The sequence below is a fragment of the Anoplopoma fimbria genome, chromosome 3 (assembly GCF_027596085.1).
Source record: "Anoplopoma fimbria isolate UVic2021 breed Golden Eagle Sablefish chromosome 3, Afim_UVic_2022, whole genome shotgun sequence".
Taxonomy (NCBI): Eukaryota; Metazoa; Chordata; class Actinopteri; order Perciformes; family Anoplopomatidae; genus Anoplopoma; species Anoplopoma fimbria.
In genome coordinates, this window is record NC_072451.1 from 24,419,018 (window position 1) to 24,480,591 (window position 61,574).

Consider the following 61,574-nt stretch of genomic DNA (forward strand, 5'->3'; position numbering starts at 1 on the left):
ACAATAACTGAAATATTATATTTACAGACAGAAAAAAACTATTTTAACTATTTTAACTTCTTTAACTATTTTAACTTCTTTAACTATATTAGTTAAAGAATATCTAGGAAAAGTTATTATCGACTTTTTTCCACTTTAAAGTTGACTAACAAACTTCCTATAGAGACACAATAATAGTTTTACTATTGGTTTACTAAACCAAAAGTATACAGCAGCAATGCACAGTAAAGTAATGTTTTATGGGCTTTAAGGGATGTCCGCCTCAGTTTAAGTCAAAGTGTTTAGAGTGTTTTTTAAGATAAGATAAAAATTAAAAATTAAAATTAAAATTAAATTAAAAAAAACAAGTATTATAAATAAGCAATAAAAAAAACAGTAGAGAATCAACAATAACTGAAATATTATATTTACAGACAGAAAAAAACTATTTTAACTATTTTAACTTCTTTAACTATTTTAACTTCTTTAACTATATTAACTATTTTAACTATTTTAACTTCTTTAACTATATTAACTATTTTAACTTCTTTAACTATATTGCACATAGTGTAATGTGTAATGTGTTGCACAGGTTTTTATTGTCATGACTATGACCACTAGTTTTTAACCACTAGAACGGGGCCTCCCACTTATGAAGATGTGGACCGGAAGCTGTGGTTGCCTAGCAAGTTCTACATCCACGACGTCTGGAGACGTGTTGCTCGGCTGCTGCTTGTGCTGTAAACTAACAAACTAATAGCAACTATTTTAAAACACATTTTCAGGTGTCCAGGTGGCAACACTGACGGTGCAAGATGTCCGTAGCGGGGTTTAAGAAGCAGTTCTACAAAGCCAGTCAGGTAAAAGCGACTTATAAATACACGTTAGCCGAGAGCTAAGCTAATGCTAACGAACTATCTGGACTTTTATGATTAGTTTATGCTAGCTTCAAGCTAACCGTAGCTGGTGAGCTAAAAGTAGAGGAAGGGGTAACGTTATGGGCTTAACAATGGAAATGAATCACTTCGACTTGTTGAGAAGTAACTATGTGAATAGCTTTATTGTTAAACTAACTGACACTAACGTCAAACTGTTGTTGTTTTTTTGTGCCATTGTGTTCCAAAGTAGGTTTCCATCGTTACGCTGAAGCTGCATTAGGGCTGAATTAAGTTCAGTCCACTTTGAGTTTGCTCAAAAGTTTTTGTCGAACTAAGTTACGTAGATTGTATTCTTCAATTATCACTCAAATAAAGTGTTCAGTGCGAGTTCAGCTGTAATCTGTCGAGGTTTGTGAGTGACAGAAGCAGGGCATGGAGAGGCTTTCGTCGTGTTTTGATGAGGAGCTGGTACATTACATTACATTACATTACATTACAGTCATTTAGCAGACGCTTTTATCCAAAGAGACTTACAGGAAGTGTATTCAACATAGGTATTCAAGAGAACTACTAGTCACCAGAAGTCATAAGTGCATCTCCTTTCTTAAACAAGCATCTTAAAGCATAAACCAGAGCAAAAGTATAGTGCAGAGGCAAATTACTACGAAAACAATAATTGCAACAGACTAATACGAATATAATAAGTGCTACAAACTACTACGAATAGGATAAGTGCAGTAAACGAATACGAATTCAATAAGTGCAGCGAACTGATACAAATACAGTAAGTGCAACAACTAATACGAGTATGGTATCTGCATCACTCAGGTGTTATAATGCACTAAAGTCATGTTCATGTTTGTTTGTTTTCTAACGTGCTGGATTACACAATGTTTCCAAAACACTTGTCTCAAGACACGTTGGCCAATGTGGTGTGGTGGTATTGTAGTTCAGGTCACACAACTCATGTTTGCTGTCATCTCTCAGCTGGATGTGTCTCCTATGTTTCCAACAATAGAACTGAGACAACTTTGAATTCAGGATTTTTTTTAAAGTAAATTGAGTATTACAACACCTCTATATTCTAACGTTATTAAATAACAGTCCTGTTGATCTGAGGTCAATGATTTATCTCTATCATATAACAAATTTACAATGTCATACAGGTACTGAGATTATTAACTATCATCTAAACTATTCATTCCAGGCTTGTGGATTTAACTTTGGCAATACTGTTTCCATTGTTGAACATCATCTAATTTTTGAAAAGTGTGTCAGACGTAGCATCAATATGAAACTAAAAGCGCAAGTTACCACTGACGCCAGATGGATAAGGAAGCTTAGAGAATTAAGTCAAATGTTTACTCAAATGTCTGAGGGCCAACTTGTGACAATCACATTACATTACATTACAGTCATTTTAATCAATCACAATCACAGTAGTCTGATCGTATAGAAAATTGTATTTAATTTATTGAGTCAGATTTGTCTAGTTCTTCTAAATTTCAAATGTCAGTCATTCCTCTCCTAAAGAATTGTAAATGTTGACTCTTGAGACAACTAAAAGTTAAACTCGCCACCACAGACATGAAGCTCAAAAAGCCATGGGCTGCATAACTGGTGGCATGTGTTTTGATGACAACTGCCTTGCAACAGGTCCTTGCTTTGGCCTAACATTATGTGACATGCAAGTGACGCCTGTCTTTTCAGTGGGGGTGTATTGGAATCCTAGTTATGTGACTACTCTGCCCAAACAGGCTTCCAGTCCTATTCCATAAAAGCCATTGCAAAACTTAAGCAGTGCTTTTGGATTGATAACACCACAATACAGTGGTAAGTCCTCGACTATTTGGACATAGAGTATAGCTGGTAACCTAAAGGACCTATAGTGATCACCCTGCCCTCTGGTAGAACAGACCTGGCCAACAAGCAATTGAGGCTATATTAAGAAATAAAGTGGAGGAGTGGAGGAGTATAATCAATCCTCTAAGTTAGTTGCCTAATATGCTCTGAGTCATAACGCCATAAAAATATGGTTTATTCAATCAATGATTTAGCCGAAATGTCAGCTTAGTTGCTGAGCAAACATATATTGCTGACATTGTGCACACCGTGTTATTTATTGGACACCTGCTCTTTAATTTTATTCCACATCATATTATGTATCTTGCTTTTGTCATTAACCAACAAGGCTAAACCCACATGCTCGCTACAAATGTGCCTATGACTCTGTCTTCTTAAAACGCATAGTTATTTTTCTAATTCAGGTTTGGCTTTTAGCAAATCTAAGTTAGAAATTTACTAAAGATCATTTTAAGCTTAATGTCATGTAACTAGCACAAAAACTCAAGTTTTCAAGATAGATTACATACTCTGGTCAGACCAGGATGGGCAGGTTTATAAGTCATTGAGGCCAAAAAAATGTGTGCTATAAGCCAGATGGGGAACTCAAAGTGTTTTTTTGGTCGGATTTCACACATCTGCATGCCAAAACAACTACACATCTCGTACCAAGAGATTTCTTAATTGCAGTTAAAATGTTTATTGTACTAAATAATTGGGGAACTTTTAGTGCTGAATTATATCCCATGACTCATTTGGCAATCAATGCTTAAGATATTATCACGGCCACTGACTGTTTCTTCCAAAATTACTTTACCAAACCTGTATATTTGAGAGATTGATTGATCAATCTGGTCATAGAGTTTAATTTGCAGTGTGGTGCCGACAGTAGCACCGCGTTGAACCAAATCAGAAAAGCAACACACACAATGAGTCTCTATTTGGCCTCACAGCCAACTGCACTGGATTTTTAAGTTTGTAGCTCTGGATGAGACATGGAGAACATATGTGCCATGTGCGAGTCAGGTTGCGAGCAGCATGAAGTCAGTGTGTTTAGTAAAAGTATCCATGTAGGAAACTGAAATGTGTGTGCTGACCTGATGGGGAAAAAAAAAAAGTAAACCCTTAGCCAAATTCCTTATGGAAACGGAGTCTCTCAGTAGAGAGGAAAGTCTAGTTTTCAGCATTCATTCCCTCATGCAGACTTGAAGTTCCTCCACTGACGGAAAACATGTGTATGTCTTGGAATCTGAGAATTGTGTCAACTAGGCCCGGAAATAAAATGGATGGTGGAAAATGTAAAATATCCATTTCAGTTTGGAAATAGACAGCACTGGGGTTGTGAAGGTCCGGTTAAAGCTCCTTTGACAACAGGTTCTTACCCAGTTGAAGTTTCCTTGCTGTGGCGTATTCATCCATCTGTCGGCTTTATTACTGTGATTGCTCTGTGTTCACAGCTGGTTAGTGAGAAGGTTGGAGGTGCAGAGGGAACCAAACTGGATGAAGACTTCAAGGACCTCGAGAGGGTAACAAACATACATTTTGTGAAAATATATATACTAAACATGAAGAAATACTGTATGCTCTTTTGTTTTACTTAAAGTTAAATGATGCCCCAAACGTTTCCCTCACACACTTAAACCCGCTTAAAGGCATAACACTCAGTTTATGCACACTCCGATAAATGATTCTCTCTCTCTAACCTGTTCCCCAGAGGGCAGATATTACCAGCAAAGCAGTGGTGGAGGTCCTCAGTAAAACATCAGAGTACCTCCAGCCCAACCCTGCAACAAGAGCTAAGCTTACCATGCTCAACACGGTCTCCAAAATGCGTGGGCAGGTCAAGAGTCCTGGCTACCCCCAGCCTGAGGGCCTCCTGGGGGAGTGCATGACGAAGTATGGACGGGACATGGGCGAGGAAACCAACTTTGGTAAGAACAGAGGAAGCATTTTGAGGATGAGATATATTGTAAAAGAGAAATGTATGTTATGGTTATGGTAAATATGTTTGTTCATGTGGGACCATTGATCTACTTAGTATAGAATCAATGATTATTATTACCATGCCTCGCAATGGACAACACTCTGTAATGCTGTTTTTCTTTTTGCATATGTGTGTTTGTACTGCAGGTGGGGCTCTAACAGACATTGGAGAGTCAATGAAAAGAATGGCCGAGGTCAAGGACTCTCTGGATATTGATGTGAAGCAGAACTTTATTGACCCACTGCAGGCAGTCGCCGAGAAGGATATCAGAGACATTCAGGTAGAATCAAAGAAGTAGTATGCTTCTGCACGTACAGGCCAGGCATTGAATAATGAGCTCTGCAGTCAGTGAGTCAGCTGCATTAACATGAAAAAATATTACTGTCCTGGTGGATAATCTTGAAATTCAATGAAAATGGTTAAATCACACAATTTTCTCAAAACTATCACAAACAATTGAAAGTACTGTTCTGTGAAACCCCAACCTCACAATCCCAACTCCTTCACCCCCTCAGCACCACCTGAAGAAGCTGGAGGGCCGTCGTCTCGACTATGATTATAAAAAGAAACGTCAAGGTAAAATCCAAGATGAAGAGATCAGGCAAGCCCTGGAGAAGTTCCATGAGTCCAAAGAGATGGCTGAAAGCTCAATGAACAACCTGCTGGAAACGGATGTGAGTAACCTGTAGACTAATCTTGCACACTTTGCATTGCAAATAACTAATTGAAACCTACTGCAACAACTCTTATTTTCCCTAGGGGTTTATCTAGTGTCATTTCTTTTTTTTTCTTTTTTTTTTTCAATTAATCCTGTTGCCAGTGAAGTAGGCAAAGTGATGTCAACATCTCCAAAGTCAGCAAACATTGTTCTTGCTTGAAGTGATAAAAGAGCCAACTGATTCAATCAGTGCCAGTGGAAATGGTTTGATAGATAAGTAGAGTTAACAAAAGTTTTATAGTGCTTTCTTGTTTTTAAGATTTAGTGAATGTTTGTTTTTACTAGAGTGACACAAGAAATACATTTAATGACATCTAATACAATTATTGTTATATGAATAAAATAATTTATGACTGAAGCAGATTGAGTTGAATTGGCATATTCTATAATAGTGCATTAATGTAGTGAATTAATTTCATGCCTATAAGAAATAGTTAGGCAAACTCAAAATAGTGGGGAGAAATAAGAAAGAAATGACAGTAGCTAATCACCATTAGAACTGATGAAGATGAAACATGGCAGCCAAACCAACTGAAATGTATAATTGTGTTAATGTTCCTATAGAGTACCTGATAATATTTATTCTGGTTGTATATCTGTTGCTTGCTGCCCACAGCTTCTGAAGTAGCAAGCCACTTGTTACTTCTTAAGATTAGTATGTGTCATGTTTTCACACAATGACTTGCAGAAGTGTGAGCTTGTCAGACCCGTTTTGCTTTGTATTTACCGCTCTCCTACCTGCCACTATGAGATATTTCAGAGCTAAGTTATTGTAACAAACAAGCCTGACGTAATGATAGGAAGAAACAAAATGGAATGATGAGAGACGGGAATGCAAATGATTAACCAGTAAAGAATGCTGACGGACCACTGCCGTTTACGTGTTTGGTCATCCCCTAAAATAGTTTTTGTGTACGTGTAGGTGGAGCAGGTGAGTCAGCTGTCTTCTTTTGTGGAGTCTCTGCTGCAGTACCACAAACAGGCTACGGAGATCCTGGAGGAGCTTTCTGAGAAACTGAGATCAAGGTCAGTGTCGTGAGTATTTGTGGAAGATGTCATACTTTTTGTATGCTAAGGCTGTGTCCTTTGGCTCGTGACACGGGATGATTCAGCCCTACCATATTTTCCCATCTGATCACAAGTCATTCATGTCATGTGGCAACTAATGCTGATCACAAATCACTCCTTTTTTTATTTTTTTACTTAACAATACAGATTTGGATAACTGTCTTTGGCTTTGTAGGCACCGACCCCCTTACAGAAATACTTTAGAATTAATTAAATTGAATAGGTTTGTTTTGCTTTTCACAATTTACTTTGTAAATTGGCTTATAGCCCCTAAGCTAATTATTTAACACCTCTTTGTGTAACAGCCCTGTATCTGTATTGGTGCATCCCCTACTTGGGGGCTCATAAAGGTGATTTATTTTATTCTGATTGTGTGCAGGGTGAATGACGCTCAGTCTCGTCCAAGACGTGAATACACACCCAGACCCAAACCAGAGTATGACTATGGAGAAGCAGAAAGCTCTAATGGAGGATACTCACCAGCGGCAACAACCCCTCCAGCTTATTCTTCCGGTAAACTTACTCTTCCTATATTTTGTTCCGGCTGCAAACTCTGTTTCTGAAGAATGAAGCAAATGCGGAAGTGTCTTAAATTTGTATTCCCTCTACTGATCAGCAGGGGGCAACTCCTCTGGTTGCAAAATAAGTCTGATTGTATAGAAGTCCATGAGAAAATTACCCTACTTCTGACTAGATTTACTCCCTCAGTAAACATTGTAAACATGAGTTTATAGTAACAATCTTTAGTTTCAAGTATTCTTTAACACAGCATGATGTTCATTTAATAATTTATGCTCCATTTAGAGTAAAATAGAAGGAGTACGCTTCAGGGCGGTGGTACATTGTTGTTGACAGGTCGCTTCCCTACCAGAGTGGTACATGGCGTCACTACGTCACTCCTACGCTGTCCGAATATGATCACTTCCGTTCATTGGTTGCAAAAAAGCCAAGCGATGGCTGTAATCCAAGATGGCTACTGCCAAATCGCTGGCGTCGTCACAATGACTATGTCCACTTCTTATATACAGTCTATGAAGTGTGCTTGAGCGTCTATGAGTGCATGTGTGTAAGTCAATCTCATTCACACTAATGTATCTTTCATGTTGCGATATCAACCAGCCCCTGCACAATATCCAGGTCCATCCTTCCAAAGAACCTCCATCAGGAGCAGACAGTGTGAGTGAGACAGATGGAGATAACGTGTCCCTTACACAGAACTAGGATGTTTCACTACTTTCTCTTACTCTGGTGACATCTGTGTGGCAGAGAGCTGTATGCGTGTCTGTGGGACGGTAAAGAAGGTGACTAACATGGTTGAATGGTGTTTGTGGGGCAGGTTCCAAGAACAAGACCGGGCTTGTTGGATATATATAAATGTCAGCAAACCACCTGTGAGTTTTTTGATCAGTGGCTGTGGTGTTTTCAATTAGGTTGTGAACCAAATCTCTCAAAAATAAATTCCCGCCGCAGTCATGTTTTGCTGATTTGTATCTGTATTTATGCCTGTTCACTAACTGATGATCCTCCTGAACCCCAAAATAAATCACTATATGCCACATGTTTAATTTTACAGATATAGTAAAAATTCATACAACTCCTCAGTCAAACAGGATGTCTTGGCCTAAAACTTGAACATGGTCATTATGGTTCATATGAAATAGTTTAGCCATGTAAAGTATGATCTTGAGCTTCAGGAGGATTCTTCCTTACCACACGATGACTAACTTATAAACATCTCTGGTTTTAATGACTTTGGTTTTATGGTCCTAATGTCTGGTCCTCGTCCTACTGGAAAACAAACTGGTGACACAGGACATACTTATTTTATTAAAAGTAAGAAAAGAAAAACATTTTCACAACATGGCACTAATGTTCTTTTTCCCTCCTTGCATCTCTCTACTTTATGTGTCTCCTTCTGCAGCTGAGCCAAGCTGTAAAGCTCTGTATGACTTTGAGCCAGAGAACGAGGGAGAGCTGGGCTTCCGAGAGGGTGACATCATCACCTTGGTCAATCAAATCGATGAGAACTGGTTTGAGGGAGCCATTCGTGGGAAAACAGGATTATTCCCCCACAACTATGTTGAAGTGATTGTACCTCTGCAACATTGAAACAGCAAGGCAAGAGGGTAACAGCAAGATGGAGAGGATGGGGGATGGTAATGGATCATCAACTCTCAATAACCAAAATATATCACATCTTTATTGTAATTAAAGGGTAAACTAAGAAAGGGACCTAATTTGTACCTAGGAGTTATTTGAGTAAAGAGGTTTTTTTTATTCTGTCTAATTATGTCAAGATATAAACTTCAAAAAACGTACGGACAGAGGGATGTTCAGTCAACAAATGGCCCCGTAATGTGAGCATTTACCATATCCTGAGTATTTACATTCATTCTCTATGCACCAGTGCACTTTCTACACTCCACCTCCATCACCAGGACTGATGAAGCAAGATCAAGAGAGAATGAAATCTGTAATGGCATGTTCAGCTGTATTCACAAACACTAACAAGTGCAAGTACTTTATTCCTATATTACAAACCTATTTCATATTCACAAGATGACACTCCTTGTGTTATGTTTTGTTGATATTGGTACTACACACATGCATGTATACTCATGTATTCTTACAAACACCGTCTTCGACACTCCCAGTTTTCACTTCTGTCCCTTCAGGCTTTAGTACTGTTGTCTTCATGGACTAGTTTGAGTCAACATGGAGGACTGGCTTCTTTCTGTCGATGTCTGAGACTATCCTCCACTGCCACCTGGTGGTTCTAAAGCTCACTCTAAGCTATCGGTTTTAGTGCCACTGTCATGCGACCTCTATCGCTTACCAAATTCACGTTTGGTGGTTTGTCTTGTCTTTTAGTGTGGATTTTCTTTCTTCCAAATAGCTGGAGCCAGTCAACAGATAACATCGACTGACTGACTGCTGTATTAAATGTTTTTTCATTACTACACCACTGCCAGTCAGATAAACTCTGGCAGTTTGTTCGAGACCAAAAGGTTGTTTTATAATCTATTCCAAAGAGCTGGAGAGCATCCATAAATATGCTTAATTTTGTAATCTTTGATCACATCAATTGTTTTGCTACTTTGTTAATGATTTATCTACTCTTAATTTACAGACAGCCCTTCCAATGTTTCCCACTGCACTCCACTCTCCACTTAAATCTTATTCCCACCTTGGACAAGACTTATGTTTATCATTAAAAGGATGCATATTTAAATACAGCCTCATGCGTGCAATTCTGCAAATTTAAGTTAATGTTTGAGATTATTATATGCAAACTGGATTACTTTTTACATACTTCACATTTTAAAGAAGAAGCTGAATTTGGTTTCCATTAAAGTGTAACCTACCACAATGTAACATGATTCACTCCCACCTCAAATATTTTGCAACATTACACCAAAGCCATAAGCGTCTTTCAGTTCCTTTATTTTCTCAGGCTGTATTGATACTGCTGGCAGTGTCGCTTACAATATCTTTGTGGGCTTTTTTATTCAACTGTTTGACAAAGAATTTCTGTCTGTGTTTTTGTTTTCCCCCCATTGTGCTGGGGTTAAGCTTGGCTTTAGTACTCTAACCTATAATTTGGAGCATGTAAATTAATCTGATGTGTTTTGTACCTGCCTCAGTTTTCGGGCTGAAACTGTGCCCCAAACCTGACAGATAATACTGCATAACTATCACCAAACAATTGTGTACATAATTCACTTATAATGAGGAAGGCCTCTGCACAAAAGCCACTTTCAGTTTCAATTAAGTCTTTTACAAGCTGACTATGAACTGTGAGGGTTTGTGCTGCTCACTAAAATACCAACTTTCTCCTCTTGTCATGATCCCCTTGTTAGACGAACCCCCCACACACACACACACACACACACACACACACACACACACACACACACACACACACACACACACACACACACACACACCTCTCTTCCATCTCTGTTTAAACTGGGAGTGGAACAGACAGGTCTTTTCAGAAGGGAGGCTCACAGCAGTGGATTATGCCCTCCCTCCCCCACTGGTCTTTATTCACCACCTGCCCCTGTACCACTACCCCCGTTCTCATTATCTGCCCCATCCCAGTCCCATGGTGCCTCTGGAGTCTCCTGGTCCTATAATCTCTTTTATTTGTATCATAGTCTGTGCCTCTTACATGTTATGTTTGCATGTCTCCACTGTTAATAATGTCATGTGTATTGCCATTGCCTTTGGCTGGGCTGAGTAGTAGCTGTGGGGTTCAGGTGTGGGGTTTACATGCCTCATTACACTAAATCAAAAGCCCAGAGTTTGAGAGGGGGAGAAGATGGTCAGGGGTTCGGGGTGAGCTATTATGCAGCTTGTATAATATTGATGATGAATAATGTCGGATGAAAGGGCTAAGATCAATTTTTGTGTGCCGCTGCTGTCACATCTGAAATAGTTATCTTAAAGCCGTGGCTGACATTTATTGCAACACTACATAATGTGATTGCTGTGTATTGCATCCATAACCGCGAGTCTCTCAACTATGCAATATAGCTGAATGAAGTATTATCAAACTGTTAAGCTTAATTTTATTATGCACAATCTTAATGGATTTTTTTTTTTTGTGTGTGTTCAAATGTAACTGCTTTGCATGAGTCTTCATTACAGCCTCTGTGTCTTGCCTAATGCCTTATTTTTGTAACTGTGACACTGTGGGGAGGTTAAAAGTGGGATCATCCTGGATTATTTTAAGGATATATGGATTACCTCTGTGTTTATGTGTAATCATCTGTGTATTGTATATTTTTGTTACTATTCAAAGGGGAATGGATGCTGCATTCACTTCTTTAAATAAATATTAAGTAATTTGGCTCCCAGTGTGTTTTTACAGCCCAGTAACTGAATTGACCTTTTTCATTTGATATATTTGAATGAAAGTATGTACACTAATGCAGAACATATCATAGAGGCGTAGGATAATCTCTTTTCAAATGCACCTGATTCTTATTAAAAATCCATCAATTAACATTTACATCACTGCTCATGTTTGCTTATTTTCTCTGTATATTTTGAACACTTTGAACCATCCAATTTCTAATCTGCACAACCACCCATCTGCATGATCCCCAGACACAGAAGGCTACACCAGCCAGCTGTTGGATTATTGCCACTGCACTATCTCATCGGGGAAGGCGTGTCACTCTCCGAGTTACTCAGCTCCCCTTTGTCCTCGTCGGTGCCCAGCCAGCGACACTCATGGCGGCTGCACCCGTCAGGCAGCGCTCCGGGCCGGGGGGACCACGGGCGCAGCTCCCTCCCTGCTACTATGAAGGATACCTGGAGAAGCGAGGACCGAAAGAAAAGGTAGGCTCCAACCGGTGCATGCCATGTTTTTTTCCCCAGTGCATCCTGCATGGGTAGCGGTGGTCAGTGAGTGAGTGAGTGAGTGGACAGCACACCGGCTGATGATCCCCCATTCCCAGAGAGCTGTCAACTTCCTCATTGTGTTCGAATGGGCGAGGCGAGACTGAACACTGATGCTGGTCAGATCTGTTGTCCTGTTGTCCTGGTTTAGCAAGAATCTGACAGGGATAGTGTGGAACAATTCATCAATGAATTGTGGAAGCCCGGTTGCTGTCAATCATCTCATGTCATTTAAATCACATCTCTTGTGACATCTTGTGTGGCTGTATCTTGATAACTAGGCATCTATGTCACAATATGCATCACCCAGAATTCAATGCCAAGTCAGAGAATACTCTAATTTTGACATTTTGCTATGACAGCATGATCCCTGAAATGCATCTCCAACATCTCAAATACACAATTGCAAACAGTATAATTGTTCCTCAATAACTCTTTTGCATATTTTTATTTATATATAAGGTGACAAATACACAATAGGGTACCCTCCCCCAGGGCCCACTCTCTCATTAAGATCATTTGAAGGCAATATATACATGTAATGTGAGCCTGGCTCAGGTGCAGGGTATTGCATTGATCCATGGCCACAGATTGACAGCAGCTGTGGCTCACTTCCTATTCATCTCCTGGGACAGGAAATGGGAGGGTGATAAAAGAGGGAAATATCTATTACGCACATGCGACAGCAGTGTGTCCTCTTCTTTTCTCATGTCTGCTTCTCTCTGTGTGTGACAGGCGTCCAGGCGACTGTGGACCTGTCTGTGCGGGAACTCTTTGTATTTCTTCAATAATGCCAAGGACAGTCATGTAAGTTTTAGACTGTATACGATGCGTTGTTTGTGTGTCATAGTGAGTTGGCACTGAAACATGTTTGTGTGTGTCACAGTATGTGGAGAAGCTGGACCTCAGTGGGTTTGTGTCCCTGAAGGACGACTGCAGCCGGGACAGAAACCTGGAGGCAGCCAGACTCATCCTACGCATGAAGGATGGAGAGACCAAACTCACAGTAATGCACTTGAAGACACAAACACACATACATAAATACATTAAAATTACCACTTTGTTTAAGGTGTAACAGTGCTGTTGTCTTTAACAGGCACCTAACTTGGAATCAAGGGAGCTGTGGAAAGGTTTCCTCTACTCCGTTGTAGATGTAAATATCCATCTTATGCATCCCTGCATCAATCTTTATCTCTCTTGTGCCGTTTTAAAATGATCCTTCCCCCTGTCCAATCACAGCTGAATGTGCCGTCCTGTCTCACGTTGCTGCCGGGCCAGCTGCAGATGCTGAGGGAGATGGTGGACAAAGAAAGGTCCAGGCGGAGAAATCGCACTCCCACGCGTGCTCCTCCCTCGCCCCTCTCCGTGCCTTTAGTAGGAGAGATCCCCCCGTGAGTTCTCCTTGAGAGGATGCACTGTAGCTATAATACCTTTTAGTGTATAAGCATGACTGTGTTGTCATTATGAATGTGTGTGACATGCAGGTGTTTTCGACCGGTGTCACGAACAGAGGCTGAAGTCCTTCTAGAGAGACACCCAGACTGTGGCAACATGTTGCTGCGTCCAGGCAGAGATGGATGCTCATTGGCTGTCACCACTAGGCAGGACCTCAATGGGTAGACACCTGCTGAACATCTGAACGCCACAGCTGCAAATATAGTCAAATGCAACATTCACTGAAAATGTTACTAATAGGTTTTTCTGGTTGTCTGTTTTGCTCCAGGTCGGTGTTCAGACATTACCGTGTGACGCAGAGGGACCAAGGTGGTTACATCATTGATGTAGAAAATCCTGTGAGTGTTTAATACTTGCAGATACACTTCAACACTTATAACAATTCTAAAGGTGAAATTAATAGGTAACATTTTTACTATTATTTACTTTCTTTTATATTCATTGAGAAACCTCATGTTAGGGATGCATTGATCCAACTGTTTCACTCCCAATACAGATTCTAATACTTCAATTTTGATATCATGCACTGATCCCATAACAGATTTATAATCTAAATACCTCTGCACTGAAAACGTGGATCCACGACTTGCCGTAACTGATGTGACTGACTGCAAGAACACATCATTTTAGGATTAAACTATGAAAGAAACACTATTTTATGTACAGTACATCAGTCACATCATTGCCGATACCTGATCTCCTTTATTGTATTGCATTGGATTGATGCATTCAGTTAAATATTTGAAAAGATCTATAAGTGGGAAGTAAAATAGTTGATGCTGCAAAGTGACAACTTTGTAGTTACTTGAAGTAAATATAGCTAGGGTCATTACATATATTCATGTTTTTTCTAAAGGGATTTTTTGGGTGCAATGGCAGCATCAACCACATAGATCATTTTGTTAGAAATATAGTACATGAAAATGACAAATACAAGTAATGCTTTGAGATGACAGCAATCAACAATGTCTCAGACTGTGTGTAATCAGCATTAACAAACCAGCTGCTTCAAGGGTCTAACACAACAGGTTTCCTCTTCCAGATTCCCTGTGCTACACTTCACGAGGTCATCGACGCTCTGGTAGAGAAAACAGCGGGGACTCTGCAGCCTTTCCTCCTGGAGGAGCCGTACGAAGAGAATATCAGTGAGACAACCAAGCAGCACACACGCATATTCTGAAGACTCTTTTTTTTGTCCTCCTAATTTTTGTTAAAAGTAATCAATAAAGCCGCACAAAATTAAATTACGTGTTTTTGTCATCAGCATACGTTTCCGCCAATGATGAGAACGGAGAAAGGATCCTCCACACTGCCCCCTCCAGCCCGCTTCCAAAGGCTCCTGCTCTGCCTCCAAAACAGGGTTTGTCTCCGCCTCATAAAGCACATGCAGACAGTCGCAGACAGTCGCAGACAGTCGCAGACAGTCGCAGACAGTCGCAGACAGTCGCAGACAGTCGCAGACAGTCGCAGACAGTCGCAGACAGTCGCAGACAGTCGCAGACAAGTCGCAGACAGAGAGCAATAATGAGCACTGCTTTTGTTCTGGTGCAGATCGTTGGCCCGGCAGCCCCCTGTCCAGGTCTCCCGCCCCTGACCGCCGCATCCTGACCTCACCAGTGCCGGCCTCGCCCACCAACCCGATGAGAAGACTCATCCTCTCCCCTTCGCCTCTCGCACAGAGTGAGTTGATGCACATCTCACCTGCTGCAATCCATCCTGATTTACAGTTTAAAAAAAGACACGTTCAGTAAATGAGGAGCAATTCAATTAATAAAGCAATTAGATCAATATCCAAGAAACAGGTAGATCTATTGTACATAAAAGAGACATACAATGATGTGTTTCCTCTGTTTTTCCACAGCACTCAATGAGGAACTCAAAATGAAGCTTGAGAAGAGACGAGTCAGTCAGGAGTGATTCGTTCATAAGGAGCAACCTCTTGTCATATCATACTCAATCTTCGGTGCCAAACTCTTTCTCACCGCAGCTATGTATTCATCCTGTGCCTTCTAGGTGGAAGACAAGGGACTACAAACACCACCGCCTTCCTTTAGGGAGATACGAAATGTTGGACTTTGGTGTTTAAACAAACTCTGGTTAGCTCCATAAAAGCAAAATTGGCTGGTGAACACTGGATTAGATTCATAAAACCTCATAACGCCTGCCTTGGTTGGGGTTAAGAGCCACTAGTTCTTTGTCCACTTTCATAAAGCTGTTTACAAACTGCCTCTGAGCAAAAGAAATAGTGCCACAATGAATGATCTTCCTTCAGAAGAGAGTCCACACTGAATAAATATGACTGGCAGCTAAAAAAAATGATTGGAGAAGCACTAACTCGTTCAGGACCACCAACAGAGCCTGATGTTTTCTCGTCTGAGCCCATGTCTGAGTGCTGAGCTGCTGATTTTACTGCTGCAACACTGGAGAAGAAGAACAAACAAACCACAGACTGCCAAGATCAACACCGGAGACCTGAGACGCTTTATCGGCTCTGAAAGTAAAATCACCAAGGATTGCTCAGGTTTCAGCTCAGCAATTCTCTTCACTCACCTCATCATGTAACGTTACTGAAAAAAAGAATGTCTGTCACAGTGGAGCTGGCAAGAATCTGAAAACTGCACAATCTCTGCCTGCAGCTCATGAGTGTTATTGGTGATTAATAAGCAAACATTGATGTATTGTTGATTCAATGATACTGTTATGGCTCATTTATGACTCAACTTAAACCGTACTGTTGGTGCTTATTTTAAAGTGTTTCCTTATTCTCTTTTACTGTGTCCGTGCTACTGTTTGATGAAATTACTCACTGGTGCTCAGACCTTCCTGGAAACTCCAGGCAATTTCTGTTCCTATTCAAGCAGATGAACTGTATTCATATGTGAGACTGTCCTCTAGTGGAATGTCTGTCAACTAAAGACAGAAACCTTATCAGCACACAGTCTTTAGTTGTTATAACTCAAGTACAAAAACACTTTGCAGACTGAACCAGCCTTTTGGCGTCAAAGTATTATACCACTTGTCTACCTTTTAATAACAACATTATAATTTGTTATAGGTCTGAAGGTGCTTCAACATAACAGCATGTATTTCAACATTGACATTTATCATGCCAATCGGCCAGTAGATTTGTGTCTGAGTGGCAAACTGTGATCAACTGACTAATAAGTGTCCTCTAACGGTGAACAGTTTCTTGTATGTTTGTACATGATTTGTCGTGTCTACTTGATCGCTATCAAAGAACAGTGTTTGTAAGATATCAAGGGCATTAAATGGTTTTGCATGGATGTGATTTGTCCTTGTTGTGAATTGATAAGCTGGGCTTCCTCAAAAGTGCACCACTTATTTTATCTTTAGGGCCAGGCTGTTCATTGAAACCCTGATTGACAACAGGAAAATGAGGATATTCGATCATGTTGGACATAATTAATACTATGAGTTTATCACAGAAACATAGAAGCAAAGTGAAAACGTGTCAGCAGTTTAACATTGAGGTTAAGTATTTTTGTTTAGTCTTCCTTGTCCCTTCAGTTTAGATAATCTACCAAGAACTCACACACGTTCAGATACATTTACATTGGAAATAAACTGTTTTCCATATGTACATTAAAAAAAAATTGACTACTTTCATCATTACAATGAAACAGTTATGCTCATTTAATTCTGAAACAAGGTAAAGTGTTTTGTTTCTTCTTTTTAGTTTTAACCCCTTCAGACCCCAATTATGTTCCAAGGTTGTGAAAAATATAATAATGACTTTTTCCCATCCTTAATGCAACCAGAAATGAGAATCAAATTTTTTTTTTTTTTTATCATAACTCTTTAATTGTTATTTTTTTGTCCATTTCAATGGACATCGGGTCCAAACAGTTGTTAAAATATCAACATCATATGACAACATCATACCTATTTTTTGTCTTATATAACATTGACATTACATGGAACATGAACTTGAACATTTCAAATGATGTTTTTTTGTAAGGTCCAAACAGTTTTAAAATATAACATCATAGCTTTTTTTTTTTTTTTTTTTGGTTACAATTTACCAACAAAAATAACTTGAGGGTCTCACATTTCTGTCATTTTAGTCTCATTTTCTGTGGGCATATTTGAACTACTGGTTCAGTTCCCTCACCCTTCAAAACTGCTGCTGTCTCCCCAATCCTCAAAAAACCTGGTTCAGATCCCAACAACTTTAATAACCTCCGTCCCATTTCCAACCTACCTTTCATCTCCAAAATACTTGAGAAAATCGTTGCTTCTCAACTCCATTCCCATCTATCTCAAAACAGTCTATATGAACAGTTTCAATCTGGTTTCCGTCCCCGTCATAGCACTGAAACGGCCCTTCTGAAAATCACCAACGACCTTCTTATTGCAGCTGATTCTGGTTTAATCTCCATCCTCATCCTCCTTGACCTGAGTGCGGCCTTTGATACAATTTCCCATACCATCCTCCTCAATAGATTATCCTCCATCGGCATCACAGGCACCCCCTTGACTGGTTTCACTCCTATCTCACAGACCGCACTCAGTTCATCCAACTCAAATCCTTCCGTTCCCAACCCTCCCCTGTCTCCTCTGGTGTCCCCCAGGGCTCTGTCCTGGGTCCCCTCCTTTTCATTACTTACCTCCTTCCCCTTGGCCTTATTTTCCGTAAATTTAATATTCTTTTTCACTGCTACGCGGATGACACCCAGCTCTACCTCTCCACCAAACCCAACTCCATCCTCCCTCCCTCATCCCTAACAGATTGCCTCTCTGAAGTACAAACCTGGTTCACCTCAAACTTCCTCAAACTTAACAGCAATAAAACAGAAATCCTTTTAGTTGGTACTAAATCAACTCTACTCAAAGTTGACAGTTTTTCCCTCTCATTTGACAGCTCCATAGTTTCCCCCTCCCCCAGGTGAAGAGTCTGGGTGTCATCCTCGATGGCTCACTTTCCTTCAAATCCCATATCAACATCACCACCCGCACTGCCTACTTCCATCTTCGTAACATAAATCGCCTCCGTCCCTCCCTCACCCCCACACCACCTCTATTCTTGTACATAGCCTTGTCACCTCCCGTATTGATTACTGTAACTCTCTCCTCTTTGGTCTCCCCCAGAAATCCCTCCATAAGCTCCAACTGGTCCAGAATTCAGCTGCCCGTATCATCTCCCAAACCCCTCTTTCCACCACATCACCCCCATCCTAGAACAACTCCACTGGCTTCCAATCAACTTCCGTATCAACTTCAAAATTCTCCTTCATACCTTTAAAGCCATCCACAACCTTGCCCCTCCCTACCTGTCTGATCTCCTTCACACTGCCACCTCCACCCGCTCCCTCAGATCCTCCTCTTCCATCCACCTCACTGTCCCCTCTGCCCGGCTCACCACCATGGGGAGCAGAGCTTTCAGCCGCTCTGCTCCCAAACTCTGGAACTCACTCCCACCTCACATCCGAAATATTGACTCCCTCCCTCAGTTCAAATCCTCTCTCAAAACCCACCTTTTCAGGATAGCATTTTCACTGTAGTTGTCATGTTTTTTACTTGCACTTTTAATGGTTTTGTTATTTGTTTGCCCTTGTTTTAAATTGTTTTAAACTGCTCGGCCTCCCTCGTTTTCTCAATGCGTGGGGCTTCCCCAAACGCACAAGAGCTTCTGCCACATTCAATTTGAAGTCAAGGAGATCCATGACTAGCGGTGGCTGAGTGCTTTATTTATTTAAAATCTTATATGTGATATTATGTGATGTTTATACTAAAACATGACTATTTTTTTATATGATATTCACTGACTTTCTACACTCACCAACTCTTGGAAATCTATTAGCATCTCCATCTTCCTCATCGCTTCCAAAAATGTCAATATCAGAGATATTTCCATTGTCGATCAGTTCAAGGACTTCAAGGGCTGTATATTCTGCATATGGAATATTTTCAACTGATTATCAACTCATTCTCTTATTCTGATGTACTGTTTTTATAGTAATAAGGTCATTCATCAATACTGGTAAATTGAGTTCAATAACATGGTTTCTGACCCAATGTCCATTCTAATGGACAGCGATATTTGAAAAAATCCTGTGTAAAAACTAACACTGAAACATATGATATTACACTTCTATTTATACATTCCATCTTTCAATATTGTATCAAAACTATGAAATCTTCTATAAAATATCTATAAATATGAATATAACTGTTGAAAATGGTCCTTACTTCGACGTGTGGGGTGAAGCCCTGCCATGCCTCTCTTCCATGTGGTGGATTTTTTTCATACGTCAACAAGCAAAGCTATACTGCCGTTTGATTGGTTGTTAAACATCCACTTGTATGGACTTAAGGGTTCAAGTGGTGTAAAACGTTGCAAAAAGTAAAAAAAAAAGCCCCCGTCATGTGACGTCCATTGTAATGGACCCAGGGTCTGAAGGGGTTAATCAAGCCACATTTATCTTTATTCACTAGTAGCCAAAATGTCCTACATTTTTTTCCATTTACAGTTTAGCCACCATTATCTTTTTATTGTGTGTATGTTATTTCTTTTTTTTAAATTTAGTCTTTTCTCTAGATTTCTGAAAGTTGTAATATGAAAATAACATAAATTAAAAAAAAGGACAAACAACAAACAGTAAATATGTCAATTAAGTGAGATTGAGGGACTTGATGGCCACAAATTACACCCAAGATGTGTTTGATGTGGCCTGTATATATGCACTGCACCATAAACCTGTGCTGTGGACAAAATAACAAAGAAACAGAAACAGAATTAGATTAGATTGCATATTTTGCAGTAGGGTTATGTTGTATCAACCAGATATAACATTTCACATATATATTTACAATTTTTTAAATGAATATGTTAGGTATAGCATTCCTCGTAGCATTTATTGCATTCGTATTAGTTCGCTGCACTTATTGAATTTGTATTTGTTTACTGCACTTATCCTATTCGTAGTAGTTTGTAGCACTTACTATATTCGTATTAGTCTGTTGCAATTATTGTTTTCGTAGTAATCTGCCTCTGCACTATACTTTTGCTCTGGTTTATGCTTTAAGATGCTTGTTTAAGAAAGGAGATGCACTTATGACTTCTAGTGACTAGTAGTTCTCTTGAATACCTATGTTGAATACACTGATTGTAAGTCTCTTTGGATAAAAGCGTCTGCTAAATGACTGTAATGTAATGTAATGTAATTTATGCCGGTTCAGTTGATCATTTGACAATTCAGTTCTAAAGACATGCATATTTGATTAAAAAGAATAAATGCATTTATCAACCCTATAATGAAAAATGAATAAATAAAAGCAAAATAAAAGAAATATTGAAGTTGAAAATATGTTTTATACTGTCATAAGGAGCTGACTGATGATTAGCAGCTAGAAATCATTTGCCGTGGAAAAACATGAAGCTATTTTAATAATACACATCCCTCTGCAGGTGCAACAATATATATCTAATCCACCCTATTGATGAGACACCATGCAGGACAGGCAACTCCCACAACACACCACCAGGTCACCTCAGTCCTGACTCCTGTTTGTAAATGCACCAGTAAAGAAACACCCCCAGCTGCTTGTACCTTCCACCTCCACCATATTGAATCACCGACGGCCCTCTGAAGGGGGGGGGAGTACCAAAAACAACCTGTGGGGCCAATCGGAGCAGCCAGCCGTTCAGATCCCCCCTCTCTCTCTCCTCTCTCTCCTCTCTCACCGCGGGATGCGAGCGCAGAGTGTCCCCTCAGTAACGGAGCACTGCTGTGGCTTTGAGAGGACTGGGCTGTTTCACATAAACTCCTCCTCGGTCTGAGCTCAGAGGAATAGAAACCAACCTTTCCAACCTTAAAGGAAGTCACAGGTCTCAGCCACCGTCGTGTGAGGGACAATACACACTCTTCAAGCGGTTATTCATCTCAGGAGAGGATCTCCACCAGCAACCTGCTCGGTAATGAAAAGCTTTGCGTTCAGGAAACCACGCTTTTAAACAGGTGTTGTGATTATTCTGTTCATGGAAGTCTTGGGCGTGTCAGTGCGCAGGTAAGAGATCACCTTTGCATTACTTGTGTGTGTGTGTGTGTGTGTGTGTGTGTGTGTGTGTGTGTGTGTGTGTGTGTGTGTGTGTGTGTGTGAGAGAGAGAGCTTTTGTGGAAATTTGAGCTTAAAGTGCTATTACAGCTTCTAAAACTGACTTTAAACCCCCACATTTAACAGTAATAAACTTTAAAAAATACTCACTTAAATTGCTCTAAGTTGCATTTTTGACTCAACTGATGTTAAACTAACTTTAACGCCTGAAGCGTTCGTTCTTGCTGTGTGTGTGTGTGTGTGTGTGTGTGTGTGTGTGTGTGTGTGTGTGTGTGTGTGTGTGTGTGTGTGTGTGTGTGTGTGTGCAGACAAGGCGTTGAGTGTAGCTGGCTTTGGCCCCAGGGCCAAATATGTGAACATGTTATCAGGGAGCTGCATTCTCTGACATGCCGCAGCTCATCACCTCTCTTGGGAAAGAAACACCTGATGTACACACCCACCGAGCAGGCTGCAGTCACTGCTGCACAAATCCTAGAAAACAGCAGCTGTTACTGTAATTAAAGGAGAAACAAACCCTGTCTAATTGTTGCTCTGTTGGTAGACTCAACTGGGTTTAGTGGTAATGATGACTCAAACCATCGTGTTTCCTGTCGGTGTGTGTGAAACTTCACTTGCAGAAAGAATTGGTGCAAGAGCTCCCTGTCTCATCTGCACCAGCCTTTACTCTCTGTGTGAATCCCTCACTGTGTGCCTGTGTTTGGTGCTGCAGGAGAGCTGAAGTGGACATCCCTGCACCCTGCTGAATGCCTTTCATGGCCCTGCATTAACATCACTATGGCACTGACAGAATTACTGCCGCACTGACTTTAGCTCACTCTGCTCTTTCTGGCTATTCCTCTACTCTTTTGTTTGGCTTTTTTTCCGCTTTTGTTTTAAACAAATTAAATGTTTCTCTTCCCGTATTTGCAGTGTGTTTTTACTATACATATTTAAAGTCTCTTTTCTGTTGCGTCTCACGTCAGGTGAATAGATTGTGATATTCATACATTCTGTGTCTTTCAGCCCTCATCGGCCTCGTTTCTTTGGTCTGTGCCATCCATCTCACCATGGGCAGCCTGCTGAGCGGGGCCAGTAAAGGGGCCCGTGCCCTTCACTCAGAACAGACCTCATCACGTCATAGATGCCCCTCGCTGTCTTTGCCCCTGTATGAGTAACTGTTGAGGAAACAATAAAGCCTAAATTCCTCTTAGTTCGAACAAAAGAGCCATGCATCCGCTGCTGCCCCTCTGTGTCTTTTGGCTGCTGCCCCTGGCTTGGACGCTGGAAGAAGACACACCACTGGACTGTGTCCCCCGTAGATCTGTGCCTTACCATAGTGAGTGTTGAAATCTGTCTTGTGTATCCTCGGCTCACAATGTGTCAGCTTGTGTTGGCTCATATGGTTTTACTAAGGTTGGGCTGGAACATTGGGACACAGGGTTTTATCACTGGTGGTAGCTGAGTTAATTATTCATCTTCTGTCTGCAGGGGACAACGCACACCTGTTTCATGAGGAGGGAGTGTTCAACTACTCCACCATGCTGTTGAGAGAAGATCTGGACCTGCTATTGCTGGGCGCCAGGGAGGCAGTGTATGCTCTTGACCTCAAGGACATCTCCAAGAAACTTGCTTCAGTAAGAGAACGAATGTTAACAATGTAGATAAGGCCAACTCTAATGCAATTTAACGCAATTCGAATTTCTTGGCCCAGGGCTAAGAAATCTTTAAGAGCAAACTTTTGTGTTGTGCCAGGCTGCCTGCCTGCCAGCCTTGTCAGACAAACAGCTTTGCACTGTGTTTTAAGACCTTTTACACAATTCAATCAACACATACTAAGTAAGTTGTTTTCTGACTCCAGCTGTTACACCTCCACTTCAGTTACATTTGCAAGGACATTTTTACCTGCTCGTTACACACATATCATCCTAACAACTGCATTGATTTCACAGTAAAGGGTATAAATGGTTAGAGGTGTTGCTTCGGCTGCCTTTGTGGCATTCCATAACTGTCTCTCTCCGCCACTTCTCCTGTCTCTGTCTCTACAATGTCAACCGTAAAATAAAGGCATGGTATATGGCTATAGATACACAGAAAAACATGGAACATGGAAAACAGAAACATTTCAGAACTAAATTTGTTTTTCACTCTTTTAGGTAAAATGGGAAGTGACCCAACGGCAAAAAGATGAGTGTAGAAACAAAGGAAAGAATCCAGAGGTGGGTCCCTTTTTTGACTTTTGCTATTTAAAATGTATTGCATATTGAGTAGATGTAGTCATTTCCTTTTTAAAATGTATTTACAGACTGAGTGCAAGAACTATATCAGGATCCTGCATCAGACGGAGGATAACCGGATGTATGTGTGTGGAACCAATGCTTTTGATCCTGAGTGTGATTACATGGTGAGACAAATTCAGAGCCGAGGTGCTCATTTAGCTCACTTCATATTCCATACTGTATAAATTGATGCTGTATAGTTTATTACATCAAAATCATAGCGTATGTAAAATAACTGTAACATATACAGACTTTGGGAGTTTCAGTGCCTCGTGTTTGTCTTTGCAGTCCTACACAAATGGAAAGCTGACTCTTGAGAAGAAAGCAGAGGATGGCAAAGGGAAGTGTCCTTTTGATCCATTCCAGAGATATGCCTCCATCATGGTTGGTGAGTAGCAATTATACAACAGATAAGACATTGAAGAAAAAACAGCTGACAATTTTAATCTCTGCGTCCACTCGCATGTCTTTTTTACAGAAAACAACCTATACTCAGCCACTTCAATGAACTTTCTGGGCTCTGAACCCGTCCTGATGCGCAGCTCTCCGGTCTCCATACGCACTGAGTTCAAGAGCTCCTGGCTTCACGGTAAGACGCGATAGATGAGTTTTTTGTAAGATGCCACGGTGAGATTATGCCAGGGCTTTACTTTCTCTGAACTTAGGTAAACTGTTTATGTTTTTCTCTTTCTCTATGCCAGAGCCCAACTTTGTTTCCATGACTCAGATGCCAGAGAGTTATATGAGTGAGGAGGGAGATGATGACAAGGTTTACCTGTTCTTCAGCGAGACAGCTGTGGAGTGCGACTGCTTCAACAAACTGGTGGTTTCCCGCGTGGCCCGTGTCTGCAAGGTGAAGAAGAGTGTATCCTGCACGCACCTATTTGCAGCAGCTCCATTTCCCAAAACAACAATAACATATAAACAGCACTTCCTCAGTTGTGCTCATTCCGCCCTTTCCTATGCCTGATTGTGCATCCCGTTTGTCTGCGTGTTTTTCCACTGCTCACTGTGGCATTGTGGCATTTGTTTTCTCCCAGGGTGATCTTGGAGGCCAGAGGACCTTGCAGAAGAAATGGACATCCTTCCTGAAGGCCAGAATGGACTGTCCAGTGCTGGAGTCTCAGCTGCCGTACATTATCCAGGACACTTACCGCTTGTGTGACCCACAGCAGCCCTGGAAGGACTGTCTGTTCTACGCCATCTTCAGATCACAGTCGTATGTTCAAATTGACAAACGTGTTTGTCGTGTTTGAGGGAGCAGGCTCTCTTTCTCATTAATGGTCTTTGGCACACACCATTTGGCTCACATTTTCTGTGTGTTACAGGGACACATCAGACCTGTCGGCGGTGTGTGCGTACCGCGTGTCTGACATCAGCAAAGTGTTTGCGGAGGGGAAGTACAAGACTCCCGTCCCCGTAGAAACCTCTTTTGTTAAGTGGGTGATGTACAGCGGAGATGTCCCTGTCCCTCGGCCCGGAGCTGTGAGTCTGCCCACTATTCAATGTGTGTGTGTGTGTGTGTGTGTGTGTGTGTGTGTGGGGGGGGGGGGTTAGAAACAAAGGCAAAACTCCTAAAGCAACTCTTTTTTTATTTTGGATGGGGGTTGGGTATTCACGAGTGTCCCAGCAGAAAACTGATTCCTTTTGTAGTCCGACACTGTTGTTATTTCTTTTCTCTTTCCTTCACCTCTTCCCTCGCCAGTGTATAGACAATGCGGCTCGTAAAGCGGGCATAAATCAGACCCTGGACCTCCCAGACCGGACCCTTCAATTTATCAAAGATAGGCCCCTCATGGACCAAGCTATCCAGCCAATAGGAGAGAAGCCTCTTCTGGTGCGAAGGGGAGCCACATTCACACGCATCATAGTCAACCAAGTGCAGGCAGCAGATGGAGAGAAGTACTCTGTGATGTTCATCGGCACAGGTTTGTGTATCAGTACAGCTCAGTGCCACTTCCTGTATATATTTCACTTTGCTGCTTTTGATTACATCAGTGGTGAGCGTCAGACAATATGTGTCGACATGTAAATGTGCCTTTTTTTTTTTTTTTTTAACCTAAAGAGGAAGGCACGATGCTGAAAGCGGTGAACTACAATGGAGAGATGTTCATCATAGAGGAAGTGCAGCTCTTCCAGCCCCCAGAGCCAATCAAGATTTTGAAATTTTCCAATGTCACGGTAATTTAAAGCCCTGTCGCAGCCTAAAGCATTGCGCATAACTTTTAAATGACTATTCAAGTGTGTGTTCATTGTATATTACAGTAAAGCACCTGCATCATTGTCTTTGCTCGGTGTTTGTGTGTGATGAAACCCTTGTGTACAGGGTCAGCTCTATGCAGGCTCAGACTACGGAGCAGCACAGATACCACTGGCCACCTGTGGGAGGTCATTATGCTGTATGGACTGTGTTCTAGCCAGAGACCCATACTGCGGCTGGGACATAGTTGTTCAGGAATGTGTTCTCCTTTCTAATTCACTTAGGTAAGCAGCTGTCTTAAGAGCAAGTGCTGACATTGTTTCTACCCAAACTCAATTTCAATTATTTCATCTTTTGCTTTAGAGGACTAATCCAAAGTGTGAAAGAGGGAAATGCCTCTCTCTGCCCAGGAGCTGGTGAGTTAGTGCACATTATCTCCTAAAGAAGTAATAAAAACTGAACCTGGCAGGGTTTGCATCATTTCTCACTCCTTAAACATAAAAGAAACGTATTTGCGGTTGATGGTGGGTTGTTAAAAATCAAAACAAGGACGTCTGTTTTGTTTCAGACCCTGTGAAGCCGATGAATCAGTCCATCTGGCCTGGGGGAAACCTGAAGCTTCGATGCCCATCACCTTCCAACATGGCAAAAACCAGTTGGGAGCAGGACGGCAGCCCTCTGACGCCATCTACTCGCCTTCAGCTTCTACGAGACGGACTGCTTATCCTCAACGCCACAGACTCTGACACCGGTCGGTACAGCTGCCTGACCGCCGAGCACTCCAAAGCTGGCTTGTTTACAACTACTGTGGCTGAGTACCAGGTTAGAGTGGCTCCAGGATCTGGCGACAGGAATGCGATTCTTCCTTGGGCTCAGATGGACGGCCCCTCTGTGGCTGGACTGCAGGCCGTGGTCGTGCTCCTTGTAGTTTCTCTTCTTGCCCTTTTGGCTTGGAACTTTTACAAAGGCCACATACCGCTGCCCTGGAACTGTGCAAAGAAGAATAAAGAGCAATCCCAGGAGAACCATGAGCAGGGTGGTCTGGACGCCAACCAGGATGCAGTGAGGTCAGCAGCGGCAGAGGACAAGCCCCTGGTGTCGGGAGCAAACAACGGCCATAGCAGCAACCACACGGGAGGGGAGGTGGCTTTCAGTGCGGCTGAAGAGGAGAGTGACGGCCAAAAAGTTACGCTTCCATCTTTCCAGTTCATTGATGACGAGTCAGAAATTTGAAACTGACAAGCGCTTTCCTTATTTCAGTTTCCCATTCAGGGCCGCATGAGTCAAACCATTTGTTTCTGGGCAGAACTGTTGGATTCATCAGTTCAGCTCTAATGTTTGACTTGAAATCTCAATGAGAGAATAAAAACATTCCAAGTGGTTGAAACTTTGAGACACCAAAAGATTCTCTAAGACTTTGGTTTAAATACGAGAGACTGGCTTTACTTTTTGATGTTTTACAATTGTGCTTTCATTAAAGTGTTTTAGCTTCCTACTAATTTTTAAAATCCCATTATTGATTTGAAATATCTTGTAAAGATCGGTATGAATTTTACAGGGAAATGTAAAATAACTGAAAATGAGCCATTTAATTTTCTAACCACTAGCTGCCAAGATTTTGTTTTATTGTATTAAACCTTTTCTACTGTTCTTGAGTTGTTTCAGTGTATCTATATATGGCCAATAGGGTTTACTAGTTTTCAACAAGAGGGGACTTGCCAAGAATGTGAAGAACCGATGCGGAAGATACCTGCTGTTATGAATTATCTTTGTCTTCTTGTATGTGATCCATTCTCTTTCTGAAGACAGACCAAGTTTCAGATGTTTAAAGTTTTAATTCTAAAATGACATGTATTTAAATTGGTGTCCACAACAAAAATACATCAACCAGTGGAAATTTGCAAAGAGTAAAAAGGGGGGAAAAAATCTTTAATGTGTAACTTTCAGACTACATTACAAATTACTTCTTCAGACAACAGTACAGAACTATTTCTGGCTTTAACAAACTGCATTTTGCTGTTAAAGCAGCTAAAAACAATAGAACAAAGTACATTGACTGTACAGGCCATATAATGTATGGTTAAAACCCTCCTACTGCGGTTTTGGTCCATCCTGGTCCGGGGCCTCTATCTCCTGTAGCGGTACCTCTTGAAGTGGAACCACAGCTGGAAGATACCGTTGGCGAACTGACAGCGGAAGCCATGTCGGTGGGAGTACTCCCACTCCCTGTTTACAATCTTAAATGCAATGTCCTCGTACGGAGGGCCAGCGTGGAACCTCAAGATCCCGAAGTCCTTGTTGTCGAGACTGGGCTCGAGGAAGTACTGCGGGGTGGAGCGCTTGTCGATCAGGTCCGGGTAGAAGATGTTGAACTTGTAACCCTGGACAATCTTGGGTGGAGGGTTGTCGAAGTCGTAATGGGTCTGATTGTATTTGTTCCACTCGAAGCCCGTGTGGACCCTGTTGAAGAAGCGGGGTTTCCTGGGACGGTACTTGTCCGCCCATAGGTACATCTTCCCAGTGACGGGTAACTCCACGCTGAACTGGGCCTCGTCGTTGCCCATGCCCTCTTTGGCGCGACGTACGAAGGCGTCCTCGGCGCTCTCGCTGGCATCTCCTGATGGAGAGGTTAAAGAGGCAACAGTGGGTGAGTTGGGGTAGAAACAATACATACTACATCACATGCTTTAAAAACCCATTCCTCTAATGTTTTGGTTTAGAAAATACTGTATTTTTCATAATTTACAGGGACTAGTTTTCTTAATTTGTGAGTCAGATTTTGAAGCTTTTAATGCGTTTCTTTCTGTGGGTGTTAATAACCTCATACCTGTGACTTGTAGCTGTGTGCGTGCCAACTGCAGCCTGTGCGTGTCCTCTTCCGGTGTGATCGTGTGCGTTTCCAGCGGTAGCTCGGAGGATGTGAGCAGCGTTGGGCTGTAGCGACCAGAGTCGTACTCCGCCTGACTCTGCTGGATCAGATCCTCCTCCGTCAGCACAGCCTCCACCACCTCGCCTCCTTTCTCTTCGTTCTTCTTGTCACCGTTGTCTCCTCCGTCCTCGTCTTGGTTTCCCGCTGTGGATGTTGATGGTCCTGCCCCCTCCTCTTCGGTTTCTCTGTTCTTATTTCTTGTGGTCTCCCTTTTTTTTTTTAGAAACACATTAGTGAGAATTGACACATTTTCAAGTGAAATTTGAACCTCAGGTCACCGTCGACTGACAGTATGCAAAGTAACTGACTGAGAATACAGGATGTGTCTTGTGTTGTTTCTTTGGCAACTTACTCGTCATCCTCACTCCTCTGCTCCTCTTTGATGATGGGGAACAAAGGTTCACTTTCCACTCCTTGTTCCTGTTTCAGCTTGAACAGCTTCTGACGCAGCACATCTTGATGTCTCTCTCTCAACCTGGGACATAAAATTGTAATTTAACACACACTTCTCCATCGTCTACAAGCCATCTGGTGAACTTGTAATACAAATGATAACAACATAAACATAATAAGGGTTCCCCCACATTCGTACCTTGCCCTGCCCATGTAGACTCTAACTTGCTGCAGCAGACTCTCCCAGTAACCGATATCAAGATTGGATCCTCCGGCCCGAATCTTTGTCTCAATGTTGAGGTGCAGCGCCTGCAGCTGGCTGTATGTCTTTCCTTTGAACACTGTCTGCACATCAATGCTCACAGCTGTGTTGATGCCCTCACGACGATCACCTGAATTGAAAAGATTCCATTGAAGATAAAAGGGGAAAAATGTGATTGAACATGTGGCACTCAAAGTTCAGAGACAGCTACAAGTTGAGTTATTAGTCAGAGGAGCACTGGTGCAATAGTAACTTCACATGTAAAAACAAAGCAAGTAAAATGACGTACCTGGCCCTTTCCCAGAAGCCTCCAGTTTTCTCAGTTTGCTGATCTCGTCCTCAGTGATGGTCGTCATGTCTCTCCAGAAGTCCACGTTCTTCCCTTGCTCCAACTCCATGTACACCTAGCAGCACAACAACACTCAGTTAACCACATACAGATGGGGCTCTTTTGAAGAATAAAAATAGTTGTTAAGCACCTGTTAACACATGTTTAGTTTACTCTTTGGGCTGGGTGATCATTCAAAATCAACGATGTGTCTGCATTCCACTGCATTGTAACATATTTTGTTCTGGCACAACAATATTGTTCACCAATTTCCTGCCTAAATGAATAAGTGAAATTTAACCCAGAAATGTCAGAGTGAGACATCTGTAAAGTGTATAGAAAAAGACAACGGCAGACAGATCTAACTCAGGGAAGGAAGATGAATCTGTTGAAAGCAACACCGACCGTCAGTGGGATTGTCTAGTTTTTCTACAAATAGTAACAGTTCCACCAGAATCATATGAATGACTCTTTGATCACATACAAATTCTGCATATAATGGCTATAACTTGCACAATTAATGTTAATGTTTCAAACCTAAACTAGACCAGACCTATTCAGACAGCAGGTTGACCATCTGCTAAGAAAGTGATGTAATACTAATCACAATTTGGAGTTTGTTTATTAGAACATGACGTTTCATGTGACTTAACTGGACATTTTACAAGAGTAAAAAGAGTCTAGAATTTTAAGGCGCACCACTTCTTGTGGCTACATTACTATATTTCCCCTATAAAAGCGATCCTGTGTGTTTAGAGATATTTTAAGAATGTATTTTACACTTCAATGTACACATGACCTCATACCTTAATGTCTTCCAGCAGGTCGTCCATGTCGGTGACCGTCAGCCCGTTGAGAAAGGTATACGGCTCGTGCATTTCTACAGCTAGATCGTCATCTTCTGCACTGATGTACTTCGCCAGCAGGTCAATAGGCTTGGCTCGACCATCACGGATTCGGATCTTTGACCTGGACACACACACACACACACACACAATACACACTATACTGTGAGACAGTACATACACTGTATTTATTAAGGGACCCTTGTGGGAGCCTGAAACTTGACTGGAATTGTGCAAGAAAACAGAACAGCAACAGAAATCCTCTGTGAGGTGAAAAGAAGATATACAGCAATTGTTGATGCACACTCACCTCAGTTTGGCCTGATGCAGATGGAAGTTGTCCTCCTGTTCAGCCCAGGTCTTGAAATGCTCTGCCTCCTTTTCTCTCTGAAGCATCTCCAGCTCCGTCTCTCTCATGGCCTTTTCCCGCTCCCTCTCCAGACGCAACTGTTTTACCTACATACACAACGTTAGCATGATTAATGAAGGGGCTGTTTGTCATAACTCTTTAACATTATAGTGCCACAAAATACCACTCATACCTTCTGCAGCTCTCTGCGATTCTCCTCTTGAATACATTTGTTCCTGTCTTTAAGATCTTTTTCTCCCAGATGGCCGATGCCTTTCTTATCCAACGCCTGAAAAAAAATACACACAAAACAAGAGATTATTGTTTGAGGTACAATACTCAGAGACACGATAGAGAACTTTCCAAAAAATTATGAGGCGGCATACAAATTTTTAAATACAATTTACAATAACAACTCATCAAATGCTCCCCCACTCACCTTCTGCCATTTGAATGTGCCCAATAAGTTGTTGTCACCAAAGGGATTGTCTGCGTTGGTGTATCCCATGTACTCTTCACTCCAGCCCATCTTCTCTCTCCTTTTCTTCTCCTTTGTCTCCTTCTTCGCCAGTCTCCTGGCCCTCTTCTCCTCCGGTGTCTCCAGCGCTTTCAACATCTCCCTCTGTTTTTTCTTGTCCTCCTTTTCTCTGACCACACGGCCCCCATGGTCAGACCCTGAGCTATCAGACGACTCGGGTGAGCTGGAGCGCTGCCTCCCTCTATCTCTGTCGGCCCTCTCTCCGCTTCTCTCGCTCCTCCCTTGCTCCCGGTCTTCACTCCTCTTCTTGTGCTCTAGGCTTTTGTCCCTGCTTCCTTTTTTCCCCATGTCTCTGCTGCTGCTCTTCCACCTCTCTCCATCTCTGTCTCGTTCCCTCCCCGGTCTGTCTCTGGTTGGACTCCCTCTGTCAGGGCTTCTTCGCCTTCTCCTTTCTGTGTCGCTGCTTCCATCATGGGAGTCAGATCTGGACTGGGACTTTTCCCTCCTCCTATCTCGAGATGTTCCTCTTCGGTTCTCCATTTCCTTTCTCTGTCTCCTCCCTTTGGGATCACCTGATTCAGAACTGAGACAGAAAAGGAGATTTAGTACATTTTTACTCCTGGATGGGGATTAAATGTATACGTGTGTTCTTTGCTCTTCAGCCAGAATGATCGAGTAGGTATGAGCTGTGGGGTATTTAGTTTGTGGCAGAATCATTTTGAGTTGATAGGTTAACCCTTAACCCTCTAAAAACTAGATCTGGATGCCCCAGAAACAGCTTGAACATTAGTGATAGGGTTAATAACTACAAGAAATTCTTCTTGTTTACATACATTTGTATGCGTTTGACTGGATCATTGCCTACAACGGAAGTGACTTAAGCAAACATGGTTGCTGGTTTAGGTGCAATAAGCACAGCAAAGGCATCTGTAAACAGGAAAGTCATCACTGTATATGATGACCTTCTCCTTGCAGACGAAAATGAGGCGTTCAAGATCAACCATCAGTATTATGGAGTCAGTTATTTAGGTCCACAGAGGAACAAACCGGGCAACAGGCTTTTCAATTTGAACTCTGCAAACCATTAAATTTGATCGACAAGCTGTGTTTAATACATCTGTTTTATATGTTTTAATCGCTTATTGATTGTTTTAAATATATTCGCAGTATTGATACTAGTATTGATTGATATTGAGAGGATTAACTAGGGGGAAATAAATACAACTGAATGGCAGGATGGTATGTCAGCATGTTGGAGTGCTTGGGCTATGGAAAGGTGTAAATAGTAAGCCTGTTGATTGGCACAATTCTTAAAGTACCATAATCGTGCTCGGGTTTATTTTAATTGCTCTGTGTGTATTTTAAAAAATTCGCGGAATAACACGAGCATTGATATTCAGGTGTATTCAACCCCGTTAACTCGTGGTTTACTGTTAAACTACGCTATCTTTATTTTGTTGTTAACTCGTGGTTTACTGTTAAACTACGCTATCTTTATTTTGTTGTATAGTATGTGTATTTATTGTCTGTGTAGTTGTATAGTATGTGTATTTATTGTCTGTGTAGTTGTATAGTATGTGTATTTATTGTCTGTGTAGTTGTATAGTATGTGTATTTATTGTCTGTGTAGTTGTATAGTATGTGTATTTATTGTCTGTGTAGTTGTATAGTATAGTATGTGTATTTATTGTCTGTGTAGTTGTATAGTATGTGTATTTATTGTCTGTGTAGTTGTATAGTATGTGTATTTATTGTCTGTGTAGTTGTATAGTATGTGTATTTATTGTTGTGTAGTTGTAGTTGTATTTATTGTATGTGTATTTAGTTGTGTATTTATTGTCTGTTGTTGTATAGTATGTGTAGTTATTGTCTGTGTAGTTGTATAGTATGTGTATTTATTGTCTGTGTAGTTGTATAGTATGTGTATTTATTGTCTGTGTAGTTGTATAGTATGTGTATTTATTGTCTGTGTAGTTGTATGTATGTGTATTGTCTGTGTAGTTGTATAGTATGTGTATTTATTGTCTGTGTAGTTGTATAGTATGTGTATTTATTGTCTGTGTAGTTGTATAGTATGTGTATTTATTGTCTGTGTCTGTGTAGTTGAGCTGCTGCAACACTTGACTTTCCCCCATGTGGACCAATAAAGGAATATAATTAAACGCCATTATAACAGGTGGACTCGGGCCGTAAACGTGTTGAATCCATTTAACCAGCACCAGAGAGCCAGCACGGTTACCTCGACGAACGGGCCCTCGCCTTGCTGCTGGCCCGGTTCGGCCCTCGCCTCATCTCGCTCTCAGAGTCGCTCCTGGATCCCGCACGGTCCCTGTGTGGAGGCCGACGTCGGTCCGGGGAGCTGCTGCCCGATCGTCCCCGTCCACGGCCGGTTCTCTTCGGATCCAAAGACCGGCTGCGGTCCCTCCTTTCCTCCGGAGACCGAGACCTGCTCACTCTGGATCTGTTCCGCCGATCCCGACTCCGACTTCTGGACTTGGAGCCGGAGCGACGTCGTGACTTCGAACCCATCACGAACTGCTCCATCAACGCGGGTCCGACGGGAACTCTGTCGCGTAAATAAGAGGTAACAAGGGAAACGTGTTGGTGTTTTTACACGGTGTAAAGCATCGCTGTGTGTCTGTAAATCATTGAATTAAGTAAAGAGACACCTGTTCGATACCTGCAAGAAAACTGTGTGGTAAATGTGGTTTAAACATATATTTATGAACAGGCAGCAGGAAGCCATTCAAAACGGGGTCCTTTCTATAAAAAAAAAAATGGCGCATATTTAATACGTCATCAGTAGCGATTGCGAAAACATTATTATAAAACATACAACTGGACTTATTGCAGTATTTACAGTGCACGGCAGATCTACAGTGAATTACACGTCGTTTAAATATGTTATTTTGTCAAAATAACGTGAGAGCGAAATTAGGTCAAAGCCGCTTTTCAGAAACACAAACAACATTCGCGTTTTCGTGACGTCACACAAATGTAGTTTTCTCCATTCGCTCTTAATACAATAGTAAATAACAATGGTGACATATCAAGTAATCTCCCCTTGAATACAAGTGTCTTTATGTAAAGATGTGTTAAACACCATTGTGTGCTTTCCCCCCCCTGTTTGTGCGGTTAAAGGTAATGTTTGCAGGTGAGGCGTGGACTACATGTCCCAGAAGACACCGGGGGGCCATTGCAAGTGTTGAGGGGAGACGAGACTCATTTCAGCAACATTCTTCTTCCCCCGTTCTTCTGTCAGGGCGTTTTAAACTACGTTTCTGACTCGTCGTCGGAGTTGTGGTTTTGCTGACATTTCAGAGCAGTAGTTGTGATTTTATTCTCTCATCTGAGGCTCGGGAGGAATCATAAACGAATCTCGACGAGGTAAAGTCGTCCGGGAGCCTGTGAGCTAGTTTACATTAGCCAGCAGCTACCAGTAGATTTACAGCTTATGTCCTGCCAGGTAGATCAACTAAAGACAATGGTTTGTTCAGCTCACCAATACCAAAGTATCCATCACACTTGTGAATAATCCATCTGGATCAGGGGGGAAATCAACGCAACCTTTGTTTGACTTATACAGCCCGGTTGGTTTGGCCTGGTTCATTGTCTCCAAACATCGAAAACAGGCAAGTGTTGTTGTTTTTCAGTGTCAGTAAACAAACATAATCTTAAAAAGGCTACCTAGTTCAGGATGGCGCAACAAGAGCGCACTCATGTAGCCAGTTCACAGAAAGCACTCATGTTGGAGATGAAGAGCCTCCAGGAGGAGCCTGTCGAGGGGTTCAAGATAACACTGGTGGACGAGGCTGACATGTACAACTGGGAAGTGGCCATCTTCGGGCCCCCAAACACCCACTATGAAGGGGGGTATTTTAAGGTAAGAATAACACTTTATTGTCCACTAGTTTGCACATCTGGCAGGTTATTAAAACACACACACACTGCATATAATAACAGCATTTACAGTATGAATATTTCAAATAGTACAAATCACATAATCTACATGAAAGACATTATTGCACTTGTATGATAGCACCATATACATTACATTACATTACAGTCATTTAGCAGACGCTTTTATCCAAAGCGACTTACAGTCAGTAGTATATTACATATCATTCACCCATTCACACACTGATGACAGGCTACCATGCAAGGTGCCACCATCAGACTCTAACTAACATTCATGCAACATCCAGTCCACACCGATGGCAAGCCTTCAGGAGCAACTTGGGTTTAAGTGTCTTGCCCAAGGACACATCCGAAGCCAGGTATCGAACCACCAACCCTCTGATTGGAGTACTACCTTGCTCTCCACTACGCCACAGCCGCCCCTAATACAATCTATGACAATCAGTAAAATGTGTATATTGTACTAATCCAGTTTTCAGTCACATCTAATGACCTGTTGTGTGTCCCAGGCTCGGATCAAGTTCCCAATAGACTACCCTTACTCCCCACCTGCCTTCCGGTTCCTCACCAAGATGTGGCACCCCAACATCTATGAGGTAACATATCAAACCCTGATTCTCTTTCATAACATTACATCCGATGACTTCTCGTGCCCTTATCGTTACATATAATTCAAATGTCTTTCATGTGTTATATGATGCTTCGCAAAATCAAAGGAGTTGCTTTCCTCTCTGTTTTTTAGAATGGAGATGTGTGTATTTCTATATTGCACCCTCCAGTGGACGACCCGCAGAGCGGAGAGCTGCCTTCAGAGAGGTGGAATCCCACCCAGAATGTCCGGTTAGCACTCTCCCTCAGTATCTCTCATATGTCTCTCTTTTCTGGGTACCTCCCTTCTTTGTCTTCTCTCAACCTGACTCATACCCTTATCACATGACATTTGTCTTCAGTGGAGTCCCTTCAGGATTCATATCTGGGTATTCAGTACCACATGTGTAATGTGACCTGAGTTTGGCCATCGCTGTCATTAGATATCTCCCTTTTGTATGTAGGTTAGTTGTGCAATATTTTATGTTAAAAATAAAAGCTGAAATATAACCCAGTCACAACAACAACAAAAATCTTTATAAATCATTTTGTCATAAAAATACATTTCGAAATGATGTACTATTTTTCAATAGAGAAATGTATTGTTTGTGTGGAACAATAGGATATTAGTTTACATTTATATATGTAATGAATCAAGGTAGAATATTTACTGCAGAGTTCTTGAACAGGATTACATTGAATAGTATAAGTTTACCTAATAAAGTGTCCAGGGAGTGTATGTTCCTTCAGTATTCACACTAGATCTGACATGATTTATTAATTCATTGATTAGCTGGCAATACATTGCTTTAAAGCACATAATAGTAAATAGTCTTTAGCACAGTGTAATTTAGTTGTAAGCGGAAATGAATTGTTATAAATGTATTTGTCAACCACTATAGCCCCTCCGATGTGTACCCTTAAGTGGTGGTTGCTGTCTAACAATGTATTAAAATACAGTTGTAATCGGGGACGTTATAATTGTTGATTAAAACTGTACTTTAATAAACTCTTAAAAATATCCCTATAGCTGTGTGCACTTACATCAAAGTGTTTTATAACCAGTTCTTTAAATGTTTGCATACTGCTCATTTATGCTAAAAAGGGGGATTTCATGTTCGGTGTCATTTATTAGTTGATATATATATATATTCAATTAATCTGACATGAGGGAGAGGGCAAAATTATCTTCATATTTGGTAATCAAATATAAATCCATGTGTTTATATCATGTTGACAAATTGCTATTTATTCATTTTATACCATTATAATTCATTTATTTATACTAATATTATTTTAGGTAAAACAGTGGGACTTGTCACTCACCTTTGTGTCCCCTTCCAGGACAATTTTGCTGAGTGTGATCTCTCTGCTGAACGAACCCAACACCTTCTCCCCCGCCAATGTGGACGCCTCCGTCATGTACCGCAAATGGAGGGACAGCAAGGGCAAGGACCGGGAATACGTAGAGATCATCAGGTAAACAGTCGCACTTTATTATTGTCCCTTACCAAAGTCTCGTTAAGAGCTTAGACAACATTTGAAAAGCCTTTTTTGTCAAGTGTCAGCCGTCATATGTATTTTTTTTACTATCTCCTTCAGGAAACAGGTTTTGGCCACCAAGGCAGAAGCTGAGCGCGACGGCGTGAAGGTGCCCACCACCCTAGCCGAGTACTGCGTCCGCACACGCGCCCCGGCCCCCGACGAAGGCTCCGACCTCTTCTATGACTATTACTATGACGACGACGATGTGGATGGCGAGGACGGCGACTGCTGCTACGATGAAGATGACTCGGGCAACGAGGAGTCGTGACGTGCTCTTTAACTGCATCCCAACCGTAGCTGTCACACGCTACCCGTTTTTTCTGTCTGGGTTGGCAGAAAAAGTCTTGGTCGACACCCAAGAAAGATTTGAAGCTTCCCACTTCTAAACCAATGAAAAGAGCTGTTTTCTCCTGACTCTCTGAATTATTTTCAGAGGCAAAAATCGATGCACTGTTGTGGAAAGGTCAGACCTGGTAAAATTTGCACCAGCACAAAAGTCACTAGTTTCCTGAGTTTTACAGACATTATCCTTTTAATTATCACCTAAAACCTTACTTTCAGAGAATATTACTTCATCCTATTGAGTTGTCCAGTCTCCTGTACAGTTGATAGTATTGTGGGGTTGATACCACTTTTAACATCGCAATATTTGCACTGGTGCAAACACTTCCAAACTTTACTCAGCATTTATGGTGTCTCACATATCTTTATTTCCCTAATTGTAACTGGCTGTTGCTCCCCAGAAGTCGTTCTCAGTGACTTGACAGGAGACTGAGGGCTTCAAGCAGCCTGTGTTTGTTCTGAACAATCTACCGCAAATCCATTGAATCAGACATTTCCAAGTTTCACAATCTGTCGAGCTTCGATATGACTGGATGTCACAGGACAATGTTTCTAAAGTTCTTGTGCATGCCGGAACATGATCAGAAGCTTTTTGTCCCTTTTACTGATGGACCATTAAACCTTCATCATGATCCGTTTTCAGCTCGGTGAGAAGAAAGACTAGTGTTGACTGAGATACCAGAGAACTTTGTTTCTGGAGGACCGGCTGGCAGGCTGAGTCAGTGGGTCAAATCCTCGTGAACAGTTTTGGTAACAAGAAATTTATCTTTTGCTGTGTTTCTTCTGGTTACTGTTGGATGTGTTTTCTGTGTCATTTTGAGTGTGGGGTTATGTTATATGAAGTAGCTCAGATTTAATAGTGATGTAGGGAAGTTATTCAGGGGGCAGAGCTAATTACTGATCAGAATTGTATTTCTCCTCAGGTTTGCTCTCTGAGAGGCCTGATGGAGCCAAAGACGTAAAGCAGTGTAACAGAAAGCCCAAACTGACTGTGGTAATCTTGTCTTTGGTTGCTTTCTTGCAGGCTTTGTTATTTTAGTCTCTTTATTTTGTTAGACATTATGCCTGCACTCTTTTGCTTGGAATGATTTATGTGATGACATTTGGTTTGATTGGCAAAAAATGCTTCTATAGGAAAAATGTCTGTCAAAAAAAGTGTTGTTGCAGTATCGGTCAGAATTATAAAAGTTTCTCAGCCCCTGAAGTGAAAGAGAACAAGGCCGCCATTTTCTGTTGTCATTTCTTTGCTCTGTGTTAGCAGAGAGTAGACTGATTTTTATATCATTTTTAGAGTGCATGGGTTTTTTTGTGTATTTTTGCATAAGCAATTTTGATTGTTTAATTAACTCAAATTAGGACTTCATACTGAATTTCTCAGGATAATGAATTACATATGATAAAACACTTAATACAAGCAACTATTTTACTCTTTTAGGTGGTCTTCAGAGTTGGTTTACAGCTTCAACAAGAACCATAACTGATATGCACATGTAGCTGTATGGATGATTGCTGTATTGTTTTATTCACCTGTGTTTATTTTTTATTTTCGGCTATTTAAACTGAAAAATAAAGATTTATTGGGAAAAAAAATGATTGCAGTGCTTGGATTTTGGACCCTTAGACAGATTAGACAGATTTGAAAGGTGAATCTCCACATTTCAAGATTCTTCTCTGACTGTGTTGTATATCTATATTTGATAACGGGCCGCTTTGTCTGTTTTACTGCAGACTGTCTGCCGTCTATAGATATAACTATCTGGCATGTTAATGTTTATTTTATAATGTATGAAATCCATTAGTAACTCAGGAGAAAATTATTCTTTCATGATTGTGAAGACACTGTGCTGCATTCAAGTCACACGGGAAAATTGGATATTAGCCTCAAAGTTTAAAGAAACAGCCTTCTATGTGAAAAATATTGGTTTCGACGCCCTGAAGAGGTCATAACCAACTTGCTGTACATTTTGGTTTATATGTCTGATATAAGTGTCCACCATAAGCTCGGAAGCTTCACAGATTCAAATAGAGTTTATAAGTAGTAGTAAAGACACTACATAAGGAGCAAATGCAATAGCTCAAAATGCTGCATTAGGAGTAGGAGTAGGCCGGCTCTGGTTACTTTTAGAAAGTCAGTATTTCCGGAGCAGAGGCATGGAGCTGGACCTTCCTGATAAGCTTTGAGGGAAATACATTTAGGTTTGTGTTTTGGCCACAGTATACCCAACTTTGCAGTGTATGTTTTGTGAAATCAAGCTTAATGATGGGATTTTTCTGATATGTTAAATGAAATCTAAAAAAAAAAATGTGTTTTAATAAAAAAAAAAAGTACATCCTACAGTTTTCTGGAAGAATTTACTTTTCATTTTGCAGGTCTAACTCTTCAGCTACGTGTAAAGAAGACATTCTCGTTTGCGGGATTAACGGGGAGATATATCTCGCATTTCCCGATTGTTGTGAACGCAGCTCGAGTTGTCGCTTTGAGATGACGTCAGCCAAACAACAATTAGAGCCTGTGTGATAATACAGCTTTAGGATACAGGAACAACTTCCCTAAAACAGCGATAATAAAGACAGCAGCCATGTCTGTGAATTATGCTGCAGGTCTCTCGCCGTATGCAGACAAAGGAGTGTGTGGACTCCCCGAGGTAAAGACAATTATTATAATTATTATTATTATTACAGGAGACAACGTCATTAGCTTCTAGTCCTCTGATAGCAGGCTAGCCATGATGCCGCCTGACTCAGGTTCAGTCTTTAGGAGGTTAAATTGGAATACAAATAATTAAAATACAGTTGATTAGCATGATACCTTTACTCCATGATAAGTAAAGGTTATGAAAGCACTGAAGTAACTGTAAAAGTGTACGCATTACTGTTGTTGTTCTTTGTTAATATTGGGTCCATTCAGAGTTTTATATGAATTTGACACCATAAGCTCATGTGGAACCCATGTTCTAACGTGAGCTGGTCCAGGTACCCTATATTGTAGAAGTTAAATATTGTCTGTAAAAAAGAGACTGTCCACTGTCCCTAGTTTGGTGTTTGTAATTTCCTGTTTTACATGTTTGACATGTTGACTAGCAGAAGTATGAAGTGCAAAAAAATGGATGAACATGCAACCAATACATCAAAACTGTACCCTGATGAAAGTGAATATATTGTGTGTACTTTCAAAAAAAGATAATACATAATATCCCCCTTCTCTGTTACAGCTGTTTAATATACTTTATAATTCTGTCATCAAAACTGTTGATGTTTAGTCAAAGCTCTGCTCAGGTACAATAGTAATACACACGTCACTCAAAACAAACATGAACAGGAAATGACAGAAGTGAATGTGTGAGATGTAGACCATTAAAAGTTATCCATCTTGAAAGACTCAAGGTGGGCAAAATCCAGTGAAAAGTTTCTTAAGTAATCACATTACATTATTACATTACATTACAGTCATTTAGCAGACGCTTTTATCCAAAGCGACTTACACACTTCTCAAGTTGTAGTAGCTTGTGTCCCACTTGAGATATTGGACTAGATTACAAATTCTTGGAAACCCTCCCCACGAGTGATGGCAATTTTCTTTTTTACAGTACTAAAGGATTTGTTATTTATTGCAACACTTTAAATTCAAACAGTTTTCTTACTGGAAGGGACACTAAATTAAAACTAAAAACATCAAACAAGCTTTTCATATGATTGTTGGTTATTGACAAGCTGCAAAACTGCTTCAGTTTAAACTGTGTGAAATGAACCGGAAATTTGTTCTCCTGCATGGCCTTCACATCAACACTGTGCTAAATTTCTCACCCCGTTTTCCACCCCGTAAAATACTGAATGAAAGCATTCCCTCTCGCCCCGTGTCATTCCCAAAATACTCCTAATATTCCTAAAGTTTCAGAAATGATGTGATATTCGATTGTTACAGAGTCAGCCAGCTGTTTTAACCGGATGTTCTCTGCTCTGAGGCAGGCTTTTGACAGTCCTGAGGAGCTAAAGGTGAAGGTGGAGACCCTCGCTCAGTTGGTAAAAGAATGTCAGTACTTGGTTGTCCACTCTGGAGCAGGAATCAGCACCTCAGCCGGCATCCCTGACTTCAGGTGAGGCACAAACAAAGTCACTACTGACCTTTTTTTCGGTCACCCTTTTTCACAAACACACAGACCTTTTCTCTCTGAACCATGTTTTATGATCATGAACATGAAGACAAAGGTAACTGTTACCTCACATATTCTGTCCCTAGTTAAGTGTAAGTGTCCTTTTAAGAAAATGCTCCGAATTAACTAGAATGTTTCGGAAAACCAGCAGTACTTTGTTTATGTTTATCTATTTAGTGTCTCCTAGACATTTTTTGTATGTTTTGTACGTCCACTTGCACTCAAGAATGAACTTATTAGATTTTTGTGGTCAAAGGTCACTATGACCTCACAAAACAAGTGTTGGCCTTAAGTCTAGAATTAAAATGCTAATTATGACAATTTCACACAAATATCTAATAGGATGATGATGAAGTGATGACATTTTGGACAGACATGGATGTAAACTGCAAATTAACTGGTTGCCGAAGGCGTACAACCAAGAGGTGGTCGTTTTTAGTTAATGTATATTACAATGCTTGTGTGCATTTAGCTTCCTTAGTTTTTACTGTGAAAACCAGCCAGTGCAAAAGGGAAGTATGTTCACCTCTACCCAAAGTATATATAGGAATAGAAACATTCCTTTTAGGGAGTTTTTGAATTGATTTCAAATTAACTTAAGTTTGGCTGGAATCCCAAACTTAAAGCTTATTATTAAGGTCCAAATAAACAGTATAAAGACGTTCTGTTATTATAAAAATCTCAAAGTTGTTTGATTGCTATGGTGGTGGTGAATCAACAATACAATCTGATGAAATTGTCCATTACAAAAGTGTCTCTGACGGGTCAAGTGTAGAGAATTACAGTCTTTCTGGAGACAGTCTTGTTGCTGTGAGTGTCGAGGCCAGAAAAACAAACAGTTGAGAGAGAAGAAAGGACTCTTTAACTGCAAACTAGCATTCCATAGTTTTGTCAGCCTTGGAGAGATTGGGATAATGTACATAATAAAGTGGAGACTCCCTTTTCCCTTTCCCTTTTGAATAGAAGTTACAGTCTACCTCTCCTCAGCAGTTATCTGTTTTTGGATTAAAATGGCAAATGGATTTTATAAAAATATATAAATGGCAAATGGATTATAAAAAAAATATATTATATCATATATATATATATAAATGGATTATATGACATTGCAACTCTGAAGATAACTTGTAGACAACGACCAACTTTATGCCACAGCATCTGATACAAATACTGTTTTCAAGGAAGCTGCATAATCAGTGAATCCTGGCAAGAAATGATCATTTTTTTCTCGATTTCTGGTAGACATTATGTACCCCTTCACTTAGCCTCCTGCTTTCACTTGTAGTACCACTGTACAAGCAAACGAGGGCAGTCCTTGCTTGTCATTTGTCAAATCCAGCTCTTTGTAAAACAATATCACACAGACTCTTATAAACCCTGGCTCAGTTTGTTTTCTTCCATTATATTGCAAGAATTCCCAATCATACTGTACAAACACATATATACATAACACTATAATAGTAAAAAATAGTCTGTGCAATACTAAAAATAATTCTGGCAGTTTATATAATATTTTAGTTATTGTGGATTTTTAATGTTCTTTTTACTTAATTATTATTCTTATTCTCTGTGTCATTACTTATTTACTTTTTTATAATACCTGTTTTGATCTTGTTTGCACTATCCACTATGCTGCTGTCATCCTGCAAATTTCCCCACTGAGGGACTAATAAAGGATTATCTTATTTTATCTTATCTTATAGCAGAGCTGTGGCACATAAGATGGAGTCATTTTAACTCATCCATTGAATTCATTCTGGTGTGATTGCCAGATATTTATAAGTGAGAATTCTTTCAAATACATTTTGCTGGAGACCTGATTAGTTCATATTTGATTGGCCTTCCTGTCAGGTAGAGTCAGCCTTTGAAGGCAATATCATTAAAGCCAAGGTTACTAAGTCCACATCAGGCACACTAACACAAATTATAGGTACACTGCTGCCGTGCACACACACACACGCTCTCGGGTTGATATTATTGACGACATTTTACTTGTGAATACACCTGCTTCACAGATCTTTCATGGCTTTAATGACCTGCAGCATCTGATGCATACAGATAAGTTGTTTATCCTCGAAGTAACTGGGCAAATGTTATGTTGTTTAACAGCACCTGTACTGCTAGGTCCTCTGTATTCATCCCTCATTTAGACACCAAAACTGACTGTTTAATCAAAGGAACATGAATTGGAATGATCAGATTGGAAAACAAGGCTGCACGGTGGTGTAGTGGTTAGCACTGTCGCCTCACAGCAAGAGGGGCCCGGGTTCAATTCCCGGGCTAGACAACCTTCTGTGTGGAGTTTGCATGTTCTCCCCGTGTCAGCGTGGGTTCTCTCCGGGTTCTCCGGCTTCCTCCCACAGTCCAAAGACATGCAGCTAAGGTTAATTGATGACTCTGAAATTGCCCGTAGGTGTGAATGTGAGCGTGAGTGGTTGTCTGTCTCTATATGTCTGCCCTGTGACAGACTGGCGACCTGTCCAGGTGAACCCTGCTGTCGCCCATTGACAGCTGGGATCGGCTCCAGCACCCCCGCGACCCTTAACTGGATAATCGGTAACGGAAGATGGATGGAGATTGGAAAACAGACTTAAAACATTTTATCTCCTATTTTCTCTGTAGTTGGATAAACGATGTACATAGTTCTTTTATTGTCCTCTTATATTTCTAGTGGGCTCAAATGTGCAGCATTTGACAGTGCATTGGCAATTTGGTATACAAATCCTCCTTCTCTTATTCACTCAGCCATGAATACATACTCATTACCCACGCACCAGTTGTAGACACGACATTCCCTCCAGTCCACCCACTGCATTACATCCTGTCCAATCCTGATTATAACTATGAGTCATTTCTTCATCCCTATTTGCTCTCCAGGGGTCCAAAAGGTGTGTGGACGTTAGAAGAAAAGGGTGAGTCACCTCACTTTGACACCACATTTGAAGATGCCCGACCCAGCTTGACTCACATGGCCCTCCTGGGACTGCAGAGGGCCGGCTACCTCAAGTATCTCATCAGCCAGAATGTGGACGGCCTACATGTCCGATCAGGGTTCCCCAGGTAACCCCGCCTTGATTGGCCACTGACAGCTTTTTCTTTAAAATAGTTTGATCCGTGGTCTCAATATTGGCTGATCAGAGGAGCTGAACAGATGACTAATCGATTCTGAATTTAATCTTTTTTAATAATAATTTGCCTGGTTTTCTGGCTTGCTCTTTATTTCGCTCTAAGAGCTACACAGCTGGCAACACACATACACTTGTACACAAACGGCCCGCCATCTGCAGTGGTAGTTTCAACATCTGTCTGATCAATTTTTTCGGTGAGCAAATCTGGCAAGAAAACACACTGATAGTCTATTAAAAAGATATTAGACTTGATTATATATGATGATTCAGATGAATGCATCCCATCCTTGCCAACCCATTTGATTTCCCTTCTCCGAGACAACGAGAGAGACGAGCAGACCAACACACTGTTCATAATGTCCGGTGAAAATATATCCCTCGAAGCACAATTTGAATTTTATTTAAAAAAAGGGTAAAATCAAATTTCCACAAATCCTTCTTTAATAAAAAAATGTATTTTATGAATGTTTAGCTGACCTATAACCCGTCAGTACGAGCCTCCCTTTGTGTCAGCGAGGGAAGGAGGTAGAACAGTTTCTTAACTGCAGTTAAAATGGGTTTGAAAGACTGAATGCCAACAGATATGGATTGCAGCAGAATATTTCATAGATTTAAAAACATGTTAACAGTGGAAATGATTACAACTGACTTTTCAAAATAAATGTTGACTTTTGGACTCTACAAAGCTCTGAAGTTATTCACCCCTGAAGTCCAATTATACAAATAGTAGCCTATAATAATTATAACAACTTATTTTCACTTCACATCTCCTCTGCTCCGTTGCTGCTTCAGAATGAATACAGGGGAAACACTGATTAGTGTAAAATGTATGCATAGACATTTTTGATTGTTGAACGTTATGAATGCAGCTTTAAACTATTTGGTACACACTGTACCTTTTTAAAGCTGTATTGTTTATTTCCCACATGGGGGCAACAAAATAAGCTATAAAAACAACACCGTTGAGTTGCAACTAACAATTATTGTCATAATTGACTAATCTGCTTGTGACAGTGTTGCATAAGTACTAGAATTTAATTTGATCTATTAATCATTTGGTACATGAAAATTTAGAGGAAGAAATTAGGTTGGTTGCAAATCAATTTTCAGTTGGTTGATTAATTGACTAATCGTAACAGCTCTACAACACATATTATAACCTGAGAAGTTGTTCTAGCGAACGTGCCAGACATCTGTTAACAGAGCAACATTAGCATAATTTGGAGACATGTTTGTTCACCAGCTATGCTAACTTTGTGCAGTTTGGTGCTGGTAAGGTAGCGTGTTTATCAGTTTTGAAAAGCTTTTTTTCTGAAAACAGCTGCCATCTGCTGCTGGAAACAAGGTGATAAGAGTATTGAGAGTGAACCAAAACACTGATATTGTAGTCCAGGAAACCAAAACAATGGGCTGGAAGCGCTAAAGAGCAGCATTGAGTTTAGAGGAACTGAATAGTCGGAGATGAGTCATTTTGGGTCTGTCAATACAAGCCACCCTTTTTCCCATTAAGTCTGGTCACTTGACCTCTTGTCAGTATAAAAATAATCATTGGTGCACCTTAAAAGATGAATAATCCTATCAAACACTCAATGACTGCAGCAAATGTCCTAGTTTTCACAAAATGATCCATATATATGAGGAAAAAGTTCTCCATATGCAAATATATGTGACATTTTGGATCGTGTTAGATTACATCGCTGTGCAGAATAATTTGGAGTTGAAGCAGAGTGCGTGGAGAGGAGAGGGAATGAATAAGTAAGAAGAGGACGTGAGATTTATATTCAGAGGAAAAGTTTACTTATTCAGAAAATGCAGGGAATTCCTTATTGTGGAGGAAACGAACACATTATAGTTAGTTTTATCTTTATTGATTTCTAGTATCCAAACACAAATATAAAAAGCATTGTAGGTTGTGTGAGATAACCATATTGTTTCACCAAGTGTGTTATATGTGACTGTTTGGATTGTTGTTAAATATGAAGCTGCTGCTTTGTGATAACAGCTGTAACAGCGCAAGAAATAAAGAGCTCTTTAAATAGAGCTCGAGTGTGATTGCTCTGTACCTGGACTATCCAAAAACATATTGGACTAACCGAAGGCCAACAATCCAATTTTTCATTCAGCACATAAACTCAGCATTTACACGCATCGGAAGAGTTGCTTTCCCTGCAAGCCATTTATTCCTCCACACGTTTTTTTAGATGAGTCCTCTGAGGAAATCATCGAGGAAGCAGACTAACTGGTAGTCAAAAATCAGCGAAGATGTCAAGTGGAATGCAGAAATGAAAATGAGGCCTCCAGAATATTAATCAAAGAGGGACTGCAGAAAAGTTTTGTTAACTAGTCTTGGCGACAAATATAGAAGTGAATATGATCTTTTTAATCTTCTAGGGATGTGTTATCAGAGCTCCATGGAAACATGTTCGTGGAGGAGTGCGAGAAGTGTGGCAGGTATGTGCACACACACACACACACACACACACACACACACACACACACACACACACACACACACACACACACACACACACACACACACACACACACACACACACACATATTCAAACTCTGTGATAATTCCCTTTTTTTACTGACATTCATAATGAGGCCATTTTTTTTATATATATCTTGTTAAAACAAGCAGCAAATCATGTGGCTGCAACACAGCATGTACAGCATGCAGACAGGAGCTATGCTTCCATGATCCACCCTGCCTTGTGTCAAAGATAAAAGCGGCTGGTGTGCTGACCAGCTCCTCCACCTTTTACAAACGGAAAGGTCCAGCAGTATGATGCATCCTGTCACACAGCGCTTAATATCTTAAAAGGATTCCAGGATTATGGCATCGACTTAATTTAACTCCGGTGACCTGCAGTCTTCAGATCACATCCAAGTTCCTTTGGGATAAAATAGAAAATAGATATAAATGTATGTTTGCAGCCGCTACATGATGCCGTATGTGCATGAATTCATGTGTGTATATATGCTTGTAACTTAACTAAAGCTGATCTGGTCAGACAGAGACGTAACCTGTAGGAGTCTTGGTTTTCTAGGCAGTATGTCAGAGAAAAAGTGATCGGTGTGATGGGACTGAAACCAACAGGTCGTCTCTGCGATGTGGTACGATCCAGGGGACTTAGAGCCTGCAGGTAATGCATTGTTCCACTGCAGATTGAAATATCCAATAATGAACTATGATCCATTTATTAGCATGTCGGTGTATTCTTTTACCAAAACAGAGGAAAGCTGATAAGCACTATACTGGACTGGGAGGATGCTCTTCCTGACAGAGACCTGAACAAAGCAGAGGATGCAAGCAGGTGAGACAAACAGAATTCCATCAGCTGTGCTCTATTGTTTCCTTATTACTTATTGTACTATCATTATATTATTGTCTGTTTTGGTTTTGATTCAGTATTTGCCCTGATAACCCAGTAACACAACACATGCTCTTATCCATCCTGCTTTCCTTTGAGATTCCTGTTTCATACAGCTTATTGATTAAACACTAGTATCAGATCAGTACTTGGTATCGGCTGATACCCAAAGCCCAGGTATCGGTATCGGTATTGGAAATGAAAAAGTTTTGACACACATTTCGAATTAACAAATATTGTACCTCCTGCGATTTGAAAACTGCTGTAGGTCATATTACTATTTCGACAAAATTTCTTTGTATTGTGCAGCCCTATCTTAATGTTTTTCTCACTACCAAAAATTTAGCTAATCCCTCAATTCAAAGACATGTTTTTCTACTGTCTGCACCCAGGCAAGCCGACCTGGCACTGACGCTTGGCACCTCCCTGCAGATCAAACCCAGTGGAAACCTTCCACTTCTCACCAAACGCAAAGGAGGGAAATTGGCCGTCGTCAACCTGCAGCCCACGAAACACGTCAGTCTCATTAAGTCACCGCCATATGACACATATGCGTGGAAACATGAGATGGCACTGGAAATACTGTGCATAAATGAAAGGCAACATTGTGTTTAAATCACCGTCATTTTCTGTCTTGTAGGACAAGCATGCACACCTGCGTATCCATAGTTACGTGGACGAGGTCATGAAACAGCTAATGGAGCTGCTGGGATTGGACATCCCAAAGTGGGAGGGTCCGACTGTCTGTGAGAGCTCCAAAGCCACCTCTGAATCCACCACCGAAGTCAAACCACGACGTGCAGTTAAAGCAGAGAAGAAGGTGAAAAGGGACCTGATCAAGGAGGAGAGAAAAAGAGACGCAACGGCGCTAAAGGACGATGGCAGTGTTAAGGAGGAGACGGTCTCTGTAAAGAGGGAGAGAGCGGACTCCCCAGTGGAGATAAAAGAAGAGAAATAGCCTCAGGTATTTTCTCTCACTTCAACTTCACAACACAAACCCGTCCAGAAATAAACTTTACAACAAAAGGGACTTGGTTTGATTAGTTTCAGAGTACAAAGGTTCTTCTGATCTTACACCCTCGGGCGCAAAGACTCTAATACTGCGGTGGTTTTGTTAATCCAATATTTTTTTTACATCACTTTACAGCCACGATGCACAGCAATATGAAACTGACTCCCTAGCTGAAGGCTCAAAAGTTGACCACCTCCTGAAGCAAAATGATATACATGATTGTGTCCAGGGTAAAAGGATGACTCCTCATTAGGTGGATGTTTGAATGGTGTTTTTCTTTAAAATTTCTGGTCAAACAAAATGCTGTAAAAGTACATTTACCAATACATTGCCCAACTTTGGACTTTATTTTACTTTAAGAACCAGTCTTTAACAGACAAGACAGCGGGATGAGATCTGGAGCACACAGTTATAAATAAAGCTTCTAATAAGGTGTGTAAGGTTGTTGCAGCTTTATTTATAACAGTGCGTTCCAGATCTTGTCCCTACAGATTTAGCCTTTAAAGACACCTTGGTTCAATACTTCACGAGAATAGTTATCAGGTGAGCGTCTCTAAGTCCGACTAACTAGTAGTCTCATACAACTGTGGGAAATTTTAGGTTAAAGCTGTGCTTCTCTCATTGTACAATTTAATTCCCTTCCTCTGGCAAGATGTATAATTCCACATTAATGGAGCGCCTACTGCTGCATGGCTATAAATGGACCATAATCACACTGTACGTTTCTTGGTAAATGTTTTTATCTCTTAAACATTGTACTCTGAGGGGGGAAAAGTCACTTTACTGTTTTTTTTTAATATATATATACATGACTTTTGGAAATAAACACAATAAGATCCCGGTAGAACCTCCTGTGTATATGTGCTGTATGCTGGGCTTACTGTCAAACAGCAGTGACCTAGATGCAAATGTGAATCAACACTTCAAAGGAAATGGAGACTGCATGCGTTTGTTTAAGAGATAATGGTATGATTCTTTGTGTTTGCCATGAAACTCGATTAACATCAGCAAAGGTACACATTCTAACGCTTCTTTTAAGAGCTAATGTCAATCGAAGGAAGACCAAATACCAAAAAAACCACAATGGGCAACAGGTGTTTGAAGATGATTTCTTCAGTTAACATGTTGCTGAATATTCTATTAAGGCTCTTTGTCTCTTCCCACTTGTAAGCAAGATCAAACACAACAGCTGCAACTTGAATTTCCCCCATGGGGATCAATAAAGGAATATAATAAAGGAATATAATAAACAAACACATGCATAGAGTGGAACTTTCTGCTCTGGGGATGGGTCATTACACAGACCTCATCACAGATTACTTTCTCACTGTGCTAATTGGCATTCTGCCCGTTGCATGTTCTCAGCCTCGTTTTCTGCATCCTTGACAACCACGGTCGGAGGCATTTTGTTTTCGGGTCCGTCAGTCCATCCAGCCCATTCTCAATGATGCCTTGAGGGAATAATCTTCAAATTTAGCACATATGTCCACTTCCAATCAAGGATGAACTGATCAGATTTTGTTGGTCAAAGTTCACTGTGACCTCACAAAACAAGTTTTGGGCCGTAACTCAAGATTTCAGTTGCTAATTAGGACATGAGGATCTTTGTTTTGAGAGAAAATTATGAACTATGCTGTGTTGTTTACTTTCCAGAATAAAATTGCAGCAGGGTCCACTCAGTCCTGGTTCTGGTACTTCGGTGCTGCCCTTCCCTCGAAGGGTCCTGCGAAGCAATACTGCCTGGGCGTCCTGCAGCAAGGTGTGGGTGAGGCGATGCTCTGCTCTTTGCCGAGGAGGATACATTTGTCCTATTTCCCCCACATCTAACCTGGTGGCACCGATTGGCATTGGGAATAACTATATAGTAAAAGACAATCTTCTCGCTGATGGTCTCGTTTACGTACGTAGGTCATATATCGGCATCAGTATTAAAGTGAGACACTTTTAACTTTAACTTTAAGTGATTTAAGATTGCAACACTTGCAAGAGACGTATATAATATTTTATTCTTAAATGGTCAGAATCAGTGTGTCAGAGGCAGAGACGGTCTCTAGTGTAGGTCAAGCTCCAAAAGCCCTGAATCCTACATTTCCCATAATGCAACTAATGATATCTTTCAGTAGACCCTGCCTGGTAAATGATGCGACATGTCTTTTTAACTCCATGCCCGCTCTCCGTAACTGAGTTTTCTGTCAAAACAGAAAGCCTTGTTGGGATGAGCAGACTGGATCAAGCCAAAAGGGGAGGGGGTTGTAACTCAAGTAACAGCATGTTACGACAGTGCTGTTCTGAAGAGCATATCTGGATGCTCAGCACGTAAAACCATTAGTTGGACGGGCTACAGCAGCAGGAGACCAGCAGGTTCCTTTCCTGTTAGCTAAGAGCACGAAACTGAAATTACTGTTGGTACAGGCTCACCAAAATCGTCAGTAGGAGATTTTAAAAATCGCCTCCTAGTCTGACGAATCTCAATTTCTGATGCAACATGCAGATGACATGGATCCATTCTGCCTGGCATGAAGGGTCCAGAATGATGGTGATGCAATTGTGTTTGTTGGCACACAATAAGACAATACCACTTGAGTATGGCTTTATTACCACAGCCTACATGAGTATTGTAACTGATGTGCATCACTGTGTGGCCACAGTCTACTCATCTTCTAATGGATACTTCAACATGGATATTTCCATAATCTCAAACTGGTTCCACCAACATGATGATGAGTTCATGTCCTTTTACGTTCACATTTTGGGACGTGGTGGAACAGGGATTCCAGAGGAGATGGAAGTCTCTAAGTCTTGATTTACCTGATTTCAAAAGACAGGAAATAGATTATAGAGCATACCGTCTCTCCCTCACAGATGACTGAGTAGTTCAAAGCCATTCACTCTAAGGAGCTGTGTAACATTGAGGAAGCACAGCACTGAAGAACTGCACAAAACAATTTCTGAAATGTTCATGTTCAAAGGCGCCATCATTAGGAATTGGAAACTTTCTACATAACCAGACAGACTCTTCTTTCAGCTGCTCATCCTCCGAAACTCAGTAGGAAGGAACTTCAGATCCCTGTTGGCTGTGATCTCTCTGGAAGGACAGCAGTTGTTACAGCGCTCTATAAGTCTGTGCCGAATGGCAGAATGGACATAAGGAGTCAGTGACGGCATGCCTTGGGTTGGCGCCAAGAGAGAAGAAGACTGCATCAAAGATTATTTTTTTTGTCTGAATCAAACTCCTCAGTTGTAATTCAAAGTGCTGCATCTGGAGGAAAGCAGTCGCAGCTCACTAACCATTTAACATGAACCCTGCTGTGACGCACCAGGGGGCCGCTTCATGCTGTGTGGGAGAGTTCCACTGGCCGTTACGCTGAGGCTTTTAAGGAAGGCGTGAACATTCACCAATCCTCTTGGGAAGAAATTCCTTCTTAAAGTTCACATGCACAGTTTTTAGGAAGATTCTGACATTAAGCAATGGTTTCTGATTTGGAATTTGTCTTTAGATCAGAACAGAATCTAAGCACACTAAAGAGTACACGTAGGCACTTTTTAGTGCTGACATCTTTGTGCAAAGTAATTGGTTAATGTGTTTTCTTTAATGCCACAGTTGAATAATATAAGATTTAAAACAATTTTTAATCATTTATAACTTTTTTAAATAATTATTTTGATAATTTTGTAAAGCTTTTAGAATAAATAGGCATTACACTAACACTTCACGCACACTTCAACTTCAAATGTACGACCCTGTCCACATTGTAAATGAGAGTAGATGAATAAAACAACTGTGTGCAAATGGCCAAGGCCGGGTTTAAGTGCATTCCACATGTTTGTATTTGTGTTATTTGACATCCACTAATGGTGCTACTAAAGATCACATCTCTTTTGTCATCCCTGAAGAAGTACCTCCATTTAAGAACTATTCAGAACTGAGTCAGGTGCTCCAACCTCTTCAGACCTTCAATTGGGCATTCTTGGCTTTTCTTTTCACGCCAGTTAGGATCGACTGGCGTGCACTTTAAATTCACGAAGACAATGAGATTCATGATTATAAGAACAAAGGTACTGACAATTCTGTGCTTTAAAAGCATTTCATGAATCTGACGTAGATTTTTCTTTGTAACTTTCTCAGTGAAGGGAGCAAAAGAGGTCAGACCAACCTGCTGCAGAGTATCTAAGACAGCTTTGTGTGGGCTGAGTTTATGCTCCAACATGGCTGCAGGGATATCATCGTCGTTCAGGATCCAGAGTGTGGAGTCCTTCAACACGAAGATGGTTGTTTACAGTCTAATACAGATGCTCCCCATTCAGCGTATAAATCAGCTCAAGCACAATCACAATCGGCAGCTGTTTAAGTTAAGGTTGAATGAACCAATTAACTCATTGTAATGACAATTTTGTGTCATTTTGGCCCTCTTCAAAGAGACACATGACCTTGTCTATGCTCGTTGAAAGCATTCTCATTTTAATTGTAATACCAGCCGGAAGCTCTGAAACGGCACTAAGAGCTGCATTCATATTCATCACCACAGTTCTTGATTGAGATTAATCCCTTGAGAGAGGCATGTTTTTGTTCCTTCTGCGTGTGCTGCAACACAATGTGTATAACAGTGCAGCGTGAATGTTTTTGTCTGAAACTTAATGGTAATATCAATTATCTGGTGTCAGAAAAAGAGATAACATTAACAAAGCAGAAAATGCAGTCATATACAACTAAGGAGAGAGAAGGGTTAAGGGTTAATTATGGGTGTTAACACAACGTCACGTATCTAGAGAAGCGAACATTCGTGTGGTGAAAATGCAATGCTTGCTGCTTATTGCAACAACTGAGGTGCCCCTTTAGCAAGGCCTTTTATTCCCGTCTCTCCAGAGAAGCTGCTCTGTGACCAACAGATCAGACCGGTTGTACCGAATATTTATAGTGTGAGCAGGGCTGCAGCTACCATTCCATGGAAGAAATGCCCTTGGAATTGGTTTCTGAGAATTTTAAATTTCAGTGTGACTTTGTGGAAAAGTATAAAAATCCCAGTTTATGTAATTGAACAATTAGATGAATACACCCTCACGTTCTTCATTACAAAGACAGGGAGTTGCAGTTCAAAGCCCTCCACGATGAAGACCGTGTCATGCTGTTGCAAATCAGCCGTTTGTCAGGTAACGAGGTGAAATTGAGTCAGTTACCTGAACTCTATACTTATTGGCTTGCTTCTTTCTTTTAGAAATCATGTGTGATCAAGGTCCTTTTTTCCCATTTGATCTCCAAACACCTGAGTTCACAGCTTCTCTAAAAGACACGAAAGATTCACAGTATAAACCCCTGCATATAAAAAGAGCTTATCTGTTGTTAATTCATGAACAGACTTTTCTTCAGTCGTGGCGTTCGTGCTGATTTCCAAACAGCTTTATTTGATGAGTTTTAAAGACTCATCATGTCTTTTCTGCATACTTGGCATATCACCTCTGAGTGTGATTGACTTTCACCCATTTTTATGCGTATGTATTAATAATTCATGACCCTAATCCTCACTTATCTTGGAAAATAAACTCCTTGAGCTTGGAATTGTTTAAAACCCTCAATAAATACCGGCCATACATGGACATATCAGGATGACTGGCTTCCATCCGTGTGATTCTGTGAAATTACTCCCTGTGCTTGAAGATTAATAGCTGGGCACTCATAAGATTGTCACTTGTTTTATGAGGTGTGATGTGCTGCTCCTGCTCGGTTCAAAGTGTAGAATTTAATGAGAAAACCGCCAAGTTACGAAGCGAGTCCAAGGGAACGGACATTAAATCAGAGGCAACGATGACAAAAGATTTTCTTTTAGTAACACATCGAACAGCAAAGTGTTGGGCAGATTTCTGAAAAAGAGAACTAGCAATCATTTTTTGGACAAATGCTTGTTCTGAAATCACACTTTTCAGTGCTTTACATTCACAGCTTGTAGATGCTGATTCCCTGTTGATCTGCTGGCTTTTCTGGCCTGCCACACAGACACCTGCTAGTAAATGTGTGCGTCTGATTGGAGAAGGAATTACTATCAAAATGGCACACAATGGGGTGACTGTGGTGGAGAATGTGTGTGGTATTTGCATGTCAGCTGAAGATGGTTATCCATATTCAGACTTTAAAGGTTGCAAAAGGGCAAAAATGCGGAGCAGCTTTTCAGCGGATGACTCATATATTTTTGTTTTCACGGAGTTGTGGCTGTCGTGACTGCAGACGAGATTAAATTGCCAGCGTCACTGAACTCTTTTGTCCTCTCGTTTTATTTAATGTCACATTACATACGTGTAATCACAAAATGATTCACGGCAGTACAGCAAGGCAGACACCGAGAGACATGATGATGGATGGCAGTTTCATGCTAGATTCTACTACAGGGTCCTGATGGAGCTAGCAACTATAACACAAATAAATATTAAGCACATCAATCCTTATGAAAATATAACAATCTTACTGTCCTAAGGGTGGCCTGTGTAGGTGTTTGAGGTGAAAAGTACAAAAAGCAAATAAGAAACCCGCCCACAGTGTCACTAAGAGCCGGCTAAGTCGGGGGTCTGGTCATTAACAGGAATGTTGTACTTGTCACCAGGGAGATTACTTCCAAAGTGGCAGGTTCCACAAAAAGTGAATAATGAAGCTCAAACATATAGCTGTTCAGGTGTGTCTGCCAAAGGTGACGATACTAAAGTGTGTGTGTGTGTATGTGTGTGTGCGTGTGCGTGTGCGTGTGTGTGTTCAGTTTGAGGGATGTAATACATTTGGAGGGATCACAGTGTCCTACAGGAAAATTATTAGAAAATGGCACCTAATAAAATATAGCTCATGAAGGAACATTTTCTTTAGTAGAGAAGAAAAAGTTTGACATTTTAGTAAATGCCATTTCTTGAGTTTCGCACAAAGACTGGAAACGAAAACAGCTAGCCCATCTCTGTCCAAAGGTATTACATCCACCGACCAGCACCTCTGAACATCACTAATTAAAGCAAACGTGTGTAGCATTTAGAGGGATCTATTGGCAGACATGGAATATAATATAACTGTGTTTTCATTAATGTGTAATCATCTGAAAAAAATAATTGTTTGTGTTTTTTCGTTACCTCAGAACAAATCCTTCATATCTACATAAGGAGCGGTTCCTCTTCAAGCAGTCCGCTGTGTTGCGCCCCCATGTTTCTACAGAAGCCCAGAATGGACAAACCAATCACAGACTCTGGAAAGGGACCTTTTGCATTTTCACGTATGTGAGCCGCAGAGTGCATAACCATGGTGACACCAGTTTCTGTCTGAATTTCATTACTCTTGGTGGGTCACGTTTCCGGTACCTTTTGGATAGAGCCGGGATAGCTGTTCCTGCCTGTTTCCCCTCTTTGTGCTCAGCTAAGATAATCGCATTCTGGCCTGCAAACATGGAAGGTGGTAATACTCTTCAAAGGGAATAATTGCATTCACTTGATGTCAAAGCTTTCTTTTTAGTGACTCACAAATTGATGTCTTTGTGTATCATAACCAGTCTGGTTGGGGCTTCCTCCACCCTCTCCCCTCTTAGAGCCAGAGTGAAAACGTTTTGGATGGAGTGGGACACTCTCAGCAGGAGCTTCTTCAGTCCGGCTCTGTATTCTTTTCGGATCAGGCAGTAGAGCACCGGGTTGAGACAGCTGTTTGCGTGAGCCAAGCACACAGTCAGGGGGAAGGCGTACGCCTGGGTGTTGTAGAAGGCTTTACTAAAGGGCACCAAGTCAAATTTGATAAGCACCCCCCACAGGGTGAGAGCCTGGTTGGGCAGCCAACAGAGGAAGAAGGACAGAACCACGATGGTTACAGAGCGGGTGACTTTGGAGCGGCGGTGGTGGCGTCCTCGCTCACACTCTGACCTCTCTGCCACACTCCCGCTGACCATGCTGCCAACGACGCGCCGGCTCAGGATGAACCTCAGGAGGAGGAGGTAGCACACAGAGATGATAATCAAGGGAACTACGAATCCCAGGAGGACTTTCTGTGTTTGATAGAGTCCAAGCAAGACTTGAGGATCCCAGTGGCCTGAGTCGGAGTCAGAGAACCGCACTAAGCACAGCTCGTCGTCTACAGACAACTGTAAACACAAAAACAACTGCATGAGAGGTTTCAAACTCAAAACAGAATCAACGTAAGCAAATCTAAACCAGGGGTGGTAGTTAAGTCTGAATTCAACAAACCTGGACTGTGGTGGAGTAGAACGCATGAGGCAGCGTGGCCACCAGTGAAACCACCCAAATGGTTAAACTGGCCCATTTGGCCCGAGCAGTGGCTCTCCGAGGGCTGCTCATCTTCAGGGAGGTGACCAGGGAGTGGTAGCGGGTCACGCTCATGGCGGTGAGGAAGAAGACGCTGGCGTACATGTTCAGGGTGGTGACTGAGCTCATGATCTTGCACATGACCCGGCCAAAGGGCCAGCGGAAGTCCAGCACCGTGTCCACGGCCCAGAAGGGCAAGGTGAGCACAAACTGGAGGTCTGTCAGCGCCAGGCTCATCACGAAGCAGTCGATGGAGGAGGAGTGGGTGCCACGGTGGCGGGAGTGGAGCAGGAACAGTGCCAGGAGGTTTCCCACAAGCCCCAGGACGCAGACCGCCAAGTAGACCGTGGCAATGACAACCCTTACCTGTCAGACACATATGTTACTTTTATTTTGTCATCTTGGACCTAAAAGGTCAGAAAAGTGCACAAAAGTCAATTTTACAGTCACAATGCAACATGCATCCTCCAAGCACTCTCTGTGATCACATGTTAAGGGAATTAATGCAAAAATGATTCTTGACAAACACTTATTTATCTCATTAATCTGGATTTGTAAAGGAGGTGATTTAACTAAACCTACTGCCAGGTTCGCGCTGTCTGGGTGCAGGTCCAGCGAGGACTCCTTGGAGAGGATGTGGAGCCAGCAGGTCAGTGACAGGTTCAAAGCGGCCACGTTAGAGGCTCCTCCTGTGGGGCTGAGAAGTTTGGAGAGATCCTCCTCTACTCCGCACACGCTCAGGGGTCCGGTGGCGCTGCCGTTGCTCTGCATGATCCAGCAGAACCAAAAAAAAAATCACTCATTTGTTTTTATATCCAAAAAAAAAAATCACTCATTTGTTTTTATAAAAAAAAAAATCACTCAAAAAAAAAAAATCACTCATTTGTTTTTATAAAAAATAATCAAAAAAAATCACTCATTTGTTTTTATTAAAAAAAATCCAAAAAAAAAATCACTCATTTGTTTTTATAAAAAAAAATCAAAAAAAAATCACTCATTTGTTTTTTTAAAAAAAAAAAAAAAAAATCACTCATTTGTTTTTATAAAAAAAAATCACTCATTTGTTTTTTATCAAAAAAAAAAATCAAAAAAAAAATCACTCATTTGTTTTTATAAAAAAAAATCCAAAAAAAAAATCACTCATTTGTTTTTATAAAAAAAAAAAAAAAAAATCACTCATTTGTTTAAAAAAAAAAAAAAAAAAAAAAAAAAAAAGCAAAAGCAAGTTACGGCAGGTTTCCGTTATGGGTGCATACATCCCCATCGTCTCCGTTCTGTATCTTAGTCGTCTTCAAAGACCCCCAGAGTTGGATGCTTTGCATTTTATAAGCGGAAATAAAGTTTGCTTATAAAAGCCGGTTAACCCGCGTCAGGCTCGGAGGTGTTCAGGGTGAAGTCTGCAGTGCTGCAGCCGCTCCTCCTCTCACTCACTGACAGCATCCTGGAGCTTTTATAGTCGCTCCTCCACCGCCCGACGGCGCACTGCCTCACTGGCTCTGGTGCTACTACACTGTGGTGGTTATTCCAGTAGATACAGGGGAGGGATGAAGCTCCACTCTCAACATCTCTCCAGCTGTTTGTTTCCTTTTTAAAGATAGGCCTACAGTCTGGAGTTATTCACGGATAATCAACCAGGGAAAGGCTTACACAACCAGCTCTGCTCCCAGCAGACCACATGACACATGACAATAAAAACACTGTGCAATAATAGTTAATATAGTTTTTTTTTCTGTCTGTAAATATTATATTTCAGTTATTGTGTTTTTCTACTGTTTTTATTGCTTATTTATAATACTTGTTTTATTATTTTATTTTTATTTTTTTATTTTCATTTTTATTTTTATCTTGTCTTTCTTTACTATGTCTCTTGTGTGCACTTTAACTCTATGCTGCTGTAAGCCTGCAAATTTCCCGCTGCGGGACTAATAAAGGATTATCTTATCTTATCTTATCTTATCTTATCTTATCTTGTGTTGCATGGTGGGAAAGATCATTTTAGCAGTCTGATTGGTGGTTTTCTGAATTAGGTGATTGAATTGTTCTTAAAGATAGCTTGAAATACATGTTTTTCTGCTTTCTTTAAATAGTGAGTATTTGTATGCTTTAAGCTTGCTTTTCATTGTCAAATTGCCCCTTTCTGATGGAGCCAGCTAATCAACCTTTCTGATGTTATGTCCTAAAATCTCCTTTCATATTTCTGCATATGATGGGAAGTTAAATTACTCTGGATAGTATTTTCAGAAAGGCATCCGCTTCCTCGGCCTACAAGGGATTGTTAACGCGCATCTGAAACGATGCACATCAGAAGAATGCTCAATTATTCATTCATTCATTCATTCAGTCTCCGTGAGGGGATACAGCGAGAGAGAGAGAGAGAGAGAGGTTTGTGTGTTTCTGATTTGCATTTCTCATAGGTCGCTGTCAGTATTCACACAACGCACCAGTACGCACAATCCAGACCCGATTTGCTCGGACAGTCTGTAACTTATCCAGCGCTTTGCATAAATCTTTGATCTGCATTGAGAGTTTGCAGAATTTTAAACTGACAACATAAGTGATCCTCTAACATGATGCATCGGGGTCTGATTTAAAGTACAGTCAAGACAGTTTACAATTCACTTTCATCCCGGTTTCTTTGTTTGGGTCCATATGCCATCAAGTTTTCCATTTTCACAACTTTTTGTTTTCACTGCACCTACTGTGGGCCTCTTTTTTGTTTATAGTGAAGCTGAGGGTCAACTTTTTTTAAGAACATTTTTGTGAAAGTGAACATTTCTGTTGGTCAAGGTGAGAATAGAGAATGTCTGGTTTCATTTATTAGAGGATAAAGATGTAGCCTACATGATATTATGATTGTGTATATCCGATTATGAATGAGATTGGCACACAGTGACTTTTGTGCCTACTACATTTAACTGTGAGCTCTGTAAGGGGTTCATGTCAGGACCAAGGACATTTAATGTGCTCACTGTGTCATTGTTTGGAGCATCTCGCAGAAAAGGTGACTTGAGAACATTCTGAATGGCTCCTTTCATAAAATAAAGCAGCAGTGAAAGGCAAATATCCAGCTGGTATCTTTAACTGTGTCCTTAGCTCAGAAAGGTGCCATGTGGGGTTAAACAATTTTTTTCTAATAAAGCTCTTCATTCAAGCAATGGTGTTCCAAGCGTGGGTAAAAAAGCACATAATGTATTTTAGTCCAAAAAAGGCATAAAAACCACCAACGAAAGAATCATTAAATATCCAGAATCTGGTGAGTAGGCCTAAAAGTTCCAGTACACCCACCCAACGTTGTACGCTAATACCATTTAAAATGAATAACAATGATTTTTAATGATAATTTAAATAAACAACAAAATACTTTTAAATGTTTCTCATCATTTAGGCAGCAATAGTGAAGAACCCCAAATCCTGATTGCAGAATTTATTATGCTTCTTTGCTCAAAATTTAATGAAACCACGAATGGACAAACTCAGTTACAATAATAATTGCCAGAATTAATTATCTGATGATGATTATCTGATATTCAGTTTTTAAGTTGAGCTACAGGCTACCTCTATATCACACCACCACAAATGTCCCTGCTTAAAGCAGCCTGATCAATAATTTACTTTTGACTCCCAGTGCCGAAGTGTACTCGCATTTCTGCTTGGGTTTCCTCAAAAAATATGTTTTTTAAATTGTAAAGTTTTGTTCACGTCCTAAGATCTTGAACAAACTATACTCAGAGATAACTGTTGAATGTTAATGATGCCTAGTTTGGAAACAAAGGTCTGCAGCCTGGATTTCTCTT

The 61,574-nt window shown here is 40.9% G+C and overlaps 7 protein-coding genes across 10 annotated transcripts; 5 read left to right on the forward strand and 2 right to left on the reverse strand.

Annotated features, from left to right (window-relative positions):
* Positions 1-660: 660 nt before the first annotated feature.
* LOC129088874 (endophilin-A2-like) lies at positions 661-11,325 on the forward strand. Of its 2 annotated transcripts, XM_054596129.1 has the most exons (9): positions 661-839; positions 4,157-4,225; positions 4,414-4,630; positions 4,830-4,963; positions 5,199-5,357; positions 6,324-6,427; positions 6,849-6,982; positions 7,589-7,645; positions 8,391-11,325. In XM_054596129.1, exons 1-9 carry the CDS (start codon positions 795-797, stop codon positions 8,576-8,578), a joined length of 1,107 nt encoding a protein of 368 aa, XP_054452104.1. In that variant the 5' UTR covers positions 661-794; the 3' UTR covers positions 8,579-11,325. The 2 variants fall into 2 exon arrangements, with proteins under 2 accessions (XP_054452104.1, XP_054452105.1); XM_054596130.1 differs by lacking the exon at positions 7,589-7,645.
* Positions 11,326-11,710: 385 nt separating this feature from the next.
* Positions 11,711-16,590, forward strand: stap2a (signal transducing adaptor family member 2a). Its single transcript, XM_054596506.1, has 11 exons — positions 11,711-11,818; positions 12,614-12,685; positions 12,765-12,884; positions 12,975-13,031; positions 13,118-13,269; positions 13,363-13,494; positions 13,602-13,671; positions 14,376-14,478; positions 14,598-14,693; positions 14,885-15,013; positions 15,195-16,590. Exons 1-11 carry the CDS (start codon positions 11,711-11,713, stop codon positions 15,248-15,250), a joined length of 1,095 nt encoding a protein of 364 aa, XP_054452481.1. The 3' UTR covers positions 15,251-16,590.
* A 4,462-nt stretch (positions 16,591-21,052) lies between these two features.
* On the forward strand, positions 21,053-27,501 carry sema4e (semaphorin 4e). Of its 2 annotated transcripts, none has more exons than XM_054627321.1 (15): positions 21,053-21,361; positions 22,412-22,724; positions 22,877-23,022; positions 23,542-23,604; positions 23,691-23,789; positions 23,953-24,052; positions 24,143-24,253; positions 24,366-24,517; positions 24,705-24,883; positions 24,993-25,149; positions 25,370-25,592; positions 25,730-25,845; positions 25,991-26,148; positions 26,228-26,280; positions 26,433-27,501. In XM_054627321.1, exons 2-15 carry the CDS (start codon positions 22,616-22,618, stop codon positions 27,095-27,097), a joined length of 2,331 nt encoding a protein of 776 aa, XP_054483296.1. In that variant the 5' UTR covers positions 21,053-21,361; positions 22,412-22,615; the 3' UTR covers positions 27,098-27,501. The 2 variants fall into 2 exon arrangements, with proteins under 2 accessions (XP_054483296.1, XP_054483303.1); XM_054627328.1 differs by having other exon boundaries at positions 21,053-21,269.
* Positions 27,502-27,702: 201 nt separating this feature from the next.
* cactin lies at positions 27,703-34,018 on the reverse strand. Its single transcript, XM_054626127.1, has 10 exons — positions 33,688-34,018; positions 31,410-32,031; positions 31,164-31,259; positions 30,932-31,077; positions 30,583-30,745; positions 29,738-29,852; positions 29,386-29,578; positions 29,146-29,268; positions 28,692-29,002; positions 27,703-28,481 (listed from the first exon to the last, which is right to left on the reverse strand). The coding sequence occupies exons 1-10, from the start codon at positions 33,990-33,992 to the stop codon at positions 27,991-27,993; spliced, it is 2,565 nt and encodes an 854-aa protein (XP_054482102.1). The 5' UTR covers positions 33,993-34,018; the 3' UTR covers positions 27,703-27,990.
* A 293-nt stretch (positions 34,019-34,311) lies between these two features.
* Positions 34,312-39,421, forward strand: cdc34b (cell division cycle 34 homolog (S. cerevisiae) b). Its single transcript, XM_054626140.1, has 5 exons — positions 34,312-35,331; positions 35,876-35,962; positions 36,109-36,206; positions 37,299-37,433; positions 37,557-39,421. The coding sequence occupies exons 1-5, from the start codon at positions 35,146-35,148 to the stop codon at positions 37,765-37,767; spliced, it is 717 nt and encodes a 238-aa protein (XP_054482115.1). The 5' UTR covers positions 34,312-35,145; the 3' UTR covers positions 37,768-39,421.
* Positions 39,422-40,331: 910 nt separating this feature from the next.
* On the forward strand, positions 40,332-50,345 carry sirt6 (sirtuin 6). Of its 2 annotated transcripts, none has more exons than XM_054596157.1 (8): positions 40,332-40,486; positions 41,808-41,935; positions 44,870-45,052; positions 47,512-47,571; positions 48,174-48,269; positions 48,360-48,440; positions 48,890-49,013; positions 49,138-50,345. In XM_054596157.1, exons 1-8 carry the CDS (start codon positions 40,421-40,423, stop codon positions 49,453-49,455), a joined length of 1,056 nt encoding a protein of 351 aa, XP_054452132.1. In that variant the 5' UTR covers positions 40,332-40,420; the 3' UTR covers positions 49,456-50,345. The 2 variants fall into 2 exon arrangements, with proteins under 2 accessions (XP_054452132.1, XP_054452133.1); XM_054596158.1 differs by having other exon boundaries at positions 40,409-40,486; positions 41,804-41,935.
* A 5,991-nt stretch (positions 50,346-56,336) lies between these two features.
* On the reverse strand, positions 56,337-58,551 carry LOC129088956 (relaxin-3 receptor 1-like). Its single transcript, XM_054596242.1, has 3 exons — positions 58,363-58,551; positions 57,703-58,146; positions 56,337-57,599 (listed from the first exon to the last, which is right to left on the reverse strand). The coding sequence occupies exons 1-3, from the start codon at positions 58,549-58,551 to the stop codon at positions 56,988-56,990; spliced, it is 1,245 nt and encodes a 414-aa protein (XP_054452217.1). The 3' UTR covers positions 56,337-56,987.
* Between the last annotated feature and the right edge of the window lie 3,023 nt (positions 58,552-61,574).

Bases quoted from the DNA above. Each gene is read 5' to 3' on its own strand.
- LOC129088874 (XM_054596129.1), top strand. From the start codon at position 795: ATGTCCGTAGCGGGGTTTAAGAAGCAGTTCTACAAAGCCAGTCAG. The intron at 4,964-5,198 runs GTAGAATCAAAG...TCACCCCCTCAG, and splicing joins AGGATATCAGAGACATTCAG to CACCACCTGAAGAAGCTGGA. The intron at 6,428-6,848 runs GTCAGTGTCGTG...GATTGTGTGCAG, and splicing joins TCTGAGAAACTGAGATCAAG to GGTGAATGACGCTCAGTCTC.
- stap2a (XM_054596506.1), top strand. From the start codon at position 11,711: ATGGCGGCTGCACCCGTCAGGCAGCGCTCCGGGCCGGGGGGACCACGG. The intron at 12,686-12,764 runs GTAAGTTTTAGA...TGTGTGTCACAG, and splicing joins ATAATGCCAAGGACAGTCAT to TATGTGGAGAAGCTGGACCT. The intron at 15,014-15,194 runs GTGAGTTGATGC...GTTTTTCCACAG, and splicing joins CCCTTCGCCTCTCGCACAGA to CACTCAATGAGGAACTCAAA.
- sema4e (XM_054627321.1), top strand. From the start codon at position 22,616: ATGCATCCGCTGCTGCCCCTCTGTGTCTTTTGGCTGCTGCCCCTGGCT. The intron at 23,023-23,541 runs GTAAGAGAACGA...TCACTCTTTTAG, and splicing joins TCTCCAAGAAACTTGCTTCA to GTAAAATGGGAAGTGACCCA. The intron at 24,053-24,142 runs GTGAGTAGCAAT...TCTTTTTTACAG, and splicing joins ATATGCCTCCATCATGGTTG to AAAACAACCTATACTCAGCC.
- cactin (XM_054626127.1), bottom strand. From the start codon at position 33,992: ATGGAGCAGTTCGTGATGGGTTCGAAGTCACGACGTCGCTCCGGCTCC. The intron at 30,746-30,931 runs GTGAGTGTGCAT...GTGTGTGTCCAG, and splicing joins CTGCATCAGGCCAAACTGAG to GTCAAAGATCCGAATCCGTG. The intron at 29,003-29,145 runs GTAAGTTGCCAA...AAAAAAAAAAAG, and splicing joins CAGAGGAGTGAGGATGACGA to GGAGACCACAAGAAATAAGA.
- cdc34b (XM_054626140.1), top strand. From the start codon at position 35,146: ATGGCGCAACAAGAGCGCACTCATGTAGCCAGTTCACAGAAAGCACTC. The intron at 35,332-35,875 runs GTAAGAATAACA...TGTGTGTCCCAG, and splicing joins ATGAAGGGGGGTATTTTAAG to GCTCGGATCAAGTTCCCAAT. The intron at 35,963-36,108 runs GTAACATATCAA...TCTGTTTTTTAG, and splicing joins GGCACCCCAACATCTATGAG to AATGGAGATGTGTGTATTTC.
- sirt6 (XM_054596157.1), top strand. From the start codon at position 40,421: ATGTCTGTGAATTATGCTGCAGGTCTCTCGCCGTATGCAGACAAAGGA. The intron at 41,936-44,869 runs GTGAGGCACAAA...TTTGCTCTCCAG, and splicing joins GCCGGCATCCCTGACTTCAG to GGGTCCAAAAGGTGTGTGGA. The intron at 47,572-48,173 runs GTATGTGCACAC...TTGGTTTTCTAG, and splicing joins GAGTGCGAGAAGTGTGGCAG to GCAGTATGTCAGAGAAAAAG.
- LOC129088956 (XM_054596242.1), bottom strand. From the start codon at position 58,551: ATGCAGAGCAACGGCAGCGCCACCGGACCCCTGAGCGTGTGCGGAGTA. The intron at 58,147-58,362 runs GTAGGTTTAGTT...TGTGTCTGACAG, and splicing joins CAGACAGCGCGAACCTGGCA to GTAAGGGTTGTCATTGCCAC. The intron at 57,600-57,702 runs GTTTGTTGAATT...TTGTGTTTACAG, and splicing joins TCTACTCCACCACAGTCCAG to TTGTCTGTAGACGACGAGCT.